The 72,089-nt window shown below is 42.8% G+C and overlaps 1 protein-coding gene across 2 annotated transcripts; it reads right to left on the reverse strand.

The window, feature by feature from the left end:
• Positions 1 to 21,128: 21,128 nt before the first annotated feature.
• On the reverse strand, positions 21,129 to 42,680 carry smad6b (SMAD family member 6b). 2 transcript variants are annotated; one of them, XM_030053316.1, is made up of 4 exons: positions 41,168 to 42,679; positions 37,758 to 37,814; positions 36,872 to 36,949; positions 21,130 to 22,046 (listed from the first exon to the last, which is right to left on the reverse strand). In XM_030053316.1, the coding sequence occupies exons 1-4, from the start codon at positions 41,964 to 41,966 to the stop codon at positions 21,505 to 21,507; spliced, it is 1,476 nt and encodes a 491-aa protein (XP_029909176.1). In that variant the 5' UTR covers positions 41,967 to 42,679; the 3' UTR covers positions 21,130 to 21,504. The 2 variants fall into 2 exon arrangements, with proteins under 2 accessions (XP_029909177.1, XP_029909176.1); XM_030053317.1 differs by lacking the exon at positions 36,872 to 36,949 and having other exon boundaries at positions 21,129 to 22,046; positions 41,168 to 42,680.
• Between the last annotated feature and the right edge of the window lie 29,409 nt (positions 42,681 to 72,089).

Here is a 72,089-nt window from a genome sequence, read left to right on the forward strand (position 1 = left end):
ATGCTACATAATGTGTTCCACACGATTATAACACAGCAACATCATTATTTCCCCCCTTTTTTTTCTTTTTCTTTTTTTTTTCTTTCTTTTTTTTTAACTGCTGTATGTGTCTACTCATTAAACACTGAACTTCAGATCCCATGAGGCAGTAAAGGGAAGAAGTGTTGCAATCACACATATGTCAACACTGAAAGGCGATCCAACTTTTACATTTACTGTATCCATAAATAGAAGACCCTTATGAGTAATCCTTTTGATCCCCCCATAAAAGTGATTTAATTTCACCTTGGATGCATCTTTCCAGAAATGGACGAGGTGACCGGGCATTCAGTGCTATTTAGGGTTTGGTTTTATGGTGTTATTGATAAGGGTACCCGTGGCTGTCACCTCCTGGTAAACAGCAGTGTGCCTGTGCTATAAATATCCTTGCCCAGGAGCAGCCCCCTTTCCTTCTCTCTATTTATAACGCACTCAGTGAGCACTAGTGTCTATTTTTACACAAGTTATTTGGCATTGACTCCTTACTTCCTTTTTCATGAATAAATATACTAATGTTAGCAGTGACATCCAATAATATTAAACAACATTTTGAATGGTCCACCTGTACAATTAATTGATAACTAGGTATTTCTAAATGCCTGCAGTATCACTAATCTGAGAGAGTTCTTTATATAACTTGTTTGCATTTTTTACAACACTTATACACATCCTCTGTTTAGATTATGTTTGCCTGTTTGAGTCTGATGCTAGATTTAGAGGAATGGGTACTAATTATGCAGCATGATGCAGTGATATTAGGGTCAAAGAGAAATGACAGCAGCAAGTTGATGCTTTTCTTCCTCAGAGCCTCTGGAGCAGTTTGGATAGAGGTGTGTCCTGCTGCCATGTGTGGGCCTGCAATAGGCCAGCACCTTTTTACACCCAAAGGGACATGAGCTGGACAGCTGGTGTGGAGTGTAAGTGTGTGTGTGTGTGTGTGTGTGTGTGTGTGTGTGTGTGTGTGTGTGAGAATGAGTGTGTGAGAGAAACAGGGGGGCTCATGTAGAATGTGTCAGACGGGGGCAGATGGGCCGCAGCAGGCAGAGCAAGGTCTTGGGGACAGAGTGAAGAATGATTTTGGACAAAAGGCACGACGGCTGGCTGAATAGGTAATGACTGCAGACAATCTGATGGATAACAATGGCATTGTGATAGACCACTCCTGGGGTACATGGGAAACAAGCAGGATGGGTTGCAGGGGCCTGATCAGCTGAACTGCTGTCACAACAATAGACAGGGAAAGCGTATCAATTAGTCTAAATGTGGCTTTTGTGTGTCCATATGGGAAAACCCTGGAGACATTTGAAATGTTATGAGAACATTGAAAATTTTATCCTAATCAAAACACATAAACAATTTTGAGAACTGTCCAGTTTTGAAGTTGCGACTGTCCATTTACAAACCCGGCTCTGCTATAAACACCAACAGTCTGTGCTGAATGACAGCTTGCCAGCATATTGTATGATGAAAAGTTTCAGGGAAGCTCACAGTTACCCTCTACAAACCTATAATTGCCTCAGCAGCTAATTGCAGTGTGTTAGAATGAGTGGCTGTTCAGCCAAAGACTGCACAGCTCAGTCAGGGTGGGGTCAGGTTCTCCTTACAATCTCTGCCTCCTTTTTAATCTGCCCCTTTACTGCAAGCTGTTATCTATTGCTTGCAGCCATCAATCTCTCCCCAGACAGTGTGACACCTCTGAATCTGGGGCAGCAGTGACCTCCGGCCCCCTCCCTCTCCCTGCCCTGGACTGAAACACCCTCAAATCCTCTTCCCCTAAACCTCTCTCTTTGCCAGCCTTCTCATTGTTTGTCCCTCTGCCCGATATATTCCCATTTTGCTGTGCAGCACATTCCCTTTCCCTTTCCCTTTTGCTTACGCATGTCTTTTCTCAGATCCCTCACTCATCTGATCAGCTAATATAAGTTTGCCTTTCCTTTGTTACCTTTAAGATACACCAGAGAATGTGAATTCCAATCATATTCTTGAACTCTATGTATGATCCATACAGACCTGTAGACTGTAGTCACAGAATTGTTTGGTACATTATCCCGATAAGCTAGCCAAAGTTATCGGGTATTATGTCTCAACTTATTAGAAAGTTGAGACATAATGCCACATTTTGGGAACAATCCGCTACAGTTTGGTACAATACTGCAATTAGCAACAATGAAAATAGTGTATCACCATCTAGTGGCTGACTTCCATTACTACAATATGTTTTCCATTCATACTTTGAAACACGTAACACCAGCATAATCCAGGCCGAGTGTGTTCTGAAATCACCCTGTTCCTGGATGTGAAATCCAGCTTAAACAGTAGAAATTGTTTTTCTAAGATTTGCTTAGTGTATGATCAGTCATTCCCTTTTTTTTCCTATTTCCATATCCTCCTTTCTTTAATATAAATCAACCATACCCAGTGAAAGCAACATTCATCTACACTGAATATAGATAATGCTCACTATTACTATAATGTATTAAGGAATCAGTGCCACAGATTTATAGGCATTTCCATAAACACAATTTACATGTTTATTGTGAACAATGGCCCATAACAGCATTTACGTGATTCAGAGGCTTTGGAAAATATCTCCTCATCTTACATATGGATGGAATTCAACACTTGGTCATGATTCATTAACTTTACCTCCAGGCTAAATGGCTTTGTATTGGCCTGTACCTCAAGCACTTGGCCCTGTATTTACGAAGGGTCCCCTTCCTTTATAAATATTTATTTCAGGAACGGACGTTGTAATCATCAATGAGGGACACATTATTTTTTCATTTTCATTTAAAAAAAAAATCTATTTGCCATACTTTGCAAAGTCAATTATAAGAACAATTACAAAAATAAGCAAAAGTTTGGAAAATGATAACGTGTTGCCCTTTACTGACATCATTACAGTCACTCCTGATCATACTTAGCATAGATCAGACTTGATCATCTTTGGAACTTCCTCCACAAAGCTTACTTGTCGTTTTTTAAAATCTGGTAAATACACTCTGTCACTCACACCACCACCAAAACTAATGATTGTGAAATTAGTTTCAGAGCAATCAGGAGCTCCCCTGCTAAGACCCACTGTATCCATATGCATGAAATTGCTTGTGTTAATACATGCTATGAATCGTGGGTAATGCAGTGAATAATTCTGACTGCACGCAATAATGCTATTTTCTATTAGATTGGGGACTGTTGTGAAGCTGGAGCCCTGTGGCAATATGCTTGTAAATGGCTATGTATGGATAATTAAGCATTACTCTTGAACATTAAAACTTGCTTATTTCAGAGAGCTGCAGGCAGTGGAGGTCTCTTATTGGACTATAACACTATTTTAGGTGTTATTCTCTCTTCATAATGTGTTCCCATTAGTATTAGTATTCAAGCAACTGAAAACTTTTTGATCTCTATTATTGTATCCTTATAATGTCTTTTCATTACTATGAGTATTCTAGCAATAGTAACCTTTTTGATCTCTGTTATTATATCCTGGTAATGTCTTTTCATTACGTTGGGTATTCTAACAGCGTTTTAATGCTTATTTCTTTTTATACCATTCAATATAATATTCAAATTCCACCAAAGGGCATATGCTGATCTTGTGTTATCAAGTGTCCTTGGCCCCTGTCTAAAGTGATTGTGGTTTTTTGTTATTTAGAAATTCAGAGATGGTTAATAAAGACTAGAAAATACGTTGCATATTATAGTACATGAAATTTCTGGCTTTTTAAGGGGTCCTCTTCTGTGGTTGTACTACCAATATAATATGATATTACCAGTACTATCAATAAAATATTGATAGTAAGAAACTTTAAAATTGTTTGCATTATCATTGGGTGTGAAGTGCTTTAGAAGTGGAGTGCCTTATTTTCTACCTGTTTGTTTAATATATCGCAATAAATCATCACTGACAAAATATTTAATTTATGTAAGAGACAATCTTTTGCAGTTTCACTGTCTAGATCCAACCCATATCTTTGTTATTTTGATTGAGGAATTACAGCCTGGTGCAAACTAACCTTTGGGCACTGAGAGAAATAAATAAACATGTTCCATGGGGTTACACAATAACAGGAAAGACCAATCCTCTCCTTTAACTCTTATGTTTCAGGACACTTCTTGGTTTGCATTATTTTTTCTCCTTTGCTTCAGCAGTCCCAGTGTGCCCACATCCATCCACAGGGGTTTAATAGCACATTATACTGTATCTGCAGGCCTGGATCCCTGATACCAGATGGACACAAGTAGCAAGGTTAGAGACAGTCAATCACTGGTACACGGTCATATATTATCTATAAGGGAAAATATCCTTATGAATCATGGTGGCAGCAGCAAGTTTGTGGTTAGCATGAGGACTTAGCACATGATTTGAGATAATGGGGCCATCATTGTGTTTGGAGTGTGGTTTGGGAAAGAACAAAAATTCTAAATATTATTTTAAATAAGCTTAGATGAAGTTGGAGTAACATTTGTATCATTTCCAGCTTCCAGCTCCTTTGTTAAAATTGTGTAGTCCCCAAAGCTATTGTACATTTGTGTTGGGTAAAACAACAACGACAACAGAGCACATTTTTTGGGACCAGCAGGGTGGTCTGTGGATTAAAGACATTCTTCTAGATGTGACTGGCCACATATCCCAGCAATAGTTCCAGTAGGTCCATTCATTGCATTGATTATGTCTGTCTGTACTATACAGTGACTATCAGCTTTGATTTTAGATTATTTTAAACTTGATATGCAGCACTGAAATTGGATGATGTCCCTATTTCAATGTGCTAAAAAGTCTGATTTTCATCTCAATTCATTATTATTTTTTTCTTTTTCTTTCTTTCTTTCTTTCTTTCTTTTTTCTTTTTTCTTTTCTTTTCTTTTTCTTTTTTCTTTTTTCTTTTTCTTTCTTTCTTTTTTTTTTTTGCTTATTTTCTTGAATTTTATGTGCAGACAAATGAGCTAAATAAGCCATCCATACAATTTCTATGGAAATTGCCATCTCACCATTGCCTCTAGCAAGCACTACTCATCACTTGTTAAAAATACTCATTGGAATGGACTTCAATGTGGCTTGGAAGATGATTTAATGTGGCTTCACAGAAAAAAAAAAAAAAACATTATCAGAATGGTCGGAGTCCTCAGCATTTATCTGTGGTGCACTGGCCTCTAGTCAGTCCATACATTTGCTAATATTATTTGGCTTGTTCTGTGTCTTTGTCTTCAATAATTCTGATATGGAAAAAGAGACAAAGTAGAACTAAAATGATTCATGTTGTCACTGGTGGGCTCAGAAGAGAGAAATTCTACTTTTCTAGGATAGAGACGCTACGGGTGCATTTTTTAAATGAATAGCTTCAGGTGAAAGATGAGAGAATTTTCTTTTTTAAGGAATTTCAACAAATGCACAACCAACAGTTTATGAAATATAGTGTACAACAACATAGTGCAGCCGCCTCAAAGTGTGCCAGATTACTTGGTGATGTCAACACACTGTCACATTACATGTATTGGACTTAAAGACATTTTTTCCATAACAATCTGTTAGTGTGTGTATAAAACTGTTATCTATGTGAATAGCATGATAACATTACAGTAAGACAGAGACAGAGAAAGTGTACAGGTGGAGGAGCAGCAGAGAGGCTTGTCGACCAAGGTTACTCTGCTTCATTAAATACACAACATAGCTCTGATGCCTGTGCTCTTTCAAATACATATGTAAACCATTTCCTCCCTCCTCCTCTCCCACTCTTAAAACCTCCGGCTCATTAGTGTTGCCTTTATGACATGGCTTTACCTAAATGCCGTGGATTTTTCCATTCCCTTTCTGGCCCACTCTAAGGCTCAGACTCTACTCAGTAGCAAGAAGAGTGTCCATGAAGACATTTTCTTGCTTAAGCAGCATTCCTTGGTGGTGATTGCTGATTTTGCACAAACACTCTAACCCTTGGTCTTAGGCATTGTAATGCATTGCACTTAAGTTGTTGCAAATTTAAACCAAAAGAGTATTACTTGGGTGTCAAGGCGGCTCATACAAATGGAGACACAATATCCTCAACGCAGTCCAGCTCTCAATGTTGATTACATGTCATCCTATCTCTCTGTAGACTGGCCAGTAAAACAGAAATGCAAGAAATATAATGACTAAAAGAACACATCTTGACAAGGAAGTGATAAGCATAACAATTATATTTTGTTTGATGTGACATCATTACACAGCAGCCTTGTGAAAAGACTATGAGCAAGGTAGTGACAACCTGCCTCCAGCCTGCCTGGCTGACTGGACCTAATGAGGGGCTTCCTGGGACCTGAGTCAAAGCCTAAGCTCATAGTGCCAACCACTGACGCCCTGCCACCTAACACTCTCACTCCCATCACCCACATTTAGGGCTGCACACACACTATCTTTCTCACACACATTCACAACACATAACACACACAAACTGCACATGGTGCATATAGGTCTTTCATTTTAAAAATAGACTCTCCAGTGTTACTGCCTTGCAGGATTACACCTACCATGACAATACAGATAAGAAACCACAAGGTGGCAGTACAACACGAGTTTGAACGCTCTCCAGAATATGAGAGGGTAATTACCTTCAAGTGTTGCCTCTGTCATAGTCACATATTAATATTATCATGATGACAAATTTAGAATGAGCCGGGAGAGCTGTCAGGGCAGCCTGGGATTATGTTGCATCTTCAGAGTAGCTGACATTTACTGGTATTCCTCACTGTAATCATCCAACATCATTTATGACATTCCAAAATCCCAAGATGTCATGTCTCTGATGTTATGATATGCAGGCAAAAACATACAGAGGGTAGATGTGCAGAGATAGAGACAGAGGGCAGGACAAGGACAGATGACTGAAGGGTGTACAGGGGGAGGGCAAAATAATCCAGCTTTCCTACTGGCTCCTGTATTTTACAGCGAGTGGTTTGGGGTGAGAAGTTTTTTCCTGTTTATCCATTCAGTGGAAAATAATATCCTGTAAAAGCCAATAAGTTTCTGTCTTTGAACGCAATGTGAGTTTTTCTTCTCCATTGGCTTGGACTGTTTGGGAGAAATGAGGGCGAGCCATTTGACGAAGGACTTCCCAGCAACCGCCTCCAACCCTCCACACATGTTTCTGATAGACCTCCACAAGCCCCAGTAATCCGAGGGCAACTCATTCAGAGAGAGAGAGAGAGAGAGAGAGAGAGAGAGAGAGAGGGAGAGGGAGGGAGTGAAGGGGGGAGAGAGGGAGATAAAAAAAAGGGGGTAGGGGGGTCAGAGGGAAAAGAAGGAGATAGGAGGGAAAGATGGACTAGAAAGCAGACTGGGAGCAGGCCAAGTGGGAGGGAGGAGAGGAAAAAAGGAAACATTTTATGCTATTTGCCTCTCCAGAGAATGTGTTCTCGACTTCTCAATCTGAAGTGGTTGGTTTGTTTGTTCTTTCTGGCCAAAACCTTATAAATCTGGATCAGACATTATCAGACAGTTGTAGATTTTGGTAGAATCATCCAAGCTTTTTTAGTGCCCCCTGTCATACTGAGAGAAAAGCAATAGGGGACAGACATGGAAACCCAAAAGGGACAATGGATAAAAAATGATACATCAATACATTTAATGTCAGTGTGCTTCCTTTAACTCATCAACAATTATTTGAATCAGTTATTCCAAATTAAAAGCAAAAATTTCTTGCTACTAGAACATTGCCAATGACACCACAAACATCTTGGGGAAGTGTGGTTTTATATTTTGTTTTCTTTGCCCCTGCCTGAAAGACCGCATGATACTGTGTGTATATGTGTGCTACCAGCCTTTAGAAAGAACACCACACCACACACCACACACACACACACACACACACACACACATACCACAGGTCTTGCCAGTGTCTTAAACACAATGTAATCCTTCATGCTTAATTTCTTCTCATCCCTCATCAATCACCCTGAAACGTGTGTGGACAGACAAGCAAGTGTAAACACCTGTTGTGGTGCGTGTCACTATTTTAACGTGCATGAGTAAATGTGAGTGAGTATCAGCATGTAGTGTAGAGGTGGTAATGGGGGTTGGGGGGTAATGGGTAGAGTGGATCCATTTTGAGAAGCTGGCTAGGAGAGAGGGGAGAGAGGGAAGGGAGGAGTGGGGGGGCACTGTGAAATCAAAAACAGCCCCAGCAGGCTACAAAGAAGCCTCAGCTGGAATAACTCACTCACAAAAGTTACTCTGCTCTCCTGAGTGCAGGCAGATTGGCGCATCCCCAAACACAGGAGAGCAGATCCATCCAGCAGCCCTCAGCTCCTCTCCTCTCCTCTCCTCTCCTCTCCTCTCCTCTCCTCTCCTCTCCTCTATCCCCTCATCTCCCCTTCTTTCATACCATAGGGGACACTGGGTTGCATTACTTCAGTGGTTCCCTTAGACACACACATAAATACAGCTGTTTAGTAAGAATAATAAGAATAAGCAGTATAATAAGAATAGCTGGATAAAATTTACATTGTGTATTCCAATTGTTGCACTACAACCTCGGCCTTGTGATATGTTTTCTAACGAATTAGGAATTTTCACTGGTGCAAGACTGTATCACATGTTCTGGATCAATTACAAGTTACTGTGTTACAGTAGGGCTCGTTAGAACAGTAAGCAACTTTTAAAATCTGACTTTTATATCTATACACACTGAAGATTGCACTTTTTATTTAGTCTAATTGTATCTATTTATGTAGTGCTTATTCATATGTTGTTGTGTAATGAGTGACTGCAGCTAGTGCAAACTCATAAAGCTAATTGATTTTAATACCCAATCAGCAAAAAGATCAATATGATATGGGACTGTGTGTAATAGCTGCTACTGCACTATGATTGCAACTTACTTTGCAAACTAAGTGACACCATTTTGCTAAACTGCTGATACAATCTTCACAAAGTACCAGGAATAACTTATGGTAATGTTTTAATTAAAAAAGCTACAGCATTCAAAGTATGCTCATTATGCCGTGCTGAGCAGGGTCATGTCAAGTCAAATGTTTGCCTCTGAGTTTGAGAATGAGAATGAGGTCATTGACTGCGACCAAGAATGACAAGGCAAACAGACGCAGACAACACAAACAAGAGATCAACAGTGTTGCCTAAGGTAGGAAATAAAGTAAGGTATCTGAGTGTGTTCAAATATGCAAGTGTGCGTGTGGATGGAAGAGTGTGTGTGCACATGGTTGTGTTCAGGGCCTAGAGGCTTGTTTAGCTGACCTCAGTGAAAGCAAACCTCATGACAGAAGGTCTGGCATTGTCTGTGTGCCCGGGCTGCTCTGGAGCCAGACGGTCTGCCGGCCGCCAGCTTTGCTTGCTTATAACGGCTGAGAACATCCGATCCCCTTGGGGAGGACGGGGGAGGGAGGGGGTCTTACTGCACCACTCGCCACTTTCCTCTCTGTCTTTATCTCTGCTCTTTAGACAAGGAACAAGCATTAGCCAGGTCATCAGCCAGTATGTTTATTATGTATTTGTGTGTGTGTATGTGCATGCATGCATGTATGTGTGCATATGTGTGTGAGTGTGCGCACATGCATGCGTGTTTGAAAGAAAACAAAAGTGGGGCAGAGCAAGAAGAGGAGTTGAAATACAGGCAGAAAAGTCTCTCCATAAGAACACAGAACAGACCCAAAGAAGCAAAATTAGCCAAAGCAATTTTTCTTGCATTTGTGCTGGTCCATCTTTGAGCGACATTCCAATGCAGGTAATCACAGGGAGTCTAAGTATTTCATTGATGAGTGCGTACTCCTTTTATCCTGTCCAGTCCACTTCCACTAATTCATCTATCACACAGAGAAGTGTCTGAAGCTTTGTGGTCTGACAAAAACAAATGGTCTCTAATCACCACCAGACGGCCATGTTCAACCATGACAGAAGACTTCCACTCCCTCTCCGAGCTGTGTGTGTATGCTGTCTGTTCACTATGCCCATCCAACACACTCTTCACGTGGCCCTCTAGGAGCATTGACCATTCTTGAAAAGCCCAGGAAAAAAAATATGGAACATTTTTATGTTTATACATTGCATAACTTTAGGGTGGAGTATTTTCCCCCCAGTGTTTCAAAATAGTAATGGTTCATTCTCTGTGCATAGTGTAAGGTGGAAACTGAACAAGCGGTGGGAAGGTGCACGAGCGTTACCCCGGCCGGTCTGCTCACTGTTCAGAAGGTAGTGTGGGAACAGACAGCCATCTCCATGACTGCATGGAAAAAAGTAAAGCCAAGGCAAGAGGGAACACAAAATCACCCAGAGCACAGTCTTGTGCCTAGAGACAGCAAAGGAAGAGCTGCAAGAGGTGAAGGAAGAGATAGAGAAGCACAACAAGAAGGCTCTGGCTTATTGTCATGGTCAAAGTATTAACAGCCAAATGCTGACAATTAATCTCAAAGCCAGGGCCAAGAAGTCAAAAGATCAAGTGATTCAGAATAATAACAGTGGAAAATGGAAAATGAGGTATTGCTGCTTTTTTGCCATCAAAGTGAACTTGAAGTGCAGCAGTTAGGCAGAGCAAAGGAATACAATGAGGTGATGAGTGTTTATTTGCCATGGGACTGCTCTGAACCACAGCTAACCATTATCTTACAATCATGCTGATGGGCATATCTTTAACATAAATCATTGCAGAATGTACTGTAAAAACTGTCAAATTATACGGTATTCCCCTTTAGGAATTTGTTTGAACTCCCTAAAGTATGATTTTCCCTTAAATTTAAGGGAGCTTAAGTAGCTTAAAAGTTAGAAAAAAAAAAAGAAAAAAAAAAAAAAAACATTTTTCCCAAATTGTGTGACAAAGTCACATATATACTCTGTATATGCTGGTTGCAATGCTTCATTTAAGTTTGGAAGAGAAAACATCTAGATGAAACACTACTATATGTAATTCAGCATAGCATATAACCTTGGGATCTCCACTAGAGTTTAAAATAAAGTTCTGTGGATTTGAATGAAACTCAGATGCACATCATGTATTTGTAATGACAAAACCCATGGATATTACCTGCTGATAATTTAAAGCATGGGGTTCAAATGAATGCTATTGTGATAGCAGTTAATGTTAATCATGCAATTGTCAAAATGCACAACTTCTTCTGTCATTGAACAAGAATGCATTTCTCTTAACCTAGTTTTACAATGTAAATCCTTGATAGCCCACAGTTTATCTTACATGCTGGGAACAGTGAGCAGTCATCTGCTGCCCAGATTTTTGAGCCTGTGTCCAGTAGCAGGCTCCTCAGTACACACTTACAACACAGGACAAGGCCCAGACAATGCTACACATCTGGGGCCTCAGCTGGCCAACAGCCACGAGCACTCCCCTCTCCTTCCCCCTCGGTATACATTACAGCTCACTGTAAACGTACAGTTTCATACCTACAGCCTGAGCCACAACTCATAGGGACTTTCTGTGTGTGCAGGGGTCAAATGAAGTTCACACATAGCATGGAAAGACAATCTTGCCTCAGTGCAAATCCTGGTTTGTTTGAAATTGTATCACAAGTCAGAATGCCACTGATTATCAGTACATCTCAATTGTCACATGCACGATGCAGCCAACTTGAACAAACACATGGCTTCAAAGACATTAGAGTCCCACCTGTTAGTCGTAGCTGTTGGCAGGTTTATGGTAATATAAAAGGAAAAATAACTAATTGAAGAATGCATAAATAAATTTAAATTGCAAATCTACAAGATCAAATGATGTGGAGAAGTTAACAAACAAAGTGGAAAAAATCTGTTGATGGGCCGAGATCACATCAAAATTATTTAAAGTGACGAGATTACAAAGGATGAGTTGACTGATTGCTGTGCCATGACTTCTCATCAAACCAAGGGGCATGAAATCAGCTTTTCACCTTCAACATTACACCCAAATTGTGCAATATAATATGTCTCCCTGGCTATGATTGTCATTACAGACTGCAAAGGTGAAAATCTGTTTACTGGCATAGTCACAACAGTCTTCCGCCTCACACTGGGATGTAGAGAGAAAGAGACTGTGTCCCTATTATAGGTGATGATGAATATATGGAAAATCTAGAAAAATGAATAGCTTTTTCATATCTACAATATGTCTGCGCCTTGATAAGCTGAAATTAAGTTATTCAATTTCATACCCATTGCCAGACACCTAAATACTCTCTTTTGTATGTAGTAGAAGAGTCAATTCTATCCTGACCTTTTTTTTCTCTTCATCTTCCTTTCTCACTGAACAAGGGTTGACAAGTTCTTGTCGTTCCTGGCCGGTTGGAGAGAGACCCCAACAAAAGAGCCCTTGTTTGAGACTTACCCCTGTCAGACAGCGCACTTTGATATTAAAAACTCTGGGGGTGGGGGGTGGGTAGCTGGAGGAGGGAGGGAGGAGGGGAACAGTGGTGGAAAGATGAAAAGGATGAAAACAAACTCCTACTGTCTCCTAAGCCCATGTCTGTAGGTGTAACCTCATAATGGACTCACAAATATTTGTCCAGTCAAAACAAAATAAAACAGCTCTTTGACTCCTTATGTAGTAAGTCTGATGAGTCTTCACCAATGTGTCTCTAGCTTGTCCCGCTGTAACAACCACCTACCTATTCTCTCGTATTCTCAAACAGTGATCACATTGACACACCGGGCCTCTCTTTAGACATGAGTGTTGAACAGGCCTCTTAGGCTGGACTGGAGCCATTGCCAGAGGGAAGAAATCCCCTGATACTGTACCTCACCGACTGAGGCCGTGCCAGCGACCTGAAATACTAGCAGATGCCCGGTTGTGCCCAAAAATGTGTGTGTGCCAGCAAAAATAAACCAGTGTTGAGGACCAAATTTACCTTGCCCTCTGTTTAAACCTACAGTAAAGAGTGAGAGTTGGCGTGAGAGTTCAAAACTGCAGCTTGCAGAGAGAGAGAGAGAGAGAGAAATAATTTTCACACTGGAGAACAACAGGCCATAAAACACATTATGAAAATATGAATTTCATTAAATCTCTCAAAAACGCATAATTCACCCAAAATCAGCAGATCTCAGAAATGGGCTCTTTTCAATTTACAGCTTGTTCTGGGGTGACAAAGGAGCGAACAGCAACAACACAGAGATAAGTCTGTACATTTTCCAAGGAGGAGTGACAAGCTCCAGCATGTCAGCCATTCAGGAAGAATGCAGAAGCAAGTGTAATGAGGATTTTCTCTTTTTTTCTGCTTGCAAGGCGCCTGCTATTATCTTGATTTTGAGGAACCCTGAGGGCAGTTATTACGGCATTTATATTAATTCCCCTGAATTGCTTCATTTTGTTCATACAGGCCAGAGAAAAAAACTCAAGCAATTAGAGGAATGCTAGCAGAAAGAGATATATTCATAGCGGCAAAAACATTTACTAGGTGATGGCATACACACTGCACTGCTCTGTGTGCTACTGGAAGGGTTTATATTGTACATTGTGAAGGCATTGTTGTTCTGTTGTATGAAGCCAAATGATGTTGAGGTCCTGGTCTGTCTGCTGTGTGAAGGCCTTGAGTGCTGCTGCTCTGTCTGAGGCTCTAGCAGCTGCAGGCTCATTCCTATTAGGGATTGTTGGCCATGTTAATGGCTGTAAGAACATCATCAGGCTCGTCAGCTCTGACAGGCTGCCGCCACTCGTACCTGCTGCCACAGGCGAGGGGATGGGCGCTCACATAAATCTGCCCAGGAATCCGTGAGAACCACGCCATTGCGTTCAGCAATAAACTGACAAGAGCAGCAGAGACAACAAAGTGAGCGTACCTGGCTCACTTCCCCTGCCTCTTTTCAACTCAACAAGCATAAGCTGTGACAGTGGTGGTGGAGCAGAAGGAAAAGGTTGTCTGAAACTGAGTGCATGCCATACCTCCAGGTATTCTATACTGATCTACGTGATGGATTACAGCAGGTGAAACATGTATCCATGCAGTCATGGTGGAAGGCCAGCCAAATGAAGCATTGACACGAGAACAGATGAAGACCTGCTTGCAATGTGACAACTTGCTACATATGCTTCAATGTCAAGACCCTCCGCCTTCCTTTTCATATTTTCTATTTTCTACTTTCCTTTCATGTTGAACTCTTCTCAACCTGCATTTTTTGAAAACTTTTCTATACCGAAAATGTGTACTCTGTCAACTCTACCTGCTTTTCTCACTCCTCCCTCCCTTGTCTTTCTCCTGTCTACTCCTCTCCCACTCTGCACCTCTGCCCTGCTCTCTTACAGTGAGGTGCTGACAGAAGTTAGCATTCACAATCTTTCTGTTAAGGCTTTAACAGGAGCCAGATGAAAGACAGCAGCAGATTAAGATGTTAAACGGCCTCATATGGGATAGCACGGGACAAGTGAGGCAGTTGGAGCTGAAGTACGGTTAAAATGGAGACAAACAAAGGCTCCGGAATGTCAGATGGCGATCATGTTGCACAGGCCTCGAGGAATAAGACATGTTATTAACACTGGCTGCTCTCGTTGGCTGGGAAGCCCTTAGGGGATGCTTATGTTCTCAAGGGACCCCCCAGCCCCTCCAAAGCACTGAGCTTAGGGACAACATAGATCACATCATACTCCAGCTCTGGATGTCCATAGATACTCACAGCAGAAATACTATCAAGTGTCCTGGGACAATGGACTAGGTCCAAACTGCTGCAGTTAGGTGAAGTTTGATGCATTGCAGTTTACTTTTTGATAAACCTCAACCCCAGCAAGTGCAAAGATAACAAAATTTAACCGCATTACCAAACTATCCGCTGATTTTTACCAATGCAGCAAGCAATAAATTACTGCTGGCAGGTATTGTGTTGCTGATCCATAGTATTGAACAGAGGAGCCAACAATTCCTGGCCATAGGCCACCTCCCTGCTGCACAAATATTGGCAAAGAGGTGAGTATTGGATGTACAGTTACACTGGGCTGAGCGGCCAGATCTGACGTACACTTGCTCATACTATGTTGTTCCATAAACTTTATGAAGCACTGCCCGCAGATAACATTCTGAATATGGGTTTTAACATCCAAGTTTGTCATAGCCCATAAAAAATATATATATATTTATCGTAAATTATTAGTTTCACATGGTTAATAAAAATGTCCCTAAGATTATAAGTGCGAGGAATCAGAAATAATACAATACTGAAGCTAGAGACATAATTCAAGTTTTGCAGTTAATCTGTTTGACTTACAACCAGTGTTTAAAACAGAAGGAAGCATCTCTTAAGTTCAATTAGTGATTTACTTTCCCCTCATCTGACTTGTAGAGGCTGAGTTCAAACAGAGCAAAATAAACACTATTGTTAAAATAATGAAAACCATTGTATGTGGCTGGACTGGTAGTCATATCCCTCTTCTCATTAAAATCACAACAAAAATAACTAAACAATTACACAGGCAAGTCAGTTTTGTTTAGCGAGGCTTTTACACTGAAATTAAATGCTCCGGCACAACAGCCCAGTAGGCACCAGGAGCCGTTAAGAGCTGCAGCGGTTTCCCTCACTGGATTCCTTAGCAGTTAAAGGGCACCGGCTCTCCTCAGATGAGACTAGAAGGAGCCCAGCATTTTTTTTGCTCTTTTGGACTCCCACCTACCCTCAAAGTTGATTGTGAATGGCATGCATGGAGTAATGAGCACTTTGGTTTGATTTGGACATCCATCTCTTTTCTACAGCTGCGTGTGTTTTTCCCTGCATGTCGAGCATGAATATGAAACATTAACTATTTTTACGGTTTAGTTTGATCAGTATCTGTATGGCATGTCTGATGTGTAAAGGAATGTAATGCATTCATTTTGAGGCATTGTTTTGAGCTGCTGAGTTTGAATGAAAGAAAAAAACAGTCTCAGGGTCTCACACACACATGCATGTGTACACAAATGCACGTACACATACAAACGTGCAGCAGACTCGTACACACAAACACGTATGCACACACGCACGCACGCGCGCGCACACACACACACACACACACACACACACACACACATACACACACACACACACACATTCCAGGCCCCCACTGACACTCATGCACTCAGCAGGTATGTCAGTGTGGAGACAGGCTGTGGTGTGTGTGCCCCTGGAATGCGAAACCTGACCTCTGGGCTGGAATTTGAGCCTCCTCACTCATCTCCACTCTTCTTAGAGATATGCTCCAAAAGTCCTCTCATAACTGGGCCTTGCACTGACCGACAGAGTACTTAAACAGCTAAATAAAGCCATCTTCAACAACTGATGATTCTGTTTATCTCTAGCATCAGCTAAATGAAGATAATACATCTTACAACACATCAGAGAGGAAAGCTACAGAAATTGGGAGTGGGAAGAGTGTTCCAGCTTCAGCTTCAAGCATAAAGCAGCACGTAAAGAAAATGTTATGAGACTTGAATGGGAGTCTTCAGACCTTAAAACATGCAGGCTAAAACAGAAGGGGCTCCAGCACAGGCCAAAACACCCAGCAGAACAGAACCAGCGACGTGGACATCTCGGCTCCTGAGGAGAGGAGGAAGAAAGCCCACATGGTTGGGCCTAACCGCCCCAGCAGCTCCAGCCGCCCCATCAGCCCCAGTCCACAGAACCACCAGTACTGCAGGCCAAACCTCAGACTGGAAGCTTGGAAGGCAAAGCAGTGTGACTGCATTTCCTGAGTCCACCCCATTTAAACTCACAATATGGAACATATTAGGAGCCCTGCAGAAAAAAGGGGGCCGCGTTCCTAGATCTTCTCTTTTACAGCCCCTTTGGAAAAAAAAAAAAAAAAAAAACTCAGTCAGACATCTAAAAGGACAAACTGGGCTTGTGGAAAAAAAAGTTGTTGAGTTCTTGGCTAGATCAATGAGCATGACATACTTTAATATATAGGACTGCCTTTCAAAACATACATGACTCAGTGTTAAGTGAAAGTATTTTGCGTTACTTAGTCAAATATATAAAACTCATTCAAAATAAGTTCTCTTAAAGGGTCAGAGGATCCAAACACCAACTAGCACACACAACCATGCAGGCATACAAACATCTATCTCAGCACCAGTGCAGCTACATTTCTGTGCTATTGCCTCACAGTTAAGTTTGACAGGCCTGGAGGGATTTGATTATAGCCCATAAGGAAACTCTATTAAAGGCTGGTATAAATTATAGGGATCTTACACACAATATCACACAGAACACTACAAACACAGCTCTTCTCCTTATCAATAAAGCTCTCCGTACAGAGAAAAAAGGAGTATATTCTCTTTTCGCTCCAAGAAAAACAGAATATCCAAGAGTGTAATTCTAGCTGTTGCTGTAGTGAATGGAGTCTTGTCCCTCGGCAGAGGTTAATTGAAAGAGGAATTCCTTTCTGATTTTAAGAGAAAAAGCTGTCCTTGGTTAGATTTCAGGCAGGGAAACACAGAGTGGTGTTATGGCTGTTTGCAGTTAAGAGAGAAGCCTGTGCTCAGTCAGGTTGAGTGTGTCATAGTAAAGTTAGAGTGTGACTTCACTCTGCCCCCCTTGGCCTCTGCTCTGCAACAAGGACCTAACAAATGACACTCCACAGTGCAGAAATGCTTTGCCGAGAAACTTTACATTTCAGGCAGGAGGAGAAGCATGCTAATTTTGTCTGCAAATGGACTACATAGTTGACAAAACACTTTCAGTTTACCTGAATGCCATGATGATGATTGTGTTCTTATCAACCAAAGAGACATAGGAGTCAGACAAGTGGAGTTGGGGATAGGTTGTTGATAAATGCTGTCAGAATTTAGCCTAAGGGTGTGTGTGTGTGTGTGTGTGTGTGTGTGTGTGTGTGTCCTATGTGCGTGTGCGTGTGCTCACACTGTGGCATTCTTTTAACCTCTGTGGAAACTCACTAAAATAAATCCTTTTCGTACGTCAGAGAGGCCCCTGTGCACTCTGTAATTACTGAAGGGAGGGTGGGATCTGCCGAAGAGCATCAGGACTGGGCTGCTTTTGGCTTCTGAAAAAAAAACCACCTAAATGCTTACTCAATGCTCTATTACAGGCCCAGTTACACGCTTGCAGCACAGTAGCAGAATCATGGTACAGGTCATCAAAAACATACAAAACAAAAATGCAGTGCTGCTCGTGGACTGTGATACGCAAGATGCCTCCTTGAAATTAATATTGAGAAGCTTTTTTTTTTTTTTTTTGAAGTGGGGGTCATCATCTTTTAGCCCTCTCAGCTTCACCTCAGCAGCCTCTGATCTCTGTAAAGTTTACTCTTAAACAGGAATAGCAAAGCCCTCAATCAGCCAACAGTCATTATACACATATACACACAAACACACACCTACGCAGACAAAGAAACACATAACCCACACCAAAGCACATCAATAGGCACATCAGTCACACCACTTTTGATTCACTGCCTTAAAATTCAGCCTGCTTAGGTGGAAAAACAGCCGAAAGGAAAGTCTCCCTTCCCAGCTCTCCCTGCGTGCTGGCCCATAATCCCTGAGAGCGTGGATCCCCTGCGCACTGGCATGTGTCAGCACGCCCAGTAAGTGGCGAGCATGGCGGCTGTGAGGAACCGTAATTAACACCCTCAGTCAAGGTGAGAAGACTTCCGTGGGCCTACGCTCATGAGAGAGAAAGAACAGGAAGTGTTTTGGGCTCTCTGTGTAATCTCTCTTTGTTCAAAGGTGCTATTACCTCACTGTGTTTTTACTGGGGCCAGATGTGCAGGACAGGGTCATCAACTGAGTGAGCTGCCTGGCTGGACCCACTCAATTGCCCATCAGTACTGATTCTGTCTCTGTCGAAGTTGAAATCAGATTAGTTTTATGCCAGTTTTTCCATTTCCATTTAGTTAGGAGGAGCAGCTTATTTCCAGGGTGTTAAAGGAACTCAAAATCAAAGAGGCCTCCTTGTACACCTTCTGTTGAGGACAATGACATGGATTTAGTGACTTCATCTAGATTATCAGAGAGAGCAGAATGTGTTGTGAACATGGAGGGATCGGCTTCAGGAGAAGCTTACAGACAAGAATCTACAGTCTATGGAATGTACTGAGGCTTTGGCAGGACAGAAGCCATAATAACAGGGTTTCGAAACTGAGCTTTAAAAAGCAGTTGTCCACACACAGGCTTACAGAGAGACTCGTGTGCAGATGCACACAAACGCTCACAGTTGCACATATACCCACATGCAACATGTCTGTATCACACACACACACACACACACACACACAGCCCTTCATGTTTGTGTTGTTATGAAAAGTAGCTACTATTTTGTTTTCTCTCTTCCATCCGCTTCTAATCACTGCAGCTCTGCAGCTACAGCTCAGTATGTCATAAACAGTGGAACAAAATGGCGGCTTGGTTTTTGGGCACAGAGCGACAGACTTCTTCAGAAATGATTGAGGGCTGCAGCCTGCTAATCAATACCATTCCTGAGCTCAAAGCTGCTTACATGGCTTTTCCCTTCCCTCCTCCATCTTGCCCAGAGTTACAGTGCTGCTGCCACAACTATTCCAACTTTGGAGCAGAGCGGAGCAGGCGCCTTCCCAGAGATGCAGCTAGATGTGTAGTGTCGCTTGGCCTCTGCCCAGCCCTGTCTAATTAGGCCCCCTCTCATACCCTCTGTGGTGGCTTGTGTAATCTGCCCACTATGTGTCTTAGCTCCTTGCCACCCCATATAATTGTCTGCCAGTTCCTCTCCAGTGGTGATGTGGGCCCTTTTTCCCATAACAGAGACACAAAGGAGAGGGATAATGGCCCCCAGTTGTAGGGAAGAGAGCGGAGGCAGAGACAGAGGCGGAGTGGAGCCACACCTCTCTGCTGTTTGAACTCCACACAGTCTTGGCTCCAGACAGACAGCAGGCCTGGAGGAGGCTGTCTGAGCCTTTACGGAGGAGGGGAAGGACAAAGACGCTGCACTCAGCAGCCAGACCTCCGCTAAGATGATGCACTCCCAATAGGAAAATAGTCTTCTCTACAAGAAAACTCTGCAACTTATCATGAGAAAAGAACTCTCTTCAATGCGCCTTTCAGCTGAAGACACATTGCTCACGTCGATCTTCAAAAAGCTCATCCAAGTTTTATTTAATCTGCCTGGATTTTTAGAGAACTCCTTTAAAAAACATCATGTCCTTGTAACTGTACAGTTCAACACTCATTAGACTAGAATCAGAGTGTTACTGAATGACTCTATTGCTGAATGTTGGCAGAGACCAATATGCCCCCCCTCACTACCACCACCACCAATCTGACAACCCAACACCAGCAATTATGAAGGAAGCCAGCTAAACCACATCCACCTTGGCTGTAGTTTTTAAGATTCCAGTAGGCTTGTAAAACTTCTTGGTTTCTCTGCATACATTCCAATATCACTGTGGCGGCTTCAGGCTGCCGCATCCCCAGTCGATTTTAACAACGTCCATTGTGAGAGGAGCCGGTAGCTGAGAAGAGACCTGCGACCACTGGCCCAGGATATTGTGTGGGAGTGGGACCACCTTTGGACAGATCTCCTAATTGCTGAGCCAGTTCCCTAAAGACCCTGGAAAGTAGTTTTATCAATCCCTCCTACACTGTCCTCCACTGTGACGTGTCCTCTGAAACCTTACCACTGGGGCTCCTTAGGACCTCAAGGACATCTGGTTTAACTGAGCTAACTTGTCTGTGAACAACTTTCATAAAGGAAATTTGGTAATAGCCTGTGCTTTATATTGTCACTGAAATACCAATATCATCCTTATTAATGCAGAGCTTGTGCTACTCCATAGAGAGGCGTGTTGTTAACATCTAGCCATTCCTAGTCAACAACAGCAGAGTTTCCTGTTTGGAAGAAGTGAATAGGACAAGTTCATCTCTGATCTTTATATCATCTGTGCCCCGCATTGTTGAGTGGGAGAACACCTGGACCATCTCCACCCTTGGCATGAGCACCAAACGCAACACAAGGACATCAACTGCAGTATAATAGGCTGCGGTGTGCTGTGACTTGTGCCAGTTCAAAATAGCACATTATCCTTTCAGATTAATAACAACAGGTTAGGCAAGGAATATTGGTGCCTGGTTGGCACAGGCACAGGTGTCAGGCTGTTTGTTAAGATACCATGGAAGTAGTTTAGAGTGACACTGAAGGAGTTGTAATGGTGAACAAAGCGCTAATGATTCAGACAAAGTGAAGAGAAATATGCGAATACTTTATTATCAATGTGTGAATGGTGTTAGCTTTTTGTCTGGATATTAATAGTATATGAAAACTATACACCAAATCCAGGCTCATCCTAATTTTGCTGTATAATTTCTCAAATTGGTATTGAAAGATTCTTTATCTTTATATATATTTATATATATAATATATATAAGCCAAAGTGCATTTTCCGTTTTTTTCCTCTTGTCCATATACACATTGCACCATACATAAATAATTACATTGTAAAAATGACTCCGTATTTACAAGTATAATATATATTTCATATAATATATAAAACTTTATATTAAATCTAGGTAGATGATATTTGGGATTGTTTGTAGGGTCCGTCTGTGTTATCTGTGGTTGTTGAGGAGGATCTCCAGCCAGCAGGGGCAGGAGGTGATGAACTGTCTCGAGTAGCAGGGGCCCCAGCCCTTAGCGAAGCTGATGCGCACACTGTTGGGGTCATATGGTCCGTCCAGCAGGTCAGCCTCTGTGGTGTGCCTCAAAAGGCACGAACGCTCATAGTCAAACACCTTGATGGAGTAGCCTGGCATCACCTTGCGCACCACTAAGGTCCTGCTGTTGGGCACGTCTAGGGTGGGGGAGTTGACGAATATGGGATGATCGCTGCGGTTATAAGCCCAAACGCCGTCGGGCTCTTTGCTCAGGAGGATGCCGTAGCCAATTTTGCCTCGCGTGCGCTGAACGGTGCTGCTGCGGTGTTCCAGGTTGAGCTGGCCCAGGCAGAAGCCCGTGCCCTGAGGTAGATCATAGAAGATGCTGACGGAGTGCTCGTACACTGTGTAGAGGCGGCCCACACGCGTGCGGTGCTCCCAGTATGCCACATTACACCAGTGGCTCTGCTTAGGGGCATCAGGAGACATACTGGCATCTGTGAGAGACACAGAAAGAGACAGGGCGATGCTCATTAAACAAAACATAAACAAAAGTAAACAGGGCTAGTAAAAAGGAAGGCTTAAGTTTAAAGGGATTAGCTATCTCTTTTTATTGTTCAGAGCAGATGGCCACACTATAAATACTGAAGGAGGCATTGTATTGAAATCTAAGCCTTGTATAAATACCACTGCACGCACATCCATCCAACACACACAAACACACAGGCACACATAGGCTACTATAGATATCCTGGGGGTGGAGGGTGTTGTGAGGTCAGTCAAACTGAGGACCTGCACTTTTGCCCTGTGCCTCAGGAGGGCGCCACAGTGATCGAACACTGACCACCCTGTAGGGAGCCACTACTCATGTACACACTTCAAAACAGATCCTATTTACTACAATGAGTTTAGGATTACATTCAGTGTTTGCATTGAAAATAGTCAAGTCAGTTTGTCTGGAAGCAGGTCAGGGCTTGATTGAGAAGGTCTGGCCAGTACAAAAACCTTTATGAAACAAACAGCTCTTCGTATTTTACACAAGTGACTTAAGTGGCTCAAGAGGAAAACCACTTTTTTCTCAGTGAAACAAAGTTGCCATCTTATTTCCAACCATCTCTCTCCAGTAAATCAGCTATTTAATTCAGTTTTCATGGCTGCAGTCTGTGAACTCTTTTCAGTGACAGCCCTCAGCACTCCAAAGTGAGTTACTGCTCCCTAGGTAGACTTCTATCTTCACCATACTGCACACACACACACACACACACACACACACACAGCGCTGCCGACTACTTTTAGAGGCTGCTCCAGTCCACACTGCTCATTGCTGTCGCACATTTATATTTCTCATAAAAACTGTGGTGAGGAGCAGGGGAGAGTGGCTGCCGGGGATGAAGGTGTTGAGTAAAGAGCACACACAATTCCATGAGCTCACATCCGTCTCTTCACTGCTCCCGGTGAACAGGGGTGCCTCTTTCCCCTCTTCCCTCGTCTTCCTCAAATTCCAGAAGAGTGGGGGTGCAGGGATAGGGCCAGGCGGGGGGTCCCCCTCCCCCAGGCTCCCCCCTCCTCCCCCTGCTGTGGGCCCAGGGACGGCATTCAGCTCCCTGACAACTTAGCACAAGCCCGTGACCCGCTGACCCCCCAGCCTTCATGCTATCAGCTCCCATTAACTCACACACAGAGTGATGCCATTATTTTGCTTCAGAGAGTCTATTGGCACAGAGGATTTAAAGCCTGGGCCTGTGGCCCCATTCCTTTCAGTCTCTCTGCTCTCAGGGCTTAATGACCGCTCGCCCCATTAACAAACGCCTTTAAGGTGGAGCATCGCAGAGCCACACAGCAACAAAATGCCTCACTCACCTCCCATCCAACTAAACCTTTCTGCTGAGTGACCCATACTACTAAAGTTTATACAAAGATTAGCCAAAACGTTGACCAGACTTGCACAGACAAAATGCCTGCTGGTTCAAGGCTCTCTGTGTTGTGGAGATAGAGGGAGGGGGAGAGAGAGAGGCTAGAGTGAGAGAGTGAGGGAGTGGGGGGTTGGGGAGGGGAGAGCTGCAGACAGGCTCTCTGTGTGTTTGCGCACACACTGATGGCTGAAATGACCCCCTCTCTTCAGGGGCCCCAACATGCATGTGCCATTAGTGAATTCCACACTCCAGCTCCTCCACTCTGAGCTCAGCTTTTACTGCAGTACAGCTCGGCCACACAAAGAACTCAGCCCCAACTTGTTTATGGCCCTCTATTGTCTCAAATCAAATGGAGCCCACACATCAAGGTAAACTCATTTTGAAACTCTGCACACAAACACAAAAGACCAAATAGCTACTATCCCCTCCTTTTTAGATGGGAAGAATAAAACAAAAACTATTTGGTCAATAGTATCTACTTTTCACACGTAGCCTGGAAAGAAGGGAGCCAGCAAGACTGCGAGGACCAGGAAGAGGAATGAGCAGGACAAAGGTTAGAAATGTATCTAATGTTAAGCCTGAGCCTGAGGGAAGACAATGTGCACACCATGAGCCAGGCCTTTTCCTGTTGCTCTGTTGTGTTAAGAGTCTACGTGTGCCTGTGCGCACATATGTGTTTGGAGTGGGAAGAATATCAGCCTGTGTGTTTGTGTTTTTGTACTGAACTTGTGTTTTGGCTGGGTGGGTGGGGGGGGGGGGGTGGGGGGGGGGGGGGGGGTCACTGAGGCAAGGGATCTGAGAGAAGAACTCATTAGGATCTATTTAACAAAACAGAGCTATCACCAACCAGCAGACTTTTTGGACACAATCACCACAGCAAGTACATACTTCCACTCCCGGGCTCAGATGGCCTCCTTCACTCCCTCTAGAGGTGTGTGACACACCAGTATACACACCAGTAGAAATTTGCAAAGATTTAGCCATACAGTTTCTGCAGCAGCTGGGTGTTAAAATAAAACTGCACTGGGCCACAATGTGCCAAATGCCCCCAGTCCATGTCACAAATCTGGTTAAAACAGGGTCAAACCATGTGCATGTGAGAGGAGATATGGAAGAGAATGAAGTGTTTCCTGTAAACCCTCAACAGGACAAAAAACAACATAACCAAAATGATTTGTCATAAAAGGTCAGACAGACTCCAGAATAATTTACTGGCCGTGGTTATCCATGTCTTTGCAATGTAACTTTTGTTATCGGATGCACCAGATAGGAACATATAAGCTGTGTCTGCTTGCATGTGTCCAGTCTTGACAACTCAGTGCGACCTGCCAGCCAGGATAGTGATCGGCACCTTGGCATCTGGTCTGGCTGATTGAATCCAAATGCAAGCAAGATCCAATCTACAGACTTGACAGTTAATGTGTCCTACCATGATCAAATGACAAAAGCATCCAATCGTGTAACCATGGTCTTTGACGCTGAAATTTGATGGCTGATGATGAATTACATTATCATTTTATGAGTGGCATTAAATCATTATATGATTATTTAATAGTTATATTGTTTGTTTCAATTAATCATAAAACTTTTCATAAATAGTCCAAATCAAAAGAGACTAAAACCTGTACGTGTTATTTACCAAATATTGAAATAACTGGGCTGTTCCAAAAAAGACTGAACCATGATAATATATAATGTTACATTCCAAAACTCTAAAAATATTGTTATATAACATTTTGGCCATAGTGCCCACCACTAACTCACTCCTTCAACCACTCCTTTTATGAATATCATGTTTTCTCAACCAAGTTTGTATTTTCTTTAAAGGTCCACATTTTCCTAAATGAGATAAAAGAGAGTTAAGTCAAGTCTAATCAGCAGATTTGACCAGGAGATGAGACAGGCCCGGATAGGGGAGAGTCAAATATGAGGAGGTTAAGGGAGGGTTTATATGTGCCTCCCTTCCAACCACTGTTCAGACACACATCTCTCCTGCACTTCATGTTGGGTTTTCAGAGGGTCTGCTCAGGGCGGAGCCGTGAGGGGCTGGGAGCAATTACTGTGCTCTGCATCCATTTAACCCTGCCACCTTTTAACAGCTCCGTTTACCCATTAGAAAAGTAGCGCATGTTATTATTGTTATTTTATTCTCAAAAGCCTCTCCTCTTAGTGTCAGTCTCAGAGCGGACAGACACAGCCACAATACAGCCTCTACACTTCCTGTTCTACCACCAGAGACGCTGATCTAAATAACACATGAGAGAGTTAATCAACTCCACTGTCTTACATAACCAGCTAGAAGTACTAGTATCAAACAACTGGAGATAACCACACCTGAGGAAGTTATTCAGTCTATAGAGAGCTGCATAGCCAACAGGAAATACTTGGAATAAAGTGGCTATCAGTGATCAAGCTTTATGATGAGGACAGTGACTGTTTCACTTTCACTAAGCCTCAAGACACAAAATAGCTGTAGCCTTGCACATTTGTGACTGCACGTACCACATGCCCAAGAACAATCACCCAGTAAACAAAGACACTTAACAAGCCTTTCTCCAAAAGGGAGCATTTGGTGTGCAAAGTTTTATTTCCATAACACGACGTGTGCTCCATGGAAACCATGTGAAAATGTTGATTTTTCTGTTTCCCTGTGGGCCATCTGATTGGAGCAATTCAGAGTATCAAAAGCAGGACATCAGATCTAACAACAAACGCAGACTTATATCAGTTTGTTTGAACTTGGAGAGCAAATAGTGACACACGCTCAAGAGGCTGAGCAAAGAATTAAAATAACATACATGATTGTTTTGCATGGCAAGGTGAATCCACAGAAAGTTGGGGGTGTCAACAAAATAGATCATATATGCTACTGTGACTGGCAAAACACACTTCAACTACAGGGTTATAACAAAATGTCATTAACACACCCCATAAATAGACCTATGTTCAACATGGGACAAAGTCTTTTTCATGGGTTTACCTATGGAAAAGTGCAGATCCCACTGCTATGTGTTCCTTGCACTCGAGGGCGAGCTGGGGTAATTACTACTAAGTACACAAAAATGGGGGCTTGAAAGTTTCAATGGCAATCCTTGATGATCATCCAGTAATGCTTTTAAAGGCAGCATGAAAAGAAGAAAAAAAAGGGCAGAGGGAGAAGCAGAAAAGAGCTGCCCCGGGGTAAACACAGCTCCACAGCCTTGGAGTGAGATGAATGGGAGGCCAAGTGTCAGGGACAGGCAGACAAACAACAGCTTCCCCTCAGCGCTAACATCTCCCCACCAAGCTCCGGGGCCACCTCCATTATACTTCATCTCCCCTAATCCAGAGCGGAGAGCAGAGATGAACTCATTCCTCCACAACTTTGCTGTGGAGAAAACACTGTTGCCAGTCCCTTTAAGCAGCCCAGTCAAGGGGAGGAGAGCAGCAGGGAGGGGTGGGGGTGGGGGGCAGCAGTCTCTTATCCTGTGCCAAGGATTAGATTCCCCTCCAGCTATTAGACTCTACCAATGAACTGATAGGCAGAGGGGGGAGCTGGTAGGAGGATTCTGTGGGTTTATGTACGAGTGAGACAGTGCATGTGTGTGTCTAAGTGTACATTCATGTGAATGCATGCTTTGAAATGTGTTAATATGTGCTCTGTGAGGGCAAGTGGTAAGTGTTTTTGTGTAGATGTTCAGGACAAACTTAATCTTTTTTTAATTTTTAAAAATGTATTGTATTTTTAATTTTTTTTTTTTACAAACAGGCCCGTTCATTCCTCCAGCTTTTTGATTGAACTTTCTTTGATAACAAAAACAACAAAGTGGCACAACATCCAGAGCCACCCCCTCCTCTCCCCCTGTGTCAGAGTATGGTATGGCTTTAATTCTGTAGACAACGGTTCCTACAGTCCTACAGGATGACTTCTAACTCCCCAGCAGGCCACATTTAGGCTGGCGTCTGGGCTATCGCTGCCATCAAAGTCGGCTTTATCAGGCAGACATGCTAACTGGAGCTGCTCTTATACGTCTATGGATTTTTCTCCCTGAGGTCTGGCCTTTCTCTGCAGAGAGAGAGACGGGGGTGGGGGTGGAGAGGGGCGATGTGCTGGGAGCAAACACTGTGGGAGCATAGGCCGCAGAAACTGAATCCAGTCACCAAGCCTGGCTGGTCACAATGGGAATGCTTCACATTGTCATCCACTTCCTTTCCACTTTCCCTCTGTTTCTGTTTCGGGATGACCCCTTGAGAGAGGAAAAGCACTGATTGCAGATAACTAACAGAATCCATAAATTAAATCAATAAACAAGAGAGGGTGTAAAAAGCACAGGAAGCTAAGGAGGCTAATATGGAGGAGCCGTCTGGGCGTGTGAGAAGAGGCCACTGGTTTGAGGGAGAAGGGTCTTTTTTTTTTTCAAGGGAAAGAGAATGTGCCGCTCATTTCCTCTAAGTTTCCTCCAAAAGCTTCGCAAAGTGTCAGAGACACAGAACACAAGTGGACGTGAACATATTGAAAGGAATTATGGGACGGTGGTGATGCTAGCTCAGCCTGTTAGAGTCCTCCAGGGCATGTAAACGCTCTGTCAAAACTGTGGGGGGACATTTAAGAATGTCATATCTACAGGTGCTGCTAAAGGCTGGTTATGTCTGAGAAAGCAAGAGAGCGAGCAGTGGAGCACCTAAAGCAAAACACTCAATGAACATCCTGCTGGGTGGCGGTGCCCTTTCACCTCCTCATACAATCTATCCGTTTGTGGATGTGTGTGTATGCATGTGTGTGTGTGTGTGTGTGTGTGAGGGAGGTTTGAGCCAAGTAGGTTGGAGTGTTTCAGTGGAGACCCCGCACATTCCTGAACTTCCCCCTCCCCTCTCAGCGCCTCCTAACTTCCTACTCTGGTTAAGACGAGGGGGGGGGAGGTGCAGTAAGAAGGTTGCTTTCTTCCTTGTCCTTTAAACTCAACAAGGTCTGGTCACAGCACATAATTCAGGTGTTTTTCTTTCCTTAATGTTGAACAGTTTGCTATGAATCTGGTGTGGTTGCCACCAAGTCATATATGCAATCTGAGAATGGCGTCAAAGATTTGACTGTGTGATACTCCAACTTTTACCAACAAACTTTGAAGATGTATTGAAAAGTATTATTAGAGCCACTCCATACATTTCAAGCCCATAACACACATCGGAATCGACATGTTTCTCTTCTGGGACGAGCGAGACTCTTTACACTGAAGGAAAAAAAACAAGTTTGGGTAGCGTATATGCTCAAGCTATGTTGAAGGCTTGGTTTCAAATGAACAATAACAAGGAACTCTATTATTATGAGTTATATTAGTCTGACTAATTTAAGGCGAAAGGTGGGTATTTGGTTACAACTGGGCTGGGAGGTGCAGCAGCCATGATGGACACAGTTGCCGTTCAAACAATGGTTTCCTATTGATCGGCCCAGTGGATCACAGTCTGTGAGGAGAATGTGTTCTGTCAGGATAATGTGGCACCCGAGTTTCTGTTTCAATCACAACACTTGCTGGGCTGTAACCCACACTGCTCCACCACGGGCATCCAGACACCAGCTCCCCAAACAAAGACAACTGTCCCCCCCCCACTCCGACAAGTCTGCCCGTTCACAACAAGCAAGACATTCATTAAAAATGCAGGAGTGAACATTTCCAATAATTCACAAAGTCCTTCCCTGTCAACATCTGCAAAAAATCTTGAAGCTAAAGGGAATGGCAGGATTTCATTAAGTAAATTACGTGCTGGCAGTCACTGAGAGGGGAAGAGGGGGAAGCTACAGCCAGACCTCTAATCTAAACCGTACCCTGAAATGCGACAGCCTGACTGCACGTACTGAGCCACACCGCCAAGACCTTAGAAATGCACACAAATAGAAGATAAGTAAAACACACACGACAAAAGTAAATATCATCTTCCCTGGGGAACATAATCAATGAGAATTTTCACATAAGCTTGTTTACCAACTTATAACAACTTTATCCCAGGGTGCATTTTACTTTGAGGAGCTGCGCATTCTATAGACCCTGAGAACGTACACTTTGGCATGCATGCAGATACTGAAATCTGTTACGAAACAAAATACCTGTGTGTGTAGTGCCTGGTCAAACCAGTGAGCTAAGCCACTGAGAAAAAGATACATTACCAGGGGATGTTTCCTAAGCACATCAGTCAAAATAAAGGTTTTCTGGTCATATTTGAAAGGCATCAGCTTTCTGGAACATGATCAAAGACTCTGAATTATGTCTACCATGCTTGGCCCCATGTTAGGACAAGGAAGTGGAATGATAGCTTGAGTAGATCAAGTTCAAGATAGCAAAAGACAGAAAATCAAGTCCCTGTCTCTGGGCTAACATGGGTACAGTAGGAGAAAATGAACCATGGCTAGATACCGCGGGAGTTTACATCCCTCCACAATGAGTTCCTATCATTTCCCTCTGACTGCGAAAGGCTTGTGTAGAGATGTCAAATGACATGGGCCCCTACAGTTAATCCACACACAGCATTCTGGAGGCTCAAAGAATGCGCTGGCTATTCTGAGTTTTAAAAATACTGACAGCCATAGGTTCAAGCACAACTGTCAATGCTCCTCTGGGGAGGAAGGGAAAAAAACATTCTTAAATCTATTTTAGCCAGCAATCAGACCACAGGCCTAAATCATAGCTGGCCTGGGCCAGTCTCTGGATTTATAATTGTGGGTAAAATGGTCAGAAAATAAAAACAGCATCCACAACTGGCACCTCTTCCGCTGCTCCTGCCCTCCTTTGCCAGGCGATGCAAGGCTAGCACATTTACAGTGGACGGCTGAAATGGAGTATTGTTCCCTCTCTCGGCCTTGAGAGGAGGCGCACTAAAACACTAAACTAACAGTTGGACATTCCATACATTTTTAATGGCATTGCGCGCTCTTTATTTGTTGCTGTAACCCTGTGCCCTGAGCTGAATGAATGGTGCTATTGGTTGAGGCTAGCACTGTGCTGCGGTGTGAGGGGAGAGGAGATGGCAACAGCAGCCCTCCTAGGGCACACGACAAGATTAGCTCACTCACTTTGTTTGCTAAGGTAGAATATAGGATGAAAATTATAGCCTGAGCACACCTCCTGTTATTTCTGTTAGCTGCAGTTCTATCTGTGTTGTTGGGCTTAAAAAGAAACACTGTCCACCTTCTCCTAGGTGAGCACAGTACACCATCAGAAGTGACTTTACTCTGTGAATTCGACAAGCATAGCACTGTACGCACGGACTCGTAGTCATGTATGCGGCTGTAGATTAATCTTTATCAGTGAACCCTTCAGGAGTTAGCCAAACACCCAGCAGCACTGGCACCACACTGGCTTGCCAAGAGGACACAGATAAATACTAAGCTCAGCAAGCCAGTTTCTGTTGACATGTAAGGGGTTTCAGGCTTCTCCGAGGACTGCTTTAGATTAGCATGGCTTTCACTCTGCAGGTAGAGGTCACATTACCTCACCACTCCTAGAACCTGTGTTGCCAGTACATACTGAAAATCAACTCTAAGAGCACATTCAGTGTAAAGGCACAACACACTGACAGCTGCATTCCTTCCTCTGAAATCTGTTAGACAAATATAAGATTAAATAGAGTATTTTGCCAGATATTAACTAACATTTCCATTATCTTAAAAATACAGTGCACGCTATAGGGGGTAGTCTCACTATAAAACCAAATCTTCCTCTAAATGCCTCACATCTTGAAGTCTTTATAAAATTCAAACAAGCTGGAGAGAAAACAAAAGATCCTAATCTAAATGGCGACAAGACCTCACAGCAGTTCGACTGACATGAACCAATCTACACTGCGTTGAATGTGGTGCTGAATGCATATAATAATCACACACATATACATACACAAGCACGCACCTACATCCACACACACATGCACAAACATACTACATTAATGAAGCAATAGGTTCATGGAGACAATGGTGCGCACAGCTAAGGATCTTCCAAGCCCTACCCCATGACAGAAAAACTGGATGTTTGACACACCATGCTCTAACAATGCTGAGAAAGGGAAAATGAAAAATGGCCTTATCGCTCTTATCAATGGCTCTCTTTTTCTGTGTATGTGTGTGTGTGTGTGTGTGTGTGTGTGTATGTGTGTGTGTATGTGTGTGTTACGTAAGGGGAAACGGAAGCCAGCCTCCCAGGACAGGAACAGATACTTGAGACGAGGACTCTGGGTACGGGCTCTACACCGCTACGGAGAGAATGGAGCACAAGACCCACCAGGATGTATTTCTACAAACCCCCCACCCCCCCACATACACACCCCATCCCCCCAGCTTAAAATGGACTTCACAAACTGGACACGACAAATGGGTGAGGAGAGCCCCTCACATCTCCCCAAGATGCTGGCCTTCTCTTCAACATTCCTAAGCCTCCCCCCGCTGTCAAAGGGGCAATTCACCACCCTGCACTGCTACAAAACCCAGGCAGCTTTTTAAAACAGGATGTTTGTCTGAGGCCTCCTTCCCCTCAAATAAACAATCCGCAAAACCTGATTTCTGGAGGCAGGGTGGAAGCACTCGAGTCACATTATTTCCACATCCCGTATGCCGGAGCATTGGGGCTCCTGAGGGAGTGTGGGCGGCCAGGCACTGGGCAGGCTCAGGGCTGCGGTGGAAACCTGAGGCCATGTGCCAGGCTGCAGGGGGAGATGAGCCCAGGCTGCACCACTCTGGGGTCTGGGCTGGAGGAGGGGGATCATGGGAAAGGAGGGGGACAGGGCCTGCACTTGAGTAGTTGTCACTCCATCAGACGATACCTCTCTCTTGGCAGTCTGGAGTAGTGCTCTTAGATCAGGATGCCTGGGTGTCTACAGAGCAGGAAACAGGTATATACACCACACACGCCAGATTTGAAAACACGGGTCATTCAGGATGGCATTTAATTGTGTTCCATTGCATGAGATGGTTCCTGAGTCGTGTGAGACAACTATAAATTAATCAGCTGGCTGTGGATTTTGGGTGTGTTATAAATGACATCACACACATTATGTCATCCAGGCATCCCTGTTTAGCTCAGGGGGGACAAAACAGTGTACGACTAGCTACTACAGCTATTCATAAAATACCAAGGGCATTGCACTGAATTGAACGGATGATCTAATGTGGAAAAATATATTGAGACAGTGGAGAACAAATTAGAGGCGCAATCTAGCCACGGTCATTTCAGATGTGTAGATATACTATTTAATTAGTTCCCAGCAGAAGTGGAATCACATGCCTTCAAACTCAAATCAACATCTATGCGTCCGATTTAATCCACTCTAATCAAGAGCAGCATCACATACCTTGATTAGACTGTCTAGTTATTCCATGCATTTCTGCAGTCTGTGACACAGACAGAGGGCATGGGCTAATGTCAATTTTCTCTCTCTTCTGTGTGTGTATGTGCATGCATACATGTGGATGTAAGGGAAGGATCCTACAGAGAAAAATCTATCAAAGAAAAAATAAACAAAAGTTGAACTATATGGTCTATGTAGGCAAGTACAGCTGCCTGTGTGAGGCTTCAGTACCTGCACTCTATATACTTCAATCAATCTGTTCCCTGACTCTTATGAGGCCCTTCCCATCTATCTACTGACTGCCTTGTTCTGCCTGGAAGAACCAGTCAATACTAGTGGAACTGACACATTGTCTGCAGACGAGACACCCAGAGAGACGGCAGTGGCCTTAGCTGAAAAGACATGCAGGCAGACCACAGAAAGGTATCATTACTGCGTGGGAGCACTGACTACCTGCTGATGCCCCATTCCCTCTAACGAGCACTACAGCACTCTGTGTCCTCCACGTAAGGCAACCTTCAATATTTCCACTCTTTCGGTCCAACTTTCCTACATTTTCAGGATGAGGAAGAAAAGAGGGAAATTAAAGAGGACAATAACTCAGGTCACTCTGCGTGTCTCTTTTAGGTTGCTGGGTTCAGCCTGACCAGCTTGCTCCCCGTTTCCCTTACACTTGCAATTACTCCCAACAGATCTGTGGGAACCCGTCCATTCACACCAGTGATCTCAACTCACACCAGTGTGAGCGTGTACACACGGTGTTGTGCTGACAAATTCCACCGAGTTGATTGAGTGAAGGATGCGGGCACATTGGAGACATGATCTTACTCTGGTCTAAACTAGGCACAGAGGAAGGCATCACTGTAGACATAGTTAATGTGCAGAAAGACACTATTCCATTGAAAAGAATATATATTTACCTTACGATGACTAAAATCTTAACTGTACTAAAACCAAACATCTGACGTGCTTATATCTGATATGCCTCCTCATGTTAACAGGAAGACCAGGCCAGAGCAGCGTTATAATGAAGAAGTGACAAACATAAAGAGGCCCTAAAATCAGAGACAATGTGATTGACATAATAAAAGTCAATACGCAGGGGTAAAACGCCCCTCAGACAGTCATACAGGAAGCAATGAGACCTGCTTCAAAGGGCTTCAGTCTGATGTGCACACAGTCAAGCCCAGGCAGTGAGGAAACAGGTGTGCAGGCAGCATAGGCACAGGCACATTCCCTCACACACACTGCACTATGGTATACTCTGCAGAGACTCTAAAGACGGGCTTGCTCATGACGTGAACAGACATCAAAGTATCCCTGGTGGGGTTGTCTTTCTCCAACATTGTGATACTGCCATGTTTAAACAGTCTAAAATCTCCGGGAATGCTTCAAATGTGCGTGTCAAAGAATTCCTAACAACAACTCTGGGTATGAATACCACACGCAGACATTAAAGCAATACGCCACTGTCTTTAAAAAGCATCACATAAGTCAGAATATCTTTCAAAATATAGCCCAGTTAGTTACTTTTAAATTCGGTTTCATGCGATCAGTTTTTAGCGCATTTAACAACTGCTAGAACCAACCAGAGTAATCAGAGTGCTGTTAAACTCCATGTAATCTGTAATGTAATTCTGTGATTACACAGTATTAACTCAACAACATTAAGCACGTTGACTTTAGGACATATTCCATAATAACAAGGCACCAAATACTCAAAAGCAGAAGTGGAAATTTTTTTCCGAGTACGTTCTGAATATTATTCTAGTGGTGGAACAAACTTATCTACTAAACCAACCAGTTCCGATCTGTTTCTCTGCCATTGTTTGACACAGAAGAATGTTTAGAGTGGGTATTTCTGTAGCCCTGGGCTAAAAACTGTGGTTGCATATTTGAATACCCCTCAACCCACCCTCCCAGTGCTCCTCAGACTTGCTTTTAAGAGGTTTAGTTGTTCCTGCATTAGGGGTGGAGTCAGTATCACATACTAGTCCAGTTAGACAGAGATACTCTCTCTACCTAAGCTGCAGATGTAGGAACAGGAACAGGGATCTGCAGGCAACACCGTCTTCGGGTCAGCCCCAAATTTTAAATGGGGTAACCTTACCAATTGAATCATGGGCCAGTATCCGCACTGAGCAGGTCTTCTGGCTGGGTGTCTAAAGATGTCATATTACTCTGATGAGCTAGGGCAAATGCTTCAAGTGTACTGAATATCACTGACCAGATGCTTGTTTCATTCAACATGGACACTCTGGGCATCTGAAGCATTTGCCCTATCCAGGCACAATCATACTGTCAAAATGCATAGCAACATGATTAGAGGCAAACTGGCTACACAAATTAGTTCACAACATGCAAAACGACCACCCATTAGTACTTTGGTCATTGTTTTTCCCTGAGTCCAAGTTGCTGATTCTGTCATAGCCAATGGAGAGTGATTTGGCCTGGCCTGTACAAGCAGCAACACAGTTGGAAGAAACCAAAGCCTAGCATGTCAAGATCCTCCCTCCTCACCACAGTCTCTGAGGAATTGTGGTGCGCGCTCTGACAAGCCCCTCATTTGTTGACTCAGGGAGTGTCGCCGGGCCATGCTGAGGTGGTGACAGCATGTGTGCTGGGGAGGAGGGGGCCTTCGCTGACTGAATACTTCACTGCCAGGTAGCCATGTCAACTGCTCAGTGTCCAGGCCTGTGAGCCGTGACAGACCCCTTCACAGGAAATGCTGTTCCTGCAAGCCCCAAAATGAGGGCTCTGAATCCCCATCTGAACGAATCTGATACTATGCGTGCTGACTGTGGTCTTAGTTTGAAGGGGGAGGCATGCTGACTGTATGCCATGAGAAAGGAGTGTTTCATTTCAAATCAGAGGACAGGACTGTTTCTACTCGCTTCCTTTGGTGTGGCCCCATTCACAGGAGCAACTCCATTTCCCTGAACCCACCCCTCCCTGCAGCCCACTTACAGCCAAGCTAGATAGAGCTGTGTGTGTGAGCGTCTGTGCACATGCGTGCACACAAGTATGTGTGCTTGTGTGTGTTTCTGAGCGAGCTTGGATCTTATTACAGTTTGATCCCACTCAAATATTTCTGAAAGAAAAACAGAGGAGGGGAGGCCGGCTCTGTGGCCAATGCACACGCCCCGCTGAACCTCTGCACCGCTCACAATGAAACCTTTATCTCTAAAGCTTGCACTGCTCGTAATGGCCTTTAATGAGGACGAATAAAGCACAACATCAAAACGAAATTACCTTGCTAAGTTTGTGCATTCATCCAGGCACACTCAACGGCTATGGAGAGCACAGTAGTGAACTGTAGAAAATACTTTGTTAAAATGCACCGACACCGACCAACATTTGCAACATCATATCCAGGGGAAGGCATCAGTGGTATCTAGTAACAAATTAATCCTGAAGGTGTGTATTCTGTCTTAGTCATTGTATTTTGCAGACAGAGCAACAGGCCTAGATGTTTTACTTCTCAAACTCTATAACTCTATTTTCCTTAATCACAATCTAGGGAAGACGCCAAACTGTTGATTCATGTACAAATGATCCTCCCCTTACAACAAAGCTGAGCCTAAGTGTCATCTCTTGTCCAAAATTTTGTTGAGCCACAAGTCATATGTTTAAGTCATACGTTTGCACTTTGTTTCACGCCAGCGGATGTGTTCCCACACCACAGTAGTCATTCAGTTCACTCTTTCAGTTTCTCACTTTCATGGTCAGCCAAATTAAAAATGAATGAAAGTTGAGATGCATTGTCTGATACATCATTAAATGATTAGAAAAAATACATAGTCCTACAGTAAACAATGTCCCTGTTGTGGAGAGCAATTAAAGAGTTTCATTTCAAAGAGAGATGACTCTTTTGCCCTTCAAAGTGAGTGATCCTTACTTCTAAAAGAGCACGAAATTAAAACAGACTATTGTACTCTTTCAAAGACTTAAATAACTCAAGTCCACTGGCAAATGAAGATGTGGGATATGGATATGGAACATTTAACTTCCAAGTAATGATTTATCTCTATAATCAAATCATGGCATTCTGGAATTGAACTCCTTATTTGGACACTGAAGACAGTTTTGAGGAACACACCCACCTGAGAATTCCCCTGGTGTGATGTTTGGTGAGCTGGCTGCCTCAGTTTCAGTGTAAGACAATGTGGAGTCTGACAGATCTGCAGGGAAGAAAGCAGAAATGAGCTTCTCGTCTTCTGACAGTCACTGCTGCCGTGACCTCTCGCTGACCGTCAGGACAAAGAGAGCTGAGGGCTATTTCTGTGTTATAGCAGTATTTCACGCATAATCCGGTCAAATTTTCTTTCAGCTTTGTTGACAACATAAAATTCATCCTTATTTAATATAAAATTTCAAACCGTGCAAGCATCTTCCGAACTCTCTCAAGGACTATAACCTTTGCCCCAGCAATAGAGGCATGACATGGCAGCTTCACTAAAAGGCTTTACCTGATGACACCCCCCCAAATGCTGTCCGGAAACCCCAGCTGTACTCAGGCTTGCGGCCCCAGCTAGCAGCCAAGCTCCAGAGTCCCAGCAGCCCACACCACATACTACCCACACTGGCTCCGGCTGGCATGCTGACATTATGCCACTTGCTGGCCTAAGTCTAGGCTCAAAGCTACTGCGCAAATTGCCAGTCACTGTGCCTAATTACAGCCATTAAAATTCTTCACGTTGTTTTATTCTTGTTTCTTCCCCGTCAGACTCCCTTTAAGCCAAGGACTCCACCAGTGAGCGCCCATACAGTTAGCTTTATACACAACTTACGTCTCATTATCTGTTATTTAAGTATAACAGAATATTAATTGCATCGTCACAGTTGTGTTTCATAACATCTACCTACTTAAATGCCAAAAAACATCACAGCAGACCAGTTAATTTTGATAAGCGCATCCAGACAAACAGTAACAAATGAGGGTGACAGAGAGGACATGCGCTTCAGTTCATCTGTGTGTTTGTCACTTACCCAGTGGCTTGTGTTCTTCATTGGGAGAAAGCCTCGAATAAGGGGGTGGGGGTGACTCTGTAACACAAAACAGTCATGTCAATAAACTAATAAAGGAGGAGATGCTCTTTAAGAAGAAACTAAATAACCTTAATCCCTGCTGTATAGATACCTGTAATTTCCTCGTCATGAGTCATATTTAAGCAATTCAAACCTGAATGGCTGTTTTGGAGTCTGAGGACATCTACCTTGCCTTAATTAAGAAATACTTGGTGGAGTAATGTAAGGACACAGTATGCTCAATAGTTGAGCACTTCAAAAAAGAAAAAGGGGTGGACATGCGCAGCTGCTGACAAAGCTAAGACGTTTATGTAAGTGTAATTATTTATTATTGCACTTGCAACCAGTGCTAATACATTTCCTATGCTCTTCTTTAAACATTGAAACGGCCCGCTTTGTGTCATATTTCACACTCCTGTAATGAATTCTTAACCAGTCATTTGATAATACTGATATGGATAATGCTGTTACAAAATGATTGTTTACAAAATTATGAATGCGTGTAAAGTCATGGGCATGGTTCCTTCATGAGTCTTTAATGAAGGCAATGAGAAAGACATCTATAAACACCACAACATAAAATAGGCCACAACAGAAGCTTTAACAAATAACACACAGTACCGACATCTGTTCAGTTCCATCTGTGAGTAAACAACAAACTACATCTTAACCCTTTCTGACTGTTTTTTGTTTTGACTAACAGAATTACAATATTTTCTTCAACGCATCAAAGACAGCCAGTTAAAAATTACATATTTGGCGATGTGGTTAATCATTACAAAGCTTCATATCTTTTCATCGAACCAGACATTGCTGCCACTACAGAGACAAAGAAACAACTTCTTGTTAGGTGTTCAATCAAAAAGCGAGTCTACTTTTTACCTTTACCATGTTAAGATAATTTAATGGTTTCTGATGAAAAGAGGGGAAATGAAAAGAAAAACTAGCAAAAGAGGAAAAGCACAAAGGAAAGAAAACTTTGTGAGCACACTGTGACCTCGCCTACAGGGAAAAGGGGAAGGAGCAAAGCATAATAGCAGCGGGTCCTTTAAGAGTGGCGGCAGTAATTGCCAGGATCTGAACTCAGTCACTCAGATACACAGCTAGTCAGTCTGGCGCCAGTAGTATGCAAACTGTATATTATCACCACTCATTCACCTAAATAGCATGAGGGGACCTCCTTAGGACAAAAGGGCTTTTAAAGCGCAACTTGAAACTGATCTCATTTGAAAAGTATAATGCCTGGCCAAATAAAAGGAAAACGTTTTTGTCCACTTAAATCCAAGTTTTTAGCAACATATTACAGACTCTGGTACTCTGAGCAAATGTTACAATGAAACCTGGATCAAAAGTTTATGGTCTGTGGCCATATTTTGGAATCAAATACAAGCACATTAACCTGCTGTTTTTATAACATTATTACTGTCTTTTAGGATATGTTCTGAGTTGTGTTTTTACAAAGGTTGAACACACTTTACAGCTGGCCATGTTATTCTTATTCAATAATTACCTATGTCTTAAGTGTCCGTTTATAAACAATGTCAAAACCGGTGATTAAGTTTTGATTCAAAGGCCCCTTTCTTGAATAGCATGAAAGAAATACCAGTTCTATCGGGCCACGCATGAGCGCATGTGAGCTATGTCTACTACGAGCCTTGTCCCAATAAGGGGTATGTGCCCCACTCCCTCCTCTTACAATTCATCTTGCCAGTTTTAAGTGAAAGCAACTTACACAGCACAGCCTCACATCCACTTCTGCAAGGGAGCAAATTTTCTGCTGCTTCCATCTGAACAGTCTAGTCAATCTTCAAATGCCATGGTTTAATAGCAATAGTAAATAGCTTTATAATCGGTTGTGATCAAATAGGACATCATGGTGAGACAGGAGAGCCAACGCCACATCAGTTTCCCACATTTACACGCTATGAATTCTGATATTGTTAGACTTATGACTTTGAAGTGCCAGTCACAGCCAGCTGGCTCTAGTAAACATGGATGTTATGGAAAATCCACCTCCTGTGCCAGTGAGAAGACAGAAATACTGACGCTTGCATCTTTACACACGATACCACACGTTGTCATCGGGTCAGTGGGGTCGAGTGGCCCAATGTTTAAGGTTTGCCAAATCACAGCCGTGCTCCTGCCAAATTTTAGTCTGTTTAATATAGGTCAGTGAGGTTCTCTCACAGATAGCGCACTGATTGTTAAAATCAAATTGAAGCCATTCACCACAACACTGACTAAACTGACCTCTGCCACCAGGCCTGCATTTCTGACCAGGGCGATACAGTCATATACATGTGTCATAGGTTCTAGATGGGGTAGCCTTCCTGGCACGGTCGCCCCTCCTAAAGGAACGGAGCCAAGCCCTGAACAAAATCCACATTGGCTATTACACTCTAGACACTGGCATACTCTTAAATGAGGATGCCATGTATGCCATCGCATTGTATTTGAGGAACCATGAAGCTTTCACCTCACATGAGCTGTAACTACTGTAGCAGCCCAAACAAACACACTCCATCCTGGGGCCCAGATGTCACAGGTCAGTGTGAGGGATGTTCTGGTGTACAACTGTAACAAGTTTATCTTTGGCACGGTGAAAACTGCTGAAATACAACTTACAAGGTAGCTGTTAGTTTCAAAACGTAGACTAAAATTGTGATGAATGGAATATTTTTGCAGAATATAACACCCTAGTAGCAAAGCCCTATTGAGAAGCTACATAAACCAGACTTTTTCAAACTAATACTCTCCCACTTTTATGCTGTGTCAAATCTACCCCAGTCCACATCCCCAGGTTAAAGTGAGATTATAATTTTTCACCTTGTCATAAAGATGACCTTAGTAATCATTAACTGTTTAATCAAATGCCTAGCCTCTCTCTATCTCTCCATATGAACATAAACCAACAATGTCAGGCAAATAAAACTAGTTGATATGGGAGGATTTTTAGAGCCCTTCAAAGTTTTACAATCTTGGAATGCCCATTTCTTCATATCAATATGTCTTTCTCGTGTCTCTCCATAATGATGTCACTACCTGAAATACAAATGGACAAAAAGTTCTAATTGTTAAGATACATTTGCAGGACTTACATGTTTTAAGCATTTGGGTCTGTGACATTAGGTAGAGTCACAGTCTGGAGTTGTAAAGTAAAACCGTGAAGGGAATTGTAGTTTTATTTAGGACAGGGAAAGGGCATAAATGAACCCAAAGAAATAGAAAAGAAATAGATTGCTTTCTAACTTCTGATTAACTATTACAGAGTACTTGCTGACTTTTTCCCAAAGCAGCACCACTTGGGTAGGCCTGCCTCCTGTATTGCTGATAAGTTTACACCATTGCTAAGCAGCAGCAGATGCCCTTACCTGGCCCACAGAGCCGGCTGTAGTGATAGGGGTTGCAGCATACTGTCGGGCTGTCCAGGGCCCCAAAGCTCTTACACTCACAGAGTGGTTTGAGCTGGGCTGAGTGCTGGAGGTCGGACCAGCGGTACAGTTTACACACAAGCAGCTGTGGGGATGCCATATGGCCGCCCAACCTCAGCTCTGTCCGGGACACCATGACACAGTCGCTGGGCATCCCCCCTCTGGACTCCACTGCCTCTAATAAGGTATCCAGCGTTTTTTCCTTTAGCCTTTTTAAAAGAGAATATGTGGCTGACTTCAGTTCTTGCTCTAACACCGTGCGTGGCATTGCCTCCTGCGCCTCAGGAGAGCCGGTATCCCGTGGTCCAAGGCTCCTCAGCACAAACTGACACGACCCTGGTTCCCTGGTACCCTGAGCCGTGTCTGGACCCCTAAGCTCTGAGTGGTCCCGGTCTTTAAATAAACAGCACGTCACTGTCCTGCATTCACTGTCCTGTATGGAGCAGGGGCTTCCCTGCTCCTGAACGCACACCGCACCCCCATCTTGGTCCGAGGTGACCCCCAAGCCGCTGCTCTCCACGGGACTCCGGCCACTCACACCCCCTATGTCCCCTACAAGAGACCCGCTAGGGGTCATCGGTCTGAGCTCCGTTTTGGGAATTTTCTCTGGGTTGTTGCCGAACAGATCGTCCCTACACCCCTCACTAGTTTTGCCATTTCCATCTTCCCCTTCTTTATCTGGGATCAAACGGCTTCTCCAGAGTCGCCGCACAAGACCTGAGCGTTTCGTCCTGAACATACGACAACTTGAAAATCTATATGGGTTTTTTTTTTATTCTTGTACAGATATCCGAGTATTACAGGTACTTTTGTGGTCGTCGCACAACATTAATGTCTGTTAAATGCCGTGCAATGCATGCACAGCCAACTGATGAGCAATGGTGGCAAAACCGCAACATTAGAGTAAACGCTAGATTGTTGCATCTATAACAACAAAAACGCGCAAAAAATGCACTGCAGCATTATAATCAAAATGCATTCAACCCGCCTGTTATATTGTAAATATGCAAGTGGACGAAACTGTTGTTATCCAGGATCGTTGCGGAATGAACTGTTTATATGTTTGCTACGAACGGATAACAAAAGTAGAGTACATGATAACATAACATAATAAACTAAGTAATATAATCCAAAACCAGCAGCCTTCAACCAAAGCCGACAAATCGCAGCCTAATACAGTTTCGGACTTTAAACACCCTAAGATCTACTCTCTATACCGGCACGGAGAGCACGAGGAGCTTCGAGGCGATTTAATCCCAAGAAAATGCACTAGAAGTCCGGATCCTTGTCGTCTTCTAGAGATCTCAGTGCACTTCCTTTACAATCCCAAAAAATATCCATGCGAGCTGAAGCTATAGAAGATGATCAATCCCGGGGCTGAATCTTGCTCCTGCTTCCCTACTCAGATCTAACCAAACTGCAGCCCAGATCCCTTTCTTTCTCCGTTTCTCTCTCTTTTTCTTTTTTCTCTCTTCCTCACACACGCGCGCACTCAGTCACTCTCTCTCTCTCTCTCTCTCTCTCTCTCTCTCACACACACACACACACACACACACACACACACACACACACACACACACACACACACACACACACACGGGGCCCCCGAGGAGAGCGGTGGAGCCATTGGCTGACTACCATCATGTGCTAGTCTAGACACTTTGGCGGCTGTGAGCTGCACTGATTGTTGCGCAAACAAGGTTTCAAGTTTCTTAACTCTTAAAGGCGTAACATCCACCTCTCATTTTTAAGTTAAAGTTACTGAAACTTATTTACATCCACGCCGCCTATAGGACTAAAGTGTTTAGAATATAGATGTATATACTATATATAAAAAAACAAACAACCAAGGAGCATTCATGCGCAGAGTGGAGGGAGCATATTTAAGCGTCCCCACAAGAAGTCAGTATTTAGGTAAACGTTTTTATGGTGACACTTAACACATGGGTGTCAATTGGAAATAGAGAGGTATGCTCATTCACCAAATTTTTGATCGTCATATATTTAGTTGGAGGCTGTGCCGTGTTTAATAAAATACATTAGGATAGTATAGGGCCACTCAGATGACCACCGTTTCTGTTCCAGTAATTTTGGTGACCAACGTCTAATAATCTATTCCACTGAGCACATAATAACATCCTGTCGGGCAAATGTCATTGCTCCACTTGCCCCCAGAAATAGTCCATTGTTCATAAGCGGATTTCTAAGTTTTTTAGTGGCAATGGTATTAGATGCCTATAGTTAAATAATTCCCACTGCATTTAAGTATAACAAAGGACTGTATGACAAAGTTACCTGCACACAAGGAATTTCCACTGAAGTGAGAAAGCCACAGATTCCAAGCACTGAGCTCATGATGAGCAGGCATCATCTAAGTGCCAAATGCATCCATGAACAGCCACCAGCATGATCAGGCAAAATATTCCTCTGTTTTTATAATATTATCAGCCCCCCCACCACATAACATAAAAGATAATAATACAATTAAGTAAATTAAGATCACTATAAACGTTGTACTGTGTGCTATAGACACACTTCGGTCCATGAGTGGCTGTTATAAAGATACTGAATGCGCTATAACTTGGGATAATAGAATGGCACAGAATGGAATTAATAGACAATGAAGAATCATGCAATCTTTCATTTTACATACTTTCCACTACCTATTCAGGGTCCCGGGGGTCGAGCCTGTTCCATTGGGCTGAAGGCAGGGAAACACCCCAGACAGGTCGCCAGCCCATAACAATGAAAATAAATAGAAAAGATCTTAAATGTGCAGCAGCTATATTTAACACAAACATTGTTTTTCTAAAATAATTTAATCTTCCAACCAGATTCTAGCATACAGCTATTTTGGAAGATGTATTTTAATGACTTTAAATTAACAGTCTATACCATAGGGAAAAAAAAAAGAAAGAAAAAAAAAAGACCACTGGGAAACGTATAGCCTCAGTTCAACACTGGAAAGGAACATGAGGAGGACAATTCTGGAAGTATAGTAACACAGTGACAGAATGAGGACACAAGGATATTAGTGTTCTGACACTGTTTAAAACAATAATTTACATTTTTTTTAACAAGAAGGTGCTTGAGAGTCATTCATAACACTTGTACATTTAAAGTAGTTTTAAGTGAGGTAAAACAAATGACTATTCTGACATGTTTCTCCCTGGATTACCATACTTCAGCAGCAGACAGGGGTCTGCATGTGGGTTGGAGTCACAACAGGTGAATTCCTGCTTGGTGACGTCTGTGCAGGTCTGCCTCCACCTTATCTCATGTTTCTTGTCTTGTCAGGGCCAACACTAAATACCTGGGAACACCTATTCCTTTTTTTTTTTCTTTTACTGCTAACTGCTACTGGCTACAGTGGCAGGCACACATACAGAGATTGCTTATTAAAATAAAATAAGATTTTGTGCAAGATAAGGAAAATTTTATATTCCTAACAGCCTCTTATCATTATGAGCACAGAGCTCACTGTTTGAGTAGTTACAACGGTGCATTCGGCCTTTTAAGAGTTAAGATATGCTTGCTCTGAAATGAGCATGGCAAAGCCACTCCCCCAGATGTATTAACTTGTTCCAAGAAGCAAATGTTTAGGGATGAAGGCTGCTGATTGGCTCAAAACCTTTCAAGGCTTGCCCCCTAGTGAAAGAAGTTGCTCCCACTACTGAATTTGTAATTGGCAGTGAATGAAATACAATTCTTTCAGCAGCTCTTGGTGGCATGCCAAAAACATTCTTTCACATAAACAACACTCTCCAGTAATATTATTCATATGATAAATCATTAGTTTAGGCTGATCATTTTTCAAGTTTTCAGTTATTTTAAAATCACACATCAAACATGAAACTTTACTTACTGTGGGGCTTGTGTTTGGCTTGAAAATAAATGCTGGCATGTGCATTATTGCATTATTATATTGCATGTGTGACCAATGGGAGATGACTGAAAACATGTTTTTCAAATAAAAAATGATGTTTTTGTTTGTTTTATTGTCTTTACACTAAAAATGTGTACCTTAAGGCATGTACAAGTACACTGCATACCACAATACACACACACACACACACACACACACACACACACACACACACACACACACACACACACACAGTCCCCTCACTAGGACATCTCTAGGCTCTCAGGGCTGCACCAGTAGGGACTCCGAGGGCGGCAGCAGCAGAGTGTGCCAGTGTCTGAACTGGAATCAGGTTTCCCTGGCAGGCTTAGGGCTTTAGGGCACAGGGAGGTTACTGAGGGTGGACATGGAGGCCCTCATGCCTGCACTGTGTTAGTGGCACCTGTTGCAAATACATTCCCCTTTGTAACTCAATCACATGTCAGACAAGGAAAAGAAAACTGTTATTACAAAGTACTGCTTCATTTAAATCAGTGTCACGCAATTGTCAATTAGGCCAAAAGAAAACATCATCAGCCAATAAGTTGTTGTGGCTGTGTGCTCTGCTTTCCCTGCTGCTTGCACTGATTCTTATGAGACAAAGTTCTGAGAGCATCAGGGGCATGAAACCACATTAAATGCCTTGATTCTGGTAAAGCATGAGTTATCATACTGATGCGGTTACTGACTCACAAATACACACAAATACAATGCGATAAATGCAGACCCTGTAAATGACCGACAATCAAAACAGACATTCCGAGAAGTAAAGGTGCTAAATAGTACCAACTCGTAATGCCCTCTGAATCACATCTGCCCTTCACATATCTCACTCCCCTATTTTGTTTCTTAAAGCGATATGGAAGTTTAGTTAAACATTTGCCTGTGTATTTCAAAAAGGATGTCTCCTGCACAGCTACTTACTTTCTTCAGGTACTGGTCAAATGCAGGATATTCAAATATGCTCAAGCCACAAACTTTGCTGCACACAAAAAAAGCTTTAGACCCATTTGATAAATAAACTATTTATTCCAACATATTTCGGAAGTAAAAGACAACATGGCAAGCAATGCGTTTTGCGAGTTGCTTCATCAGGCTTGGTCCTGATGTGGCAAAAAGTTAAATGCATTGCTTGCCATGCTGAATATTTATAATCTAACTGTTTGAATGAGAAAATCATTCGAAAATCGAGAAGATCTTGGCATACAGGAATTACATTTACATTACGTGTTTTCCAGATCTCCACTTTCTCATTCAAGCAGTTACATAATAAAAATTCAGTGGTCAGTGCAAAAAAAGTATAACTATGACTTCCTGATGTGATACTGTTTGAGTCATGTTTGTAACTTCGTATTTTAGTTAGAACTATGGTTTTGAGAGCTGTTTAGTGAACACAATAGACATATAGACTTATATTTTTGAGCTCATTAGGCATATGTTCTCCTAAACTTCCATATTGCTTCTCTTTTGATCTACTTTTTCTTCTCAATTCTTGTCTTTTTGCCTAGCACTTCTCTATTACACGCCAACATCTTAAGGCTACAGGAACATGTAAAGTGCTGTAGAGTACTTTTAACAGCTGTGGCCCTGAACCATGTAATTCTGGTGCAAATTCAGAATTATACTATACATGCATTGCTCCAGCTTGTGTTCCTCATTTTCTCATATTCTCTCCTTTTAATGTTTTTACTTTATGTGATATATGGTCTGTGTGCTGCCCTGGCTGCAGCTTAACCTCTTACTGCTGATCTTGCCCAGCTCTCCCTAAAAATGAGATTTTGAATCTAAATGGGCCTTCACCTAGTTAAGTAAAGGTTAAATAAAAATAAATTAATGTGACACTGGAATTGAGTATCAGGTACATACCTGAAATGAAAATGTAGTAGTTTTTGGTCGTTAATTATTGGGGAAAGTCCCTTCCTATATCGAGCCTATTTATAAAATTCAGTGATACACAGAGACGGTTTTCTCCCTCTGTTTGTTATATAAAAGCAGGATTTAGAACTTGATAATCAGTGGAAAATCCTTATCCAACAGCAGGCACTTACTCAATAGACAGTCCAAGATATTATATTATTAGTAGTAGTCTTAAGCAGAAACCTAATTTAGGCACTAACCCAACAAATAAAAATTATTAAGCACAGACTTCAGCTTAATGGACAATGGCAAAACCAAAAAGTCAAAAAGGAAAAGGACCACCCAATTCAGCAATCCAAAAACTACATCTGCATCACTCCTCAGTTCCTTCCCAAATCACTTAAGATGAGTGCTTTTCATCTTGGAAAGGCAAAGCTGATGCTCACTCACACATTTGGCACAGAGATAGTTGATTTGCTATTTTGCCCACGTGCCTTACTCTGAGTGATGAAGCTTTCTTTTCCCTTCTTCCTCTGTTGATGCAGCTTGGGTTTTGGTATGTACTAGCCTCATCTTTGTCTGTTCAGCCATGGTGGCCATCACTGGTCATGCCAACCACCCAGTTTTTCTTCTCTTTAATCCAATTAACCTGCTGTTGCTGCTTCTGTATATGTAACATGCATGCCTTCCTTTGTGCCAGAGGACTTTTTGCAAAAACGAGGGTGAATGATGAAATGGGTACAGGCTGAATCACAGAGAGACACAAGAAAATGTTGTAGTTCAAAACTTGAAAAAGTAAAACTTCACTGGATATGTTGGAGTTGGAGCTTCAAAAGGAGTACTGCAGCACTGTGGAAGATACGTGGAACCATTACAGCACCAAGAGGAACTCTCCTACGAGGAACACTTATACATGGAAACGCTGGGTTCAAACCACACAGAGCCAATGTTTTTTATGTAAATTCAGCCATGCTTTTGAATTCCATTGTTGCACAGTTACCACAGAAATGTCGAGCAACCTTTGCATGAAACAGAATTCAGTCAGTTTCTCGGAAATGCGGTTGGTGCAGCTCGGTGGAATTGTGGAGTTTTTAACCACGTGATGGTCATGTGCTCCAGTTTCACAGTGCTATGAAAAAAAGGTTCTCCAGGTTCTAAAGTGATCGATTTGTGGTTCAATACCTAAACTTTTAGAATCATGGAAAGAAATGGCTGTTGTACCTGTGAGGAACATAAGTTTCAAGAAATTCATGAAACACAAATAACTCTATGGCATTCCATTTCAAGAAGCATTTCAAGAAGAATACAATATTTAAAAAAAAAAAAAAAAAAAAAGCTCCAAAATACCATCTAGCTGTTTTTTTTTTTTTGTTTTTTTTTTTAAATTGAGAAATCAAAGATCAGGCATTTGAACTTTTCCTCCTCTGGTCATATCCAAGTCCTACTGCCCTAATGTGTGCTGCATGTGTGAAAGTGTGTAAGGAAAGACTTCTTCAAAGAGTAGGAGGTAATTGAGTCGGAGGGTCTAAAACAGGGCACAGCTGTTCACACAGGCCTCTCCCCTCGCCTGCCCCTCTCCCTGTGAAGGCCCAGGCCCATGCACCCCTGGAGACCTCTGGGTAATAATGCAGTGGTCACGCCAGCCCAGCTCACAACTGACACTTCAGAGAAAGAGGAGAGCAAATCAAATTAAACATGGCTGAGAGATAGAAATGACAAAGCTGTGGTGCTTACTCAAAACTTCAGCTGAAAGACATATTATAAACAATTAAGTTTTTTTTCCCTGTTATGCTCTACTCCAGTGTAAACCTGTTGTCAGATTCAAAAACGCAAACACACAACAAATCAAGGGCTTTCACAAACCAGCTGCATGCATTCTGTTGTTTGTGCTTTGATCAGAACCTGGATGAGAAACAATTTAAATCCCATTTGTATGATGAATTTATGTCCGTGACTTCTTATATTAAAATATTAAAATTTTGTTAAGGTGTTTTGGTATAGCTTACCAGAAAAGCTGTTGTGAAAAATGTTTTAACAACTAGAAATGCTTTTGGAAAGTTTTTATGACAAATCATACAGTATGGCACTGGGGATTGAAGCGCTACACAGTCACAGCAGAAACAGCAGAGGGGCCAAACAGCCAAACAGTCAACACAGTCATAAAACACATTAACCTGTGATGGCAGCTGAACGAAACCACTGAGCACTCACTCGCTTTGGTTGGGGAACAGGTTTGGTGATGACATATGGACCTAATTAATCTGAAGTTTGTTTGAATGTGATCTCAGTTCTCTGGCTTGCTAGTTAATCAGCTGCTTTTATCTCCTTTTTGGAGAACACAGTATGACGGGTTACCCAGCGAGCTAATCAGTTTTAATTATTGAACGGTTAGCTATCCTAGCTTAGAGCAATTACATCCATAAAAGCACTGCTTTACAACAATGTGATTTATGACCAAACACCAGAAACATATAAAATATATATTATCATCTGACAAAAAAACTATTCATGCATTGCTACACGTCACTGCATCATTGCAGTCCAAGCAAGTTAATGATGAACCTTGTAGCCAATTCTTCTGTCATGCAAATCAAATCAATCTGCATAAAAGAGGAGGATTATGGGAGCTCTGTGGAAAAAAATAAGTCATATTTTGACAATGCACTGGGTAAAATAGCTATTTTGAGCAGAGATCCAACAGAAATATCTAATGGAGAGGTATCATGATGCAAAATAACACTGCTTTGTCATTTACTTTTTGGTTTCAGAACAAAGTCTCTTGCAATGTTGATTGTTCGCCAGTGGCACCATCCTCTGTCTTACACCAGCAGAGGGGTGGTTTGCTCCCGAAACAGAGTATAAGCCTGAAAGTGAGTTTTTAAAAGCCACATTTGGCATCACCTGGCAAAGTAATCAACAACCCTAACAAATCTCTGTAGATGTATTATGGTTATAAACTCCACTAAAGCGGTTATGTATTCTATCTATAAACAGGATATCTCAAAAAGTTATTAACAGATTTCCATGAAATTTGTGGGACAGCTACATTTTGAGCCAAGGAACAACTGAATACATTTTAGCAGTGGTCTGGATCTGGGATTTCCGCCACTCTGAACATTATCATTTTGTAGCCACAATAGGAGATAGAGATGATTTGATTCCAAATCCTTCGGAGATGTTTGCAGTAGGGGAAATTAACTTTCTAATGCACTTTCTAGGCCATCATGCATGGCCAACAGTTTTAGTCATCTTCAGCCTAAAAACAAACTAACTGTTGAACATAATATAGCTTCCAGTCAAGCCATAGCATTAGACGGTTCATTGTAAATCAGGCTGAATATCTGTAAACCACATGGAACTGAAACTCAGCTCGCGTAGTCATTTAAGTTATGTGGGCATTTTCATATATAAAAACAAGGAATAAAACATTGCTTTGGATACTACATGTGCATATCAATAGTACTTGTGTAAAGTTTGCACAACCCACCTATTGTCTGATTTTTGTGACGCAGTGAAAAGTGTTTTTGGATCATGAAACTGGAGGGAGAGATAATGGAACAGCCATGGGGAAAGAAGCATAGTTAAATCTTAAATTGGAGGCAATTTGATTCATTTAGTTGTGTTGGAGACGGGGAGTCCGGGGAGACAGTGCCTAAGGCAGAGTTTTTGTCATCTTCTTTTTGTATCAGTGGGAGTAATTCATGTCCTCGGGGGCCGGCTGTCAGTAGCAAGGCTCCATGATCACATTCCTTCTGATCCAGGCCATTATCGGCCCATTCAGCAGCACTGGAGCCTGCTTACATGGGCCTCTCTCCGGGCTGACCTCTTGGGCCCTCGCCTGGACCTGACTCAACACTCACGCTAATCCACACCTCAAAGACTACAAACACAGACTTAGATTAAAGTCTGAGGATGGAGTCACACAGCCAGCCACATGAGCATAGCATGATCAGCTCACATATACACTTTTAACACACAACACAACCCTGGTCATAGTCCACAGTCTGCACACACACTTGTACATGCATGCACATGTGCACTCTCACAGGTGCACAGACACACAGACACACAGACACACACACACACAGACACACAGACACACACACACACACACACACACACACACACACACACACACACACACCATGCTTTAAATAACAAGGTGATATGAACTGTAACAACTACTGGCTACAGCCCATAAAGGCAAATCATAAGATAATCACCTGTAGCCAACAATCTTGTAATCATGAATCAAAAAGTCAGCTTTGGAAACAGTTCAGACGTAAGCCACTATTGTGAAGGATAATATTTTCACTTTCTATCAGCATGCATTCAGTTGGCCATAGAGTTACACTGTTTTTACATACAGATAACAATGTTACATTTCTAATTGCACTGTCTCTGCCAGTGTGATTTCAGCTTAATCACTAAGGCATTCCTCTTGGCTACAAATTAGAGGCGTGTCTAAAGGCAAAGGTAACAAGCCCTCTGGTGGGAACCACACCCTGTCTCGGCCTCAAACACCCCCACCCCTCCTTATTATTGTTTGGAACGTCTCCATTTGGTTTGGACGCTTTTATGTCAATAAGCAACATAATCATTGGCTGTCATATCCAAGTGGTGCCACAGGTTCTCTTGTGTGGGCGCCATCTTGCCCCAGGGGTCCTAAGTATCCATGGGGGACTTTCCTATTGCAAGCTGCCTCCATCATGCCCACACTTAACAGCACATTTATTGAAAGGTATTAAACCGTAGCTGATGTTATGTATTTTTAATATGCTGCTGTGCCTTGCCAACTGTAGAAGAGAGCTGACTGCAATTACAGAATTATAACTACCATAGAATTAAAATTGGCTGCATATCTCTGCTCAGTTCATTTGAACTGTCTAAACATGACTAATGCATTCATAAAGTTTTGTTTCAGATTGCTCATGGCCTCTTAAATGTAAAGGGCAAAAATGAAAATACTGCTTGAGAGAAGGAGCACAGTAGCCAAAACCAACTGGCACTCAGATGATTTTCACACCTCAGGAAGATATCGTCCACCCACTCTGGCATAGCATTCCTGTGCAAATACTCTTTCAAGTTTATATTCTCTCCATCCAGATTACTATTACTATTTCCATGTTTAAGCTCGACCAAAGCAAACAAATCTCCTCTGTAAAGTAAAGCTGCCATAAGCAAAGTACATGGTGTTTTGAGAACAAGGAATTTTAATCCTGTTTGAACACACTCTTCTATGGCTGTGACTGGTTTCTGTGTAAATTTTGTGAGGTTTTACTCTGAATCTGTTTTTTTCTGCTCTGCATCCACAGTGGCAGTATAATGGGTGAAGCAGGGAGGGGGGGTGTTGTTGGAGACTACAGAGAGCACAGGCACTTAGTGTGAACCACTGTACTTTTTAATGTTTCCCGAATGCTAGTAAATCTAACCCTCCTAAAATCCACAGTGAAATATAATGCCAAGTATGACATCATCCGGCACAGACACTTTTTATGATTTTGAACTTCATTTACAAAGAGCAGGGCTGGGCAGGCCACAGAGTCCAGCTTTGAACCCGGTCGCCACACTGAACCACCCAGAGAACGGATTGGCAAGTCGAGTCATTCAAACTCTGGAAAACTCCAGAGCAGAGCGTAGACACGGGAGAAATCAGTTGCTGCTTTCCTATTATAGTTTGTTGTGTAAATGTGAAACATCTGTTGGCATTTTACTTAATTGCTAAGTTGTCTGATGATTTGGCAACTTGATAATGTGACTTTGAAAGAAGAATGGTTGTTTTGCATTTACTTACTCCTTTCAGAGGTACTTCACAGCTACTAAATAGCTGATGAAATGAAAGCATCATTCATACTAACTTGAAGATTGAAAATATGAAATTACACCTATCTGGTCAAAAAAAACAAAACAAAAAAAAAAAATAGGTTCTGGTACAATTCAGGGCAAAATTGCTCTACTCTGTCAAAAGAGCCTTTATGATATGTTTTTTAATGAAAATGAAGAGCATTTATGAACTGATAATAATATAGACCGCACTAAAAAAAAACCTAAAAAACACAAAAGTGTCCTTAAAAATGGCCTTTTGTGGATCCCTAAGGTCATTGAACATCACAAAACGTCCAAAGTAAACGGCATATTTTCTCTTAGATTGTGCATTTTGTGGAATATTTCCTGTTCCAACAGAGCCATGGATAATAGTGTTATTGTTGTACTCTGAGAGTTTCCCCTATTTCCCTGTTAAAGGATGCTCATTAGAAGACCAACCAGCTAATCTGGTGTTGGGGTCCTGATAACTGGCTTGCTTGGCGTCACTCTAGTAAATTGCCGTGGCTCCCTGTTAAAAGCCGGCAGTTGATAGCGGTATCAGGAGACAGACTGCGTTGGGGAGACAGAGCGTCCGGCTCCAAATGACCTCCCAAAATAGACAAGTGCTCCAAGACCAGGGGCCTTGGACACCTCCAGTTGGAGCAGAGAAGCTAAGGCAGGGCCAGATCAGGAAGAACATGTCATCAGAGCCATTGCTGTTAATGGCATGCAGATATTCAAGGGAGGCGGCAGACACTGAATGACCCCAGCCCTCAGCCTGTGGCTCTCCCACCAAGCACAGCCTTGCCACACCACAGACAGGTCAGACAGGGAGTCGCCTGAGTAGAGTGGGAGTCACTTACTACACTGAGCTGATAATGATAAATGCCCATTCACAATCACTAACAGTTTGAGATCTGCTCTGTCTCTCTGGCAGTGGTCAGAGAACAAGCACACCATGTAGCTCCCAGGCTTAACAGGTGAACTAAGACAAAGACATGACTGTTAGTTATACTGTCCTTATGAAGCAAAGACATACATCTTCAGGCAGTTTGGCATATCCACCTGATTATCCACACTACGGTCAAATATTTCAGTGAGCCTGTTTAAGCAGACTGACCCTATGCAAAGTTGAGATGGCAGCCATATCCAATGGAACATACTGTTTTCATTACATAGCTTGGGCTGTCTCTCTCCACCCAGGGAAACAGTGTGATTTAAGCCCTGCTGGTGCGGCAGGGTCAGAGCTGTGACCCTGTCTTTTCCCCAATGATGATTTACTTATGAACAGGGGGCACACTTTCCACTCTGACCAGGCACTACCCTGGCTCAGGTCCTCCCCATACAGTCACTTGTAAGAGTCACTTGTTTGGTGCTGCACGGGAAAGCAAATAGTTACCATCCCCGATGCTACACTTCCACTCCCATCCTAATGAAGTAAATCACCAATAGGAGAGAGGAGAACAGGAGGCATTGAACCATGGAGTGAAAACAAGGGAGCTCCAGTGTGTCCCAGCTGGTCCTGTGCAGGCCTGAGAGCAATGCAAAGCAGGAGGAAGTGAGGGAATGATCCCTCAGAGCACCTTAAGCTGGAGAAGGAACGTATTGTGGAGAAAGTGTGACTTCATAACAGCAGGTTTGAAAATTCTTGAGATGCCTGTAGCTCAGCCAATGTGCACAGCCTAAATTCTCACTATAAATCAAGCATATCTGCAACCTGTGCATTAAAAAAATACTGATTGGTTGAGCAGGGAAAGGTTTCCAGTAGCATGGCTTCAACACAGTATGCACAACTAAATTTTGCAGTATCGGCTGAGGGTTTTTTTTTTTTGTTTTTTTTTTATATTTTTGTCTTTTTCTGAATATTTTGGTTTGGTTAACTTGGTATGGCCTCAAAGTTTCCTGTATACTGGAAGGCACCTATACACATGTACGCACACATGTACATATGCTTGACCCTAAATCAAACATTACACATTACATACAAGTGAAATGAAATGTGTCATAGCACATGATTAATTCAGCAGATCTGCTACGATTATATTATGGTATAATTGCAATGGTGAAACAAAACTCATAGCATAAATTAAGTCTTACGTATGGTTGCACCTGATGCAGCCATGCAGTTTGCTCCCCAGGTGAAGGGATAGTCTTATGCTGAGGTATAAATAATGCTACATCATATGGCCTGAAACAACTGTAAATGTCCCACCAGCATCTATGTTCTGATCAGCTAGCTTGTCAATACTACTGCTTTGGGAAATGAATCTCCATGTGTCTATTCCAACAGGCTCCCCTGACACCACCAACGGATTCAAATCAATTGGTTTGTCTCTCGTCTTTATAGCCCTGGGCAGCCTGTGAAAAATGGATCCTCTTAAGAGGTAACACAGTATCCATGTGGGGCAGAAGTCCACAGCATGACTAATGGAGCTCCAGTCTATATGCTAATGCTACATAACACAACACTAATACTGGCTGCATTAAGTTAGCCATGATATCAGGATGATATCATGTTTGCTGAAAGGAGAGCCAGTCGATGAAAAACGGATGATGGCAGAAAATACCATCTTCATAATGCTCTGCATCTCAGACACAGCTGTGTGCTGGGGGAAAGCAGTGGTCATTAGGAGTCTTAAAGGGTAACGACTCCTAACTCTGATTTACTTGATCTCCTATCTTTGAGGAAACTGCGGAGTGCCTGCCAGTCTGGCGCTCACAGGCTCCCTGTGTGACCTCAGCGAGCAAACCTACACAGCGCTCACAATGGGGCGGCCCACTGTGGCCCACGTCCCTGGTGCTTCAGTAGCTGTGGGCCTGGAGCAGGGAAGGAAATCCTGGTAGCGAGGACAGCCGGAAAGAGTGTGGCCATTTCAGTTTGCATGTCTATCCTTAGAGGTCAAAGAGAGCCTTTTCCCCCTTGGGGCCTCCATGGTCCCTCTCGCTTCACCCCCCCTCCTCTTTGAGGGACATTCCATTCTTCAAATCTTGCCACTGAAACAGCTCAGATCAATCAACATCTCAAAATTTTGCCCATTTACCTAATTACTGAAAGCTACAATATAACTAAGGTAAGCATGATGGTCCATGTTATTGCTAAAAAGAAACCAATTCGCAGGAACAAAAGCTGTTATTATGCCACCCCCTGAGAAAGGTTTCCCCCAAAAGTCCTTGCTCCTGATAGAAACATGGAAATAAATTTGCTACGGTGCAAATACATGATCTGATTCACTGTCATTCACAAGGAAATGAACTACACAATATTTCTAGAGGGGCTAAAACATGAGTTACCATTTTCACTCTCATAGTTGTGTCTTCTTGGCACTTCTCGTGAAAGAAAACAATTCAAAATTAATTTGGCCCTGTGGTTCCTAAGCACCGTGGCTAACGTTCGGTGTAAGTCCTGCTGCCAAGCTGTGTGTAATGTAACCAGAGCAGGATCCCCGGGGAGACCTTCAGAAAACCAGGATTAAGTTTGGGCACAGGAAAGTGATTGATCAGCAGGATACATGAGAGGGGCACACAGCAGAACATACACTTTTCCTCGTCTTCATCACAAGTACTCATTGCAATATTTTCCTTCAGGGCAACAGTAAACCCACAACTCAAGGACTTCCCTAATGTGTCATCCATATGAGCATATTGGTGTTTGTGTTAGAGTGTCTCTGTGTCCTATAAACAATGTGTCCCTTGTGACGGTGAATAAGACATGGCCTGTAGACGAGCCTCTCCTGCATCAGGCCTGCCGGCCAGAGATTTGCTGGGGGACTGCCGCAGAGCCATGCCATTTGTCATGCTGTATATTTACAGGCTGTGTCAGCACAGGCCGGGTGGAGCGAGACGTCTCCGCTCTGTGCCTGACTCCACCGACGCCAGGCCCAGGACCTCCCCTCATTCATCTGTTTACTTTCTAAATAGGCCTCTGTTTGGACTTACATCAGTAGGGAGAGAATATCTAAGAAAACGAGGAAGGAAATCTGTGGAAAACAAAGGAAAGGGAAAGAAACCCTCTGTGATAGAGGCTGCCCCTTGCTGTTCCTGATTACGGCAGAGTTGCGGAGTGCTTGGCGCCATTGAAATCGGCCATCCAGGCAGCCCGGCAGGCCAGACAGTGGAGAGGAAGACTGGTAGTGACGAACGCAAATACCGAGTAGAGGAGCCGTCAGGGAGCTCTTTCAGTGTTTATGTATTTTAGATGGCTGTTTTTGATTTCATAAAGGAGAACAATGATAGACATCTACAGTGACTAAACTTGTTTTGTATGCAAATTACGCAATATGATGTTTTAATGGACTACATGGATCATAGAGAAGATTGATTCATTTATATATTATGTGAGCAATGTAAAGAAAAAAACATCAAGCACTGTCTCTACAAATATGCAGCTGAGAAATACAAAGATCTCATTTTAAAGTGCCGGCACAATGCTGAAAATTCATGAAGAGGTGGATGTAAGCCTTTAAGCACTTGAGATAGCTACTTGCTAAGTGGGTGACCATTTTGTTCATTTATAAATTTACAATTTTTACTTAAAGTGATACTAAACAATTAATTAGTTAATTAAGTTCTGAGCTTGCACAAATACTTTGCTGCTGGAGCCTCAAATGATCTCATAAAACAAGCCGCATCACAGCCTTCTTGCGAGACATAAATCACGACTTGTTTCTTGGCACACCAGAGATGACGTAAGCACTTATGTGGCAGGAATAGCAGGAAGTACCAAACTTTACAGTTTTGTCCACAAAACAAAACAAAGACACAACCACTTTCTTTGCAAAGTCTGTAAGAATTCTCTCCGTATAAAGTCTGTAAACAGAAAGGAAAGTGATAAACACTGAAGAAAAACAAACGCAGCGATCAAGATCACGATTAATTTGTGAAGGCAAAGGACGAAACAGTGAGGAATCAACACTGAAGAGGACATAGAAACCTTTTGGCTGAACAAGATACTTTTGAATTAATATGCAGTGGTGCTTTTACATCAATGCATGTCAGCATTTTTCTTGATTAGTAATGACAATATTCATAATAGCCTTGCAATGTCAAGTAGTTAGCATATGGATTGTTGTCCTGGCATTCACCTGACATGATGCAGTCCACACTTTATGGGATAATATTATTATCAGTGATAACAATGGGATTGCTATTGGTAGCCAGGTTACATAGTAGATGCTACAGCAGAATGAGGGAATTCATTGAAAACTAACTGAAAACAAGAGAGTTCCTCTTGCACTGCTTTAGCACCACTGCTGTGCTAAACTCATATAGTCTTGCTTTACTGTTTTTTTGGGCTGTGTGTTATAATGTCATAAAACCATCCAGTGAGAACAGTGGAGGAACCAGGTGGCTTCCCTGTCTCCCTCCAATGCAACTGTGTAATAAAGCAGCACTAAATAAATAAATAAAATAAAATAAACTTTGGATGAGAACATTTTCTGCCATGCCACAATTCTTTCATATACGACTCTAAACAAGCTTATTTATGGTTTTTGTGATTTTGCTGATACATAACACATAACCTGAGTTATTAGATGAGCCAAATACATAGAATACACAAGAGTACAGCTGCTGAAAATGTTGACGACTGTCATAAATATCACAAAATGAGTTTCCAGCGGCATGTGATGCTGCAGCTCATACAAGCTGCAGGGTTTCTCTGAACCATGCATTTCTGTTTATCTAAAATCAATTAATGTAGAGACCAGTCACCATTTTTCCCAGGCTTTAAGTCAACCGCAGTTTCCTGATGGTTATGAAACTTGTACATCACTACAGGATAAGCACAACACCGTTTGTCTGACAGCAGCTGGGAATTTCCCGGGTAATCTGAAATTAAGTTCAGTAGGACTGATGTAGTTGACAGAACAGAATATTGTATATTCATGCAACCATGCTCCTCATATCAAATGAAATAAGTTTTGTCTGTGTGTGCGTGTGAGTGGTGTGTGTGTACGTGCATCTGTGTGTGTGTGTGTGTGTGTGTGTGTGTGTGCTTGTATACGCCTGTGTGTGAGTGTAGTCAGGGATATTTCCCGTCTCCTAGACTGTTGTGTCCTGTCTGCCCTGTGGCTCTGGGGATCTCTAAGCAATCAATTATGGAAATTGTCTCAACATACTCTTTAACATGGTTCTTTGTTTAATCTGCTCAGTGTAACACTTGGAAATAAATACAAATCTAACAAAATATATGTTTTTTGCCTGTTACATTTGTGTGTGCTCAAGCCAGAAAATGCCTCAGTCTTTTGTGTCACCACAGCAACTCTATCTAATCTCCATTGAAAAGAACAAGAACACCAAAAAAAAATACAACAACAACAGAAAAATGAGTCAGTAGGAACCAGGGAGCCATGGGGGCTGGCTGGAGCCGAGGCAAGAGTGAAGAGAAAATCAGCAGTAAAGATTTGAAACAGGAAGAGTGTGGCGTCAGTACAGGCGGGAGATAAGAGTGCTGCGCTCCATACACAAACACAGGGTTTCTGTGGCTGAGTGACTCCCAGCTCTCCGGGCGCCCTCACAGTAGCTGTCCTCTCCCCCTGGCTGGCTCCGGACGGCAGCCCGTCACCCAGCCCTGCACACAGCAGATCTGGGGGCCTGATACACCCTCACTGACTCCAGGGGTTTAAAGGGATTTGTGTGAGTCCAGAGGAGTGAGGGGGCAGAGCGGGCCCCCTCAAACAGGCAACCCTGGGAAAAAATGAGGGGACCTCTATCCCATGCTGCATTGCAACCAGCCCCCTAGGTCGTGTAGCCTAAATGTCATTACAGCTCAACTCCAAGGGAACTAATTAACAACAAAGCCTTCCTATTCTCTTATTATTTTTCCTACTGTGTCCAGCTGAGAGAGGTATTTTTCAAAATTAATTCTACGAGTCAAAGTTGAAACAAAGCCTGCCCTGTTACTCTCATACACCCCCAATGACTTGTGACACAGTGGCAATGGAAATGACCACTGCTGCTCCTAAAAAAATCCCGACTTAAACAAGTTGGTTCCAGGGACGGTGTAGTGTTCCAGCCATAATAAAGGACCAGCAGCATGGTGGTAACAGCAGTATGGACACAGATCAACATTGCAGACACAAATTGTAGTTGTATTTACATACAGAAGCAGGATCACATACAGCCTTTCCTTCACCACAAAACCGCTATCCGTTGCAAGCATGTTTCAAATCCTATTATCGGAAAATCCTGAGTCAAATATCCTCCCCAGTGAATCTCACAGGGCCATCATTCAACAAGCCTGTGTGTGTTATGACGCATTTCTAAGAGAGACATCCATCGTAAGACAGGCCTCACTCACAGCAGCCAAGACAGCAAGACACACAGAAAGAGAGACACGCACAGAAAGACAAACAGCAGAGCAGGCAGAAATACATCGAGTCAACAGTGTGCAGCATCAAGCCCTATCTCCTACAAGACTTTCATTCTTTTATAAACCCAGCTTGTGAAAAGAGCTTTGCTAATTTTCACACAGCCAGGAGACAGCTATAACTTCCAGGCACTACATGACAAAGTGTTTACCAGACAGACAGTGTGTGTGGACGAGAAGTGATGGAGCCTTTTGGCACTCCGCTGAAGGCTGGGATTCCTAGCCGGGTTAATAAAAGTGGCCCGTGGGGCACTGTTTTTCCAGGCGCTCCCTGTGATGTTTGAATGTGAACTCAAACAAGCCTTCATTATGTGGCCACAGCCCTGGAGCCCCTGGTGCTGGGAGAGAGGCCCTGCCACTGACAGCCATGGCCTGCTGACGGGCGCAGACGCCTTCCCTTCTGCTATGTCTCTCTCTCTTTTCACTTCCCCCACCTCTGATCGCGTTCTCCACACTCCTCTCAACTTCTAATCCCACACTCCCCCTCAATGCCTTTTCTTCTCTCTCCCCTACTATTATTCCTCCTTCACCAGTATCCCTCCGATCCTGCTCTCTCACTTCTCCAATCATTCTCCATGATGGACAGCTTTCTAATTGGACCTGAAAGATTCTCATCCACTATCTTAGTCTGTAGGCTTGGCTTAGCATCACCTAACTCTTTCCTGCGTAACGACAGCTGAAGGACATATGTATATGCCTCTGGAAGTGCTTCATCGTGTTTGGTGGTCCACACAATGCTGGCTCTGCATGAAATAACAGCATCTGATTTTTCACAACATACAGTAATTTATCATAGTTAGGATTACGGCAGTAAATCACAATCCTAAATTGACACTTGTGAAAACAGTCATTATCGCTAAAACACAACATTATCATTGGCCTGTGTGCGGCTGCAGATGGCCTGTCATGATTAGCTTGGAGCCCAGCGCTGTGCAGAACACAACATCCCCTTCGCTTTCCCCTGTGAGCTGACTGCTCTTAGATCTACCACACGTAACAGCAGTCGCTTCCAGCTGTCATGTTTTTTGCCTCAGCTCAATGTCACGAATAAAGGAGAAGGAACACATGACAAGGAGAAAGAGAAACAAACCGAGAAAGAGAAACAAAGAAAAGAGGTGGAGAGAATGAGAGAAAGAAAGAGAGAGAGGGAAAGAGAGAGATAGAAGGAAGAGATCTGTAATTAGACCCATCTTTTTCTCAGTGATTGCAGCCCAGTGTTTCCCAAACCAGTGGTAAAAATAAGCCCTCCTCCTTGCTTTGGCCTGATCCAGAGACACCCGCTGTGTCGCTCAAGCCACATTCAGACTGAAATGATTACGCGTCCTGGAGATATAGGACTTCTGGGAAGTCAAAAGGTCAGAGATGAGAGCAGGCAAGATTTGGAAAAATCCAGCACAGCACGACTCTGGAGAAAGAGCAGCAGCTTGACAAAGTGAGGAATTCACCCTGCATTTAAAATATTGCGACATGTATACTTAACTATATGTGGCTTTTTAAAGTTATATCTGTTTTAAACCTGTTTGCGTCCATTCATCATGTGCATCTCTTGTACTGGTTAATCCATATCCAACAAAATATTTTAATAATACAGTCTTGGCCTAGAACGTTTGAATAGAGTCATACGGCTATAAATTAAGAAACATTTATGTATGGCCTAGTTATTCAGTGATTTGCATGCTATTGGCAGGATTTGGTATGCTTTCTGTGGACAATATTGCCCTTGAAAAAATACACAAAATTTATGGAAGATTGGCCTAAGAACAGAGTGATCATTTCAGCAGTGAGGGAGTCAGACTTGGACTAGATTAAAAAAAAAAAGTACTTTGTAGCATTGGCCTGTCCAGTACGATTTTTTAAAAATTCGTATTCCTATTCTGCATTCTGGATTCAGATAATTAATGAGATACCACAGGTCCATAGGATGTAACAATATTCTAACAAGATGCTCCCTACTCCCCTTTGTAAAAGTGCAGGACAAATGTAATCTAAGAGTAAAATAATGGTGAAATTTAGTGTCTAAATTCAGAAAGGCATCAATTTACTCTTCAAAAAACACTTAATTTAGCTTTTTTATGTGTTGTAGCAATGTCAGCAGGCAAAAGGTGTTGTGTGTTGAAAAACAGGCATCCATGACTGATGACGCAAAAGTACTAAAACACATGGGGAAGTTGGGAATACCGACTCAGAATGTTTGGAATTCTGAACACCGAAATCGGAGTGAGTTGTTTTCACATTTAAGCCATATTATCAAATACTGTTTTTGAGTCACACACAGTGCCCGTACCTGTTCACAAACAATAACATGACCGTGGAAGATCATTTGATCTGATGTTCCATGCTCAGGGGCGCCATATATGGGGGAAACGCTAGGACAATTCCAAGGGCCCTTACCTGACAGGGGCCCCAAAAAATAGGTAAAAACTAGTATAAAACTTTTAAACCATCATTGAGTAAATATATATATATATTTTTCACGGGGCCCAAAATTCCTGGCGGCGCCCCTGTCCATGCTACCTCTTTGGCTATGCAGTGCTTTGTTGAGTAATATTAGGCAACATGATGCAAAGTAAGAACACTGATGTTGGCATAATAACATTTTTTGTGGTTCTTATTGTATGGCCTTTTAGATATAGAGATTTGAAAAATGAAATATAATTATCTCAAATTACATATAAGATGTAGGCATGTTTATTTTTGGAACTATTTCAACCATGTATTTCTCGGCTATGCAGTGATTTGTACCAATACACAGTCTTTCATTACTCACGTGCAATGGTCACCCTCTGTTTGGACGAAGGTGAAATAAACCAAGATAGCTGAGAAGATGTAAGGTTAATTCTGTTTACTGGCGTAGCTATAGAGTTGCTATAAGATCTCATTTTCTTACTTTTTACCCACCTACGTAACATGGTGTTTGCTATAGTGTTGGCATGGAGTGGGATCTACTGGGAACACATGGATGTTTGTACAGCGAATGTGGTCATCACTTAAAAAGTAAGCTGACAAACAGGAAAATCTCCCAAAGCCACAGTGTGTACCTTTAAGGCGCTGAGACATCACAAAGGTTAGATAGTAGAGATAGTCTTGTCCACTTGTCAGACAGCTCTACTAACAAGTCACCAGCCTGCCTCCGCTGGCCCATGAGCTCCTGGCTCCTAGGCGGCAGTTTGTTTGAGGGCTGTGTGTGTGCATTTCTGTGTGCGGCTTCTGTAGCTTCTGTCAAGCCGGAGGCAGGGACAAGGCCTGGGCCTAATACTCCGTCTGGCTCCACAAAGACAAAATGATTCATTACCATAGAAACCACTAATGTGAGTCATCTTTTGAATAATCATCAATTATTCATGCAGCCAGGCTCTCAGACTGTTTTGGCTGCTTTGTAAACACAAACTAACTAAATTCCCCCTCCCAAAAGTGAAACAAGTGGCTGGTTCTCATCCTGCCCAATGTTTACTGGTATGACTTTCGTTTAGGAGTTTGTCTAAGTGCTTAATAACCACGATGTTATGTAGAAACTTCAGGATCCCTAACAAGACTTTACTCAACGATTCATTCTGATAAAATGTCCAAGTGAGATTTTTATGTTCTTCAGTCACTCGTCACAAAGAGCATATAGTACATAGATATTTCCAAAACACTTAACTGATGAACAGCACAGGACAGCACATTCCCTTTCTTCTATCTTGGCCGCAAGATTGAGATATAGCAGATTGGTAAGAGAGGTGTGTCGACTGGGAGCCAAGCTGGAGCTGTGAGAGCTGTAACACCTCCCGCAGTGATGAAGCTGACTGACATGGAAACACCAAACACTCTCCAGGAATCCCAAACACGTGTTTCATCAAGTGGCGTTGATAAGTCAGCATATTCTGCCACTGAAGATCCCTGGAGTATCAGTGTCGAAGAACTCCCCCGTGTTGGGTCTCTGGGATGCTGGGAGGGATCTTGTCAGGCTCTCCTGTGGTGAGCGGTTGGGACAGGTCAGCTAAAATGGAGGGTGAGAACCACACTAGAGTCTGGGCAATGTTAAGTCAACACTACAGAGCAGTTTGTCCCGCTGAGAGGTCAGCCGTCCTCCATTCCCTATGACCTCTGACCCATGACTTCTTACCTCCAGCACTGTGCTGTCTGAACGGTCCCATCTGTCTATCTGTCAGTCTGCCTGTCTCAGTTCCAAACAGCAAACTCACCCATGGAGTCCAGTTGTGTCAACCAAAATGTTTTACTATCTAATAGGCTACTTACTCTCCCTTCATCTGGCTGAGAACAGGATGCATTCAGTCAGGGTAACTACACAGTCACAGTCTACTCAGCACTGACAAAAGATAAGCCTGATTGCACTGCATTTCCCAAACCATGATACCTACCATGAACAGGAAGGAGAGAAAAGTTATAGGTGGGAGATTGGCCTTTGCAGTAACCCAGCTCATCCCATGGAAAGTCTGAATGAAATACAACTGCTTGTGTCATGCCTCTTAGATAAATGGCCTGGGACACAGGCCAAGACGGCGTAAGCCACAACAAAAACACTGTCCCTGTCTCTGACATGCTCAGAGGAATAACAGGGATTTGTTCTAATACTTAAAGCCAAGAGTGTTTTTATTGTTTTTTCAATGCGGGCCTGTCTGTGACTAGTCTCAAGCTGAATTAGCCTTTCAAAATATCTTGCTGTTTTTCTTTTTTTTTTCCCAGCTCAGGGGCAGGATGTCTGAAGGCAGCTTTCATTTCTTCATGAGGAGTGGGTGATTTCCTTGTGTATATAGAGACATGGCCCAGTTAGATAGTACTGTCTGCACAGTCTGGAGTCAGGGCTCCTCGGCCCACAGATAAGACAGGGACAGGGAGGAGGAGAGGGGAGGAGGAGAGGGGAGGGAGAGAGGGCTTACAGATCCACCATCTCATGAGTAAAACCTCTGGAGGGTTTCTGGATTCTCAGATTTGTGAGGCCGATGCTTACTAAAATGAACAAGCATATTTGCCGGGTATATTTAACTTACTGACAATGTTACAACATTTCTGCTAATGCCTGTTGTCTTTAAAAATACGGCTGTGTATTGGCAAGAACCTCACAATACAATATATACCACAATACATGGATTATGATATGATATGTATTATGATACACTGGTATACTCTACAGAACTGACCTAAAATGTATAAATAGAGCAGTCTAAGGCATAACATCTGGGTAGACCTGTAAAATATACAACATAGTAAATAATAAATTGGGTGACAGGCTAACTCAAAACTATTTAATTCAATATTCCCATTCCAATTTATCAAAAGAGAATTAGCGGGAAGCACTTTCCCAATACAGTGCGCTAAAATGTATTTCATAACATCATATGAAAATGAATTGCATAAACAATAAATATTGATACAAGGGGCTAGAGAAGCAATACAGTACTGCAAAAAATATCACAATACTCAGCTGTGTAATTTTTTTTTTTTTTTTTGCCAGGCTATACTTGCCATGTTAAGAAATTTTTACGATTTTACAGTACAGTGACACGGCACCATGACAAGCTAACTAGTGGAGTAAACTAGAGTGCAGATCTCCACCTGGTGTATGTTCCATTTCCAGTGCTTGGACTTACATGAAAAACCAGCTCAGGAGTTAACACTCAAATGCAGTGTAAAACAGGTTTTTCAAAGATTTGGAATCACCACAACCACGAGAGGCCAGTGATCATACAGTGATAATAAATATTAGGCCAATAGACCCTGTAGTATGCGTGATTAGCCTACCTGCAGACGGATACACACACAGATGGATACATACATGAACAGATACTTATATGGACATACACACACAACCAAATGCGATATCCCCAACAGGCTACCGCCTGGCGGACATACAATCAGTGGTGCGCTTGCCATACAATGCTGGTGATGGAAAATGTCAGATCTCCCTTTGGTAAAACATCTTTTGTGGAAGATTCTGACTCGCTGGATAATTGTACACTATTAACATGACAACCATTAAGTTTGGCTTCGGTGAATATTGATCAAAAGGTTGTAATGTAATCTCCACAGCTCTAGATCAATGGTCTGATGGTCACATCAAATGTGCTTCTATATTAATGAAAGCCTCATTTATCTCTGCAGAAGCCCAACATTTCTTACAAGTATGCAACACTGGAAAAAGAAAACAGCCATGACATTTTAATTTAGAGGGACATAGTGTGCTGAAAGTTGATAAGACAGGGCTTGGGGGAGGCCGGGGGCAGGGAGGTGGAGTTGTTGGGTCTGCAGTGTCGGACAGAGCTGGGACACTGTCGCCTATTGATCTACACCCCAGGCACCTCTATGCAGACTGTTGTTGAGAGCAGGTCTGCCGACCCTTTCTTTGCAGAGCCGGGCAGATTTGAGTGGTGCCGCAGCCCAGTGGCCGGGATGTGCAGTGAATACAGTCTGCACAGATAAACAGCGCCTTGTTTAGCTGTGTCTCTGCCGCTGCTGAGCCAGCTGATAACAGTGGCGGGAGGGCAGGCGGCCCTTGGCGGCTGTGGACAAGGCCTGGGGAGACAGACACTCTGGCAGCAAGCTCCCTTCCCACGTCCCTCACTCCCCTCCCAGCCAGGCTAGTCCCCCTATTCTCTCTCTTTTCACAGGAAAGGACAGTGCCAATTAATGAAAGGAGTGAGAGTGAAGTCAGCATGGGGAGCCAGAGAGCACAGACAAGGATGGACAACCAGGAGACAGTCAGTGTTGGAGCAGTTAATACAAACTGACATATTGACTCACACACTCATGAACACTCAGACGCATGCATGCATGCCCCACACACACACATGCACGCGCGCGCACACACACACACACAAAACATTCACCACTTCTCTCTGTATCTTTGCAACAACCTTTGTGTATTCTACAACACATATTGCAATGAAATGTAAAGTTTTATGATGTTTTGAAACCAACTGATTAAAATACCAGATGGATTACATTCATTTTGGACACAATTGGCTGACATGCAAATGTGAGGGTCTTAGAAACAAAGTTACTGTGTAGATAGTTGTGAGTACTGCAGGCCTATAATGTGTTGTGTTGTGCAGTACTCAGAAGAGAGAAGGGAGTTGAACTGCACTCCCCCTCAACACCACAAGCTGTCGTCTCATTGTCTTGGCTGAGCACCAGGCGCTGGAGTAATTGCAGCAGTGTGGCATTGTGGGGAATACTTTGCATTCCTACTTTCACAAGGAAGTTTTTCTTCTTTTCCTCCCTCACACTAAGACCTGCCACAGATAAAGCATGGCTCAAACAGAGTTGTTTCCACTGTCACTGCAAGACAATGCGGGTGGGGTTCTGAGCTGGGAGGGCAATAATGAATCCCATTCTACAGTTTAGTGGAGGTAGTGTGTGTGTGAGTGTGTGTTGGTGGCGGGTGGGGGTGGGGGGGTTAGTTGTTATAGTGGTGGTGGAGGTTATCTGAAGGGTCACTAGAGATTAATGGAAATTAGTCATAAAGTGGTGGGGTGTGGTGTATAAAAACTGATGGTGTTTGGAGTGTTTGATATAGCCCTGGCCAACAGTTTAAATGAAACTGGTCTGATATCAAGTGCCATAAAATGTAGGAAGTTGAAAACACGCTGTAAAACTCTAACCTCCCATATTTTGTTATGCATTGAATCCTATGGCATTTTTTTTTTCACTCACCCGAAAGCCTATCTACAACTTCCCTCTACCATTTCCATGTATCACTTTAGCACTGGAACCCTGCTGATAGCCCAAACATGCCAGAGGATCAGCAATCAATAATGAGGGAATGTTTTTGCCCAGAGCCCACCCCCTCCCATCATCCCCCCCACCACCACCCCCAATTCCCAACTTAAGAGGCCACATCTGTTTTCAATATCCTTGCCTCCGTGCTGCACAGTTACACAATCATGATCAAGTGTGCTTTCTGAAAAGCAGAAATGCTCACAAATACAGACAAGGACTTGTGCCAATACCAACACAAACATACACCCTTTTATGGCACGCCAAAGGAATGAAGAACAAGATGTCACTGTGATCACTGGGCTTGGTGGATACGATTAATAACATGTAGTTGGGCTACATGCATGTGCCTGAGGGACATTCTGGAAATAATACTCCAGCTGAATGAACGTGCTTTATTTGTAGACATGTAATGGTACTGCCGTCTCACATGAGTCCAAGGGTTTGGTTTACACCACATATGCAGGCTGAAAGTTCTCTCTCTCTCTCTCTCTCTCTCTCTCTCTCTCTCTCTCTCTCTCTCTCTCTCTCTCTCTCTCTCTCACACACACCCACACACCCACACACACACACACACACACACACACACACATACACACAAACACAAATACACACACACTGAATGCTGTGGCAAAAGTGGTTGTGAAAAGAACAACAAAAGGACAACAATGCCATTAATAATACCTGTCCCAAAGATATCTGAGAACTATGAATGAGAGCACACAAGCTTGTCATGCCAGAGGAGCCTTTCTCTCTCATCATCCCTTGAATTTACAACTGAAGAATGTCTGTGGTTAGGGCTTATTTTCCCCTGAACTGCAAAAAATAGTGGGCAACAGCATGCTCAGTCCTGGGCTGGTTCAGAGGAAGCTGTGTCTCAGATGAAATATGGCCCTTGCATTTTGGGAGAGTGTGGTGGAATAACAGCATCAGGGCTTTCAGATGTCAAGTGATTTGCTGAGGGGCTGATGGCTGTGGCAGAAATACAAGTGCTGGATGGAGGTGAATGGCTCTAAGTTCAGCATATTTGGGTCCTCTGACCCAAATATGCTCATCATACTTCAAGCATTTTTTCTTTGTTGTGTGTCATCGTGACATTGAGACTTATTCTATGTGAAGGCCACCTTGGGACCTTTGCAAAGTTATTGCAAAGGCTTTCTATAACAAAACAAAGCACAACAAAATGGATCAATCTTGTGAAATGACAGAAGATTCTTCTACATCAAGTGAAGCTAGCACTGGACATGGTCGCTCTAAAAGTATGGTACCTGAACTCTCATCGGAAAATCTGCTGAAAATCTGGTGTGCCTACAGACGATCGTCCTCGCCATGTTATCATCAAGATTCATCGCTCTTGAGACGTCGCCATGATAACGTCTGCCGCTCGACACAAAAGGAGTCTCCATTATGAGGGCCAGCCTATCCGCATCTCCACTGACATCTCAATGGTCAGGTTCACATGAAGAGCTTTCAACCCAATTGCTGCTGAACTTATCAAGAAGGACGTTCGTTTCCAAATGAACTTCCGGCCGTGTTATCTTTCAAGGTGAGCAGCGTCCAGAAGTCATTCAAAAACCAGAAAAATGCCAAGGCTTTTATGAGGAGAGTATCTGATTTGGCATGTTTCACCTCTGCACACTCTAATGCTGGGCGGTCGGTGAGTCAGTGCCACTAACTTGCACGCCTTGTAACCACATCTGATCTCATTTTGATTGGGCAATTCATTTTGCTTTTTTCTTTTCTAATAGTTTTTTTTTTTTTTTTTTTACTTTTATTGATGTTGCCTTTCAGACACTTTTTAAAGTATTATTATTATTTTAATGACTTTTTTACACCACATTTGGTTTATATTTCAAATTCATCCTATGTTATGAGCTGCATATAAATTCTGCTTGGTTTTATATTGGTTTTTATTTTGTTTTTGCTTCATTATACTCAATATAAACATGTTAGATATACAAAGGTATTAAATGTCCCATAGCCTCCTGTCATAATCTTTATTGTCACCCAATATAAATATTCATCTTTTGTTTTCTAGTCTCTTATTGGTTAATAAAATCCCTATTTTAACATTTGTTTTCTTTTTTCTTTCTCTTTCTTAATCATGCTGTGGGGGATTAGGACACTAGATTAGCTACAATTTGGCTAGATTAGTTAGATTAGATTTAACTAGATTAGTAAGAAAATGTTTGCTCTCTCCTTTTTTTTCAACTTTGTGTTCTCTTCTTGTCCCTCTTCTTAGCCTTTGATTGCTCTGCCCACCATTTGCTTGACTGAAAGCTCAGGGCCAAAGTTTCTGGGTCGTGCTCTTAATGAAATCTTTTAATCATCTTAATCATCAGTCTTTTAATCATTTGCGTCACTCGCTCCTGTTTTCAAAAATGTCAAGGGTGGCGCTATCGAGCTGCTTGCATCATAAGTAAATAATCAGTGATGTTCAGCACTAAAACACTACCCTGGTGGCTCCCAAAAATTTTAAAAGTACTAGCTTGGTTGAAAGGACCGTTATGAGGGTGAGGAGCTCAACATCTGCAAAAAAAAAAAAAAGAGAAAAGAAAAAGAGAACGGTTTCTCCAGTGCAAGTTCCTCATATCTCAAATGGGTTCCTGTGTCCCGGGAACAGGTCCTGTGGTGGAAAAGGGCTATTAGATGTCAAGGTCCAAGCACTGTCGAGTGACAACGCAAGTTTTCTAGAACTCGTGCTGCTCTCTGTGCTCACTGCTTTAGGTGAACCAAGCTGCTTATTCCATTGATACTACAGCAGTTAACTTATTCTTGAAATTCAAGAAAAACCAGCATCTTTTGACATGTTTATTTATTTAGTGGTTTTGCTGGTTCTGAGGAAGAAATTAAATCTCTGCAGTCTTTAATCAGAGCTAAAATACCTTTGGCAAACTAAAGGAATACAATGACAGCAGCCATAAGATGTCTACATGGATATAACCACTACAGATACTATCCAAGAGATAACAAAAAAAAATGATTATCCAAAAATACAATACTAAAAACACTCATAAAAGACACTTTCTGCAATCCTTGCCACCTCTGCTGACAAAGCACTGTCAGGACTACATTTTTGTGAGTTTTCTTTTCTTCCATTATGATCCCAAGCTGGCATTCCTTTGGCTCTTTTATGACCATGCCAGCTCAGACTGGCTCAACTCTGCCAAGCACTAACACACCACTGTTGGTGCTTGGCATGCCCTGTTTCTGTACAGCAAGCTTTCCATTATAATTATCAGTACAATGAGATGATTCACAGCATTTTAACACCGTGCCTGAACATACTCAGACATCTCATCAGTCACTTCCACAGCAGATAAAGCCACAGTTTATAGCTCTCTACCTCCATCTCATTTGGAAGCTATTCAGATGTGAGAAAGCTCTCCCTTGTGCCAAGCGGGTGCAACCACAAAATACAGTGCCACAATATACAGATGCAAATTCATAAATTACACCGAGTGGTGGAATGTATCACACCTTCCTGTGTTTCATCGGTCTCATATGTCTCATACATGACCTCATATGATATGGCACGCAGATACACAAGGGCATTCAAAGTAGCTGTCTGTGGTCAACGGCTAATGGAGGAAGAGAATGGGAAAATGTATAAGTTAATTGAAAGATGCAAAGGCCAAGATCCCTGCTGTGCTGGGCGTTGTCACAAATGTATCTTTGAGACACCCAGGACTCAAAGGACATGTCACTGCACCTCACTCCCGCCTCCCTCACCTGTTTTTGCTTGCAGTCTGAAATTGCCATAGCCAAGTCAGAGCCCTCATGCTCCACCCAAACCTGCTTGTCCTCTACTCATAAATAGGGACACTGGCCATGATTCAGCACAGACACAGAAAAAATGACCTGACAGTGATGGTAGAGATAGGGAGACAGCATGTCACCAGAGGCTGGCCGATAATATTGGTGACCTTTGCCCCGAGCCGGCTTTGTGGCCGGCTGGCGCTCTGCTGGTGCCATTCTGTCTTCAACACACCAGCTTCCTGGCTGAATGCTTCTTGTCTTTTTTTCTCACGGTAGATCGCAAAGCGCCTAGACTTCCCCGAACCCCCCTCCCAACTCTATCCATAACGCCACGCTTGACTGCACACTGCGAGTCAGAGAGCGCTCAGCAGCTATCGGCCAGGCTAGACGCCAGTCTCCACACTATCATCAAGGTCTGATGGAGCAGATAGTGCTGGGAGGGCTCACTACACAAT

This window comes from Myripristis murdjan, chromosome 6, assembly GCF_902150065.1.
Source record: "Myripristis murdjan chromosome 6, fMyrMur1.1, whole genome shotgun sequence".
NCBI lineage: Eukaryota > Metazoa > Chordata > Actinopteri > Holocentriformes > Holocentridae > Myripristis > Myripristis murdjan.

What these genes read in the sequence shown, in the direction of transcription:
- smad6b (XM_030053316.1), bottom strand. Translation starts at nt 41,966, where the DNA reads ATGTTCAGGACGAAACGCTCAGGTCTTGTGCGGCGACTCTGGAGAAGC. An exon ending in CAGCCGGCTCTGTGGGCCAG is followed by an intron (nt 37,815 to 41,167) that starts GTAAGGGCATCT and finishes TTTGTGTTACAG; the next exon opens with AGTCACCCCCACCCCCTTAT. An exon ending in TGAAGAACACAAGCCACTGG is followed by an intron (nt 36,950 to 37,757) that starts GTAAGTGACAAA and finishes TCTTCCCTGCAG; the next exon opens with ATCTGTCAGACTCCACATTG.